Source organism: Mytilus galloprovincialis, chromosome 7 (assembly GCF_965363235.1).
Source record: "Mytilus galloprovincialis chromosome 7, xbMytGall1.hap1.1, whole genome shotgun sequence".
Classification (NCBI taxonomy): Eukaryota; Metazoa; Mollusca; class Bivalvia; order Mytilida; family Mytilidae; genus Mytilus; species Mytilus galloprovincialis.
In genome coordinates this window covers 67,510,045-67,582,133 of record NC_134844.1, presented here as the reverse complement: position 1 = coordinate 67,582,133, position 72,089 = coordinate 67,510,045, and the positions used below count along the sequence as shown (strand labels likewise).

General features: G+C 33.0%; 1 protein-coding gene and 4 long non-coding RNA genes across 6 annotated transcripts in view; 3 read left to right on the top strand and 2 right to left on the bottom strand.

Moving 5' to 3' along the window:
• LOC143081899 (uncharacterized) overlaps window positions 1–1,980 on the top strand; it is a 6,621-nt gene extending 4,641 nt beyond the window's left edge. The window contains exons 2-3 of the long non-coding RNA XR_012980142.1: window positions 1,413–1,443; window positions 1,694–1,980. This is a non-coding gene — a long non-coding RNA (uncharacterized LOC143081899). The remainder of the gene's footprint in view (window positions 1–1,412; window positions 1,444–1,693) is intronic.
• A 14,671-nt stretch (window positions 1,981–16,651) lies between these two features.
• On the bottom strand, window positions 16,652–21,426 carry LOC143083527 (uncharacterized). The gene is made up of 3 exons (XR_012980765.1): window positions 21,079–21,426; window positions 17,716–17,875; window positions 16,652–17,084 (listed from the first exon to the last, which is right to left on the bottom strand). It is a non-coding gene; the product is annotated as an uncharacterized LOC143083527 (long non-coding RNA).
• A 19,430-nt stretch (window positions 21,427–40,856) lies between these two features.
• LOC143083517 (uncharacterized) lies at window positions 40,857–45,570 on the bottom strand. Of its 2 annotated transcripts, none has more exons than XR_012980756.1 (3): window positions 45,471–45,570; window positions 42,573–42,688; window positions 40,857–41,501 (listed from the first exon to the last, which is right to left on the bottom strand). It is a non-coding gene; the product is annotated as an uncharacterized LOC143083517 (long non-coding RNA). The 2 variants fall into 2 exon arrangements; XR_012980757.1 differs by having other exon boundaries at window positions 42,573–42,660.
• Window positions 45,571–48,211: 2,641 nt separating this feature from the next.
• On the top strand, window positions 48,212–54,940 carry LOC143083516 (uncharacterized). The gene is made up of 3 exons (XR_012980755.1): window positions 48,212–48,476; window positions 52,650–52,755; window positions 53,524–54,940. It is a non-coding gene; the product is annotated as an uncharacterized LOC143083516 (long non-coding RNA).
• Window positions 54,941–60,051: 5,111 nt separating this feature from the next.
• Window positions 60,052–67,841, top strand: LOC143084247 (sulfotransferase 1C4-like). The gene is made up of 6 exons (XM_076260656.1): window positions 60,052–60,167; window positions 62,749–62,959; window positions 64,079–64,405; window positions 65,003–65,103; window positions 65,820–65,982; window positions 67,726–67,841. Exons 2-6 carry the CDS (start codon window positions 62,767–62,769, stop codon window positions 67,839–67,841), a joined length of 900 nt encoding a protein of 299 aa, XP_076116771.1. The 5' UTR covers window positions 60,052–60,167; window positions 62,749–62,766.
• Window positions 67,842–72,089: the final 4,248 nt, after the last annotated feature.

Here is a 72,089-nt window from a genome sequence, read left to right as displayed (position 1 = left end):
CATCGGATGGGTCACTAATCAGTTAATTATTAATAAACCTCATAATTGACCATCGTAATTATTTCCCCAGTCAGCTGGCTTTTCAACAACCAGGAGTATAGTTTCGTCATTTGATCGAAATTGTTACCCCCCCCCTTAACCGAACAGTTCGCATTTGAATTTCAATATTTCTCGATCACAATTTGTTTGTCGTAGATTCGTCATTCGAATGCATTTTCGTCATAACTGATATAAATTCCCATCAAAAACTTTCGACTATTTCCATTTAAAATATAGAACTTTATTCAAAACGTTCAGTGCTGTCTTCACGAGTAAAACATGTGCTTCCTGTACTGTGTGCTACAAATACGTGGTAGTACACTGATTAAAATCGCAAAATACGAAATCATTTAGAATCAATTAAACCAGATGGACAAATATATAGTTATCAAAGGCACCAGGATTATGATTAAGTACGCCAGACGCGCGTTTCGTTTACACAAGACTCATCAGTGACGCTCATATGTTTATATTTATACAACCAAATAAGTACAAAGTTGAAGAGCATTGAGGATCCAAAAATCCAAAAAGGTATTCCATCCCTGGGATAAGAAAATCCTTAGTTTTTCGAAAAATTCTAAGTTTTGTAAACAGGAAATTTATAAATATGACCACATTATTGATATTCATGTCAACACCGAAGTGTTAACTACTGGGCTGGTGATACCCTCGGGGAGGAAACGTCCACCAGCAGTGGCATCGACCTAGTGGGGTAAATAGTTATCAAAAGTACCAGGATTATAATTTAGTACATCAGACGTGCGTTTCGTCTACATCTCTTACTTAAGGAATGTAAACCGAAAAATGATTATGTCCTGATGAATCCTGTTGACAACCATCTTTCAGTCGTTATACTCGTTCCAAAAAGGAATTTATTCAGTTCCAACTTAATAGAAATTATTTCCGAATATCGAATTAGACGTTTTATAGTTTTATAGGATAATGTTTGTGCAGTGATTTAATCATTGCAAGTTAATTTCTGCTGTGATTCCTTGTTATGATAGGATGAATCCAACTTTTGTTGATCAGGAATGTCCTCTGGAACAAACTGAAGAGAAATTGTGAACTTAAATTCCACATCAAATGTCAGAATCTTTCACAATTATAAGGGCCGATACAGTCAAATCATATAATACCGACAGCCAATCATGTCTAAGTCCTTTGAAATCTGACAAAGTCAAAGATAAAGCTAGTGATATACATCCTTGGTCCCTAGCTGTTACCCAAAAAAGGTTGATTTTCATAGCGCGCAAAAGTGACTTAAGTCTTCAAAATCATAGCTTAAATCCTATATCATATACTTAAAAGTTAACTTAAAACAAGGAATATAACAAAAGTTTCAAAAATGTGTATTTGAATATATACTTTTACAGAAACAAAAAGAATGTCATCGAAGGTGCGCAGGTGAGTTGGGTATTTTTCTTCTTTTTTATACACATAATGTGCCTGTTTGTTTTATTCTTTTTTGTGACTTAATTGACGATATTAGGACAAAATTAATGTTTTACAAACTAAAATTGACTTAATGGACTATATTAGTATAATATAAATATTATAATTTACAAACTACAATAGTCTGTCTGGATCTACCTAATTTCAACTTTTTTAAACAGCTGATTAGAAAACATTTCACTTATTTCAATAATTATTTCAGGTCTAGAAAAAACAGAATTGGAATCAGTTCCAAGCTACAAGCATCTTGTTAGATTAGCTTGCAAGTTTGAAATTGCTTCATTTTATAAATTCATTATCCAATTGGGATTAGACGTAAAGGAATATAGCAATTTACAGTACCAATATGAAGCCAATGGTGTTCACAGTATAATGTTCATGGCATTGGTGAAATGGATGAAAGACACTGAAGCTAAGTTGGAACGTCAATCTTTCATGCATATTCGAGACGCTCTGATAGCAGTTGATCTGAATCTTCATTACCTTTGTCAGGTAATGTTTTATATCAACAATTCAACCTCCTTGTGATTATATATGATGTTTAACATATCACGTAGCAGACATATTCTAGACATGGTACATGCAATATCTGATGAAATGTAGGGATACATATGGTTAAATAGTTAGCTTAAACTCCAATTTGTTTGATAACGTGACAAAAAAATAGGATCCGGCAACAAAAACTGCATGAGCATACACGACAATAATTTATGTACAACACAACTGACCTAAACATTTTCAAACAAACATACGAATGAGCACTATAAGTCAAATATAAACATTATATACAGAATTTAAATATCGTATTTCTGACATGCGTATATTACAATGCAGATTGGTAATATAATTATATACTATGTGCAATAACAATATTGTAGAAAAAAGATTGTCAAAAGCCATTCTTTTTTTTTTTAATTTCTACAGATCATATGAATGTGTTGCCATTCTTCGTCATGTGTATTATTTATAATTGCTGTAATATAATATAAGACTGATTAATTAAAGATGAAATGTAAAAATATTTATCACATATGTGTTACGAATACGTCGGGTTTTGCATATGTAATAACCTCAAAATTGCCCGGGGCAAAAAAGAAGTTATTGGTTATTGTGCTCTGATTCCAAATGACGTGATATCATCCACTTGCAGTTACTGTAAACAACATGATCGAATACAACATTTTGTACAAAGGCTTACAACATTATTTATACATTGTGCATCATATTCAAACATCTCTGCTAAAAACATCAGGAACGCGGAACAATGGACACCCAAACACCAATCAATAACAATTCACACCACTCAATAACACAAATCTACGAAACAACAACGTAATACTTAATACGTAATAATAACCATTATGATACATATAATTGAGATGACATGCTTGAAATAGTATCGATATTTTTTGTAGATATTCAGAGAAAATACAAGCCTGAGTGGTATGTCTTTCTAGTTTAATATCAATATTAAATTAATATCTTAGCGTGTACATGCCTTATTCTAGAATAATCTTAATATCCTATTTTCAGTATGAATAGTTAATTTAATTTTACGTACTTGTATGTGTATCATCAGAAAAGATGATGACATGTTGTCCAGTATGTGTTACGGAATGGAACTACTACTTCATAAATATCAAATACGTTGATTTCTTTATTAAATTATGCTATAGATAGTTTGTGTTAAGCTAAAAAAAATGATAAACTATATGTATTTATTACTTCTACCAAAAACAATATACCTTCATCTCAGAGCTTAGTTGTTTCCAGACCCTTGGTAGTACCTAACTATCACATATGTTATAATCATGAATAACACTCTAAATATGCATTCCAATTTAAATTTTATGTATTTTTTAATTTTTCAAATGAAACTTCAATATCGTCTTCATCATATGAATATCAAGCACAATCCCTGTCGTTAGGGGTTAAGAAGTATACCATCATAAAATTGAGAAAGGATCGAAATAGGGAATGTGTCAAAGCGACAACAACCCCACCATAGAGCAGACAACAGTAATACATCAATTTATCTCTCTAAAATCTAATACGTAATTACATACACGAGCGAATCGCACAGGTTCAGATATATAAACACCAGAAGATGGTGACAAGGAAACGTCACCATCTTAAAATGGATAATTAACGATAGCAAAATGAGAAATCTTCTCTTTTATCATAAATTTTTGTATGAGGCTTCCCGTTATTGATATAAGTATCAAGATCGAGGAAAGGGCAGTGTTAGCTGCATTTAAAGTAAGTTCAACAGGTTAAATTTCTTTAGTATACATGCTGAAGTCGTCATTATTGAGAGCCAATATATCATCCAAATATCTAAAAGTATTGTTAAATTTTTGATAGTTCGATGGGTCTTTGCTAATTTTATTCATAAATTGTAACTCATAACAATACAAAAACAGGTCCGCAATAAGTGGTGCACAGTTAGTCCCGATTGGAATTCCAATAACTTGACGATATACGGAATCTCCAAAGCGAACACAAATGTTATCAAGTAAAAATTCAAGCGCAGATGTAGTATCAAAGCTTGTCCAATTGATATAGTTCTTTTGTTTATTGCTACTAAAAAATGACCTAAAAGAGTTTGAACATAAATTATGTACTCGCATTCTGACTTTTTAAATGCCTAGTTAAATAGGGATGTAATTTTTTTCTTAATAAGAATGTGAGGCAAATAGCTATCAAACGTACCAGGATCATAATTTAGTACGCCAGACGCGCGTTTCGTCTACTTAAGACTCATCAGTGACGCTCAAATCGAATTATTTATAAAGCTAAACTAGTACAAAGTTAAAGAGCATTGAGCATTCAAAATTTCAAAAAGTTGTGCCAAATACGGCTAAGGTAATCTATGCCTGGAATAAGAAAATCCTTAGTTTTTCGAAAATTTCAATGTTTTGTAAACAGGAAATTTATAAAAATGACCACATGATTGATATTCATGTCAACACCGAAATGTTGACAACTGGGCTGGTGAAACCCTCGGGGACGAATCTTCCACCAGTAGTGGCATCTACCCAGTTGTTTAAATGTTTATCAAAAGTACCAGGATTATAATTTCAAAGTGATATACAGGGTAGCAAAATAAAAACTTTGAACAGATTAAAAATCACCAATATATGCATGCAATTTATCAATTACTTCCAACGAGTTTTTGACACTCCAAAAGTAATTAGTTCCACTATTTTCAAAGGCCTTATTTGAAAAAATTATTATCAGTTCTTTTATTGTACCAAGTGTATTAGTAAGTAGAATATACACTTTAGTAGTGGAAAAATGGCTTGAATATTAAATAAATCTATATTTGTAAGGTTTTTTTGTGTCAACAATGTTTTTACTGTGATTCCAAGTCCTCAACTTTTAAAAAGATACCAATGGCAGCCAACTATTGCACAAAGTTACAGATAAACGTAGGACATTGTTTTTTTATTATTGCATATTTCTTTTTAGTACATTATTTTCCACCAGGCCCGAATAAGTAGTGTCATGCCTTCAAGAAGATATGACTTACATTTTACCTATGTACAATTTGTTGATTATGTATGGTGTAAACAATCTATAAGTTGCAACTACCAACGATTCAATACTCAATTATTTAGTTTTTCAAATAGATATCTAACTACTGTAAATGATCATATCAAGGTAAAAAGGAAAATGTGTGACACCTGATATATAGTACGGTGACCGAGTAAGGAAAAGTCGCTTATCTAAGGAGTTTAATTGTCATTCGGACTATAGGGCTATAAATCACAGTATTGGTAGTTCAAAGGTTAAACTTAACATTTTGACTTGTCGTCAAAAAATCGTACGGTGCAATTTTCGTAAAATGGGCTTTGAAGTACGTTAATTAACTTGAAAGAAAAATCGACTAAGAAAAGTTTTGAGGTCAACATTGTAAAAAACATCCGTGATATGATTTCTGTTATTATATACATTGTTGTTACACCTTATTCATATTATTTTAACGATTTCAAAGAAAGTTTAGCAAAATTAACTCGTTATTAAAGAGTTTTTTTTTTTAAAGTTTAACACTACGAATACTTTGCATTTAATAGAGTACGTTCCAATTTAATTTCATGATTTTTTTAACGCAAAATGTAAAATAATTAACATTTATATGTTATTTCATACATTTGTACCTTTATTAATCAATAATATCAAATCCATTTGTCTCAGAAGCAATATTTCAGCAATATAAGCCAGACAAAATTCATAACGCTCATATGACGGAGCTATTCGAAGCTCACATACAGCCTCTTATAGATACATATACGCTATTGGGATGTGATGTATTACTTACATTTACATACTGGGATATGTTCCCTGAAGCAGTAGACATTTAGCTGTCACCTTTTATAGATGGCTCCTTTGCTTCTCAGACAGATTCCTGGACATTTTAAAAGTATTATGACATGGCAACAGAAAAGACCGTTATAAAAGCCTCAAGGGGATTAGGTGGCACTGTAGGCATAACAATTCAAAAGTCTGCGCTTGTTAGATGGGCCCTTACTAGACATTTCATAGAATCCATTAGTCGTGTAATACTGAAAAGTGATGGAAATGCTGAAAATTATGCAAATCCACAGTAAGAAACAAAGCCAACAGCAATGAACAGAGATGAAGAACATGTTATTGCCATTGTGAACCATCTGAATGATCCATGTCTGATCCCTTTGGTGTGGAATCCCACCCTCAATGTCTTATCAATATCTCTTCTTAAATGCATGCTTCAAGACATATTCGAGGTTCTTTGCTCACAGTTGTCGAGGAAGGCTTGAAAATGTCTAAACATTTTATCATTAGTGCTCTTTCTTAAGATCACAAGGAGTTTTTATAGTCCAATATCAAAGTCAACCACAAACCAGAAAAATAAATCGGGGGAAATACTTTCAGGTCGCATAAATCCATAACTTGTAATTAGACGTGCACTAATTTCGGCAAAATGTAGAGATGATGTTATCATAGAACATGTGTTGTCGCACCCATTCCATTATCCCCTTTTCAAAATGACGGCACCATGAGAAAATCATGCAAGTCGGATTTTGTGAAGCAATTCGAATCTTAAGTCTCTTGTGCACTTTCCCTACCTCCCTTTATGATCGCTCACAACTTACATACGAGATGGTATGGCATTAGTTCAATTTATTAATGCCAAGAAAGGTAAAACATGCTGCGACCTTGCAGCTTACTATTAAAAACATATGTCCCAATGAATTTCTATGGCGCACATAGTAGCACATGTTATTGACCGCTACGACACGAACAACTCTATGAAGTCTGCCGAAAGGGAAAGCCGCACAGAGACTACAGCTTCCATCAAAGTGTATCAGATTATAGAGCGAAGAAGTATTCCTGACTGGAAAACCTTGACAAATCCGATAAGATTCCACCGGATGTGAGCTTTGCATTGTCAGAATGTTTGAAACTTAGTTATTTATACCAACACTGTTCATGGCTGTCGTAACTTGTTCAGCACCCAAGAGAAGGCCTATACCCAATGCCTTAATCTTTGACCCGGGGTTAAGGGAAATGTGAAAGAGTGGAAGAACAATCATACAGACCTCTTATACAATTGTAATTGTTTTGTGTGTTCGCTACTATAAAAATAGGACACATACAAGCGAGTTGTGGTTGCAGATGTGGAACATTAGCAGTGTAAATGATGGGCGGAGATTTTCACCCATTCAATAACTATGTGTCTGTTTTGCCCCAACAATTTGTAAACTATTACCTGCTGCACATGTACTTACCAGATGCGACGCAACTTCGTCTCTGTTTGGAATAGGTATACAAACTGTCTACAAGACTTCGAAGGACACGCACGACTATTTCAGTTGTGTTTAGAGTTTCGGTAATATTGACAATGATGAAGCCCTTGTTTTGGCATGAAAGATAATTTCAAAGGTTTATGATAAGAACTATCTCTTTAAAACCACTCCATCATAATAATTATTCAAGTTTACCACAAGTAAGATGTAAGTTTCGTCAGGTTACCTTCCTGCGAGACGGCACTGAAACAGTATGTTTTACGTACTTCGTTTCAAACTAAAAATTTGAAACGCATTACACATTGCTAAACCCCTATCCGGTCACCTTTAGAATACGGTTGGCGTAAAATGATTCATTACACCCCGTGTATTTTAAAAGGCATATTTCAGCAGAATTCTTGCAGGATCTTGTGTCTTCATTGAAGGAAAATCTGCATGTGAAAGAGTCATGTGTTTGTTCACTACAAAACCTTACATGTCCGGAGCTTTGGTCCTGTAAAGGGTCAGAATTATGTAGAAATTTCAAATCAGGTTCCTTGACAATTAACCAGAAGATATAATTCTGTTGTGTGGATCTCTTTGATTGGAATGTTGAATTGTAACTATTTTCGAATAATTGAGTGTTTTTTAGTTTTAATGAATTTCATGAATGGTCTTATGCAAAATATGCCTTCATGACAGAAGGATGCAGGTAAAATAATATTCATCATTTATTGATGAGGTTGGATGTTACCCGGCAAGGTAACTACAGTAATTTTAACAGAATATGTGTTGATCTTATTATATAGAACAAGTATTTGAAAAACGCCGATTTCCAGAATAAATCGATTTCTTTTTCATTTTTTTTTAACATTTTCGAGATGATCTATTGAAAATTGATATAAGAAAATGTATGTAACTAGAATTTAACCTAAATTGTTGTATATTTCTTCAAATTTTGAAAGTATAGAAGAAGAAAATATCAAAACAGAATTTGATCTTTGACCTCATTTTATGCAAAACTGTTACCACATTTCTTTTTGACGACATCGATATTTCAATAGTACTCATTTTTCCGAATCCAATGATATATAATATAGCCATATAGTATGTTTGACGATTAAATCTAAAAAATATTGGGTCTGGTCACCGTACTAATAATGGGCCTTATATAAACAGCTTTTCACATGAAACACATGAAAAACCATACAAATGCTTCAATAAGAAATAAAATGATGGATATATTTAAAGATAAACAATCTGTTTAATTCATGTTATCATTCATTTGATTCAAATTAATGAAAGCAACAAAATACTAATGTAACATGAAATGACGACAGAGACAATAATCGTGATCAACCTATCTTTACTGCATACTTAACACTTACAGCATGTTGACTTATAGATAAATTCACAAATGCTTACGGTTGTAGTGAGTTTATTTCAAATTTCGAATAAAGAATTGTCATAAAACATTGTGTAAAAATGGAAGAAAAAATGCACGTTAAATTTTGGGTTAAATATAAATAAATCTTCCAAAATACCTAAAATAGTTGCCTTTTCCTAAAGCAAATTGTCTGATACGATGCTGTATCGAATACTGATCTCAACTTGTGTTTTTTTATTTCTTTTTTTTCTTGTAGATGTTTCTGAAAGTCGTTGATGACGAAATTCTAACAGAACTACCAAAACATATGGGAAATTGTGTTATACACCTTGGAATCGAGTTAGGACTTACTGTGGAAGCTATAGAGGCAATTATGTACAATTGTCCGAAAGAAATGTACATCCAAATTGAATCTGTATTACACAAGTGGAAAACCACAAGTCAAACACCGACGGTGTTTGCACTCATGAAGGCCCTGAAAGATGTAAAAGCTGGTGGATTGTCTTATTTATGTGCAAAGTACAACGTTGGTGCTCATGTCTAGGCAATATTTTGATTATATTGATTGACAAAGAACTATCGTCTGTATAGCTTAATATATATATGTAGAAAATAGTGAAACAATGTTAGGAACTATTCTCTGATTTCAAATTCAGCTTTTGTTTAATTATTTTTTTTTTCTGTTGGCTTCGTTTTTCTTTCTATGAGTAAAGTAATAACGAGTAAAAGCAACGTTTCTGTTTGTTTTTTGTTGTTGTTATAAGTCTAATATTTTTAATGATTGACATCAATTTTACAATTAATAAAATTCCTTTCGTATTACCTTTGTCGAATACTAGTAGCACCTTCATCTGCTTAATGCAATGGGATATTGAGTTTTCGGATAGGAGTTCATCCAAGAAATCGTTAGGGTGCATGAGATTTTGTAATCCTAATTTTTGTAATGAAATACATAAACGCTAAACTCTTATATTCATATACATTATTCCATTCTCAAATATAGTTAAAATAAATGTTATTTTCATTTAATTGAAAGATGTTGTTTTCTCAATGACAGCTAAAAATGCATTTAAAGAATAAGATATAAGCAACTTAAACAAAAAAATAATTGATTGAACATCAATTTCAGTTTTCTCATTGGTTTGTTTAATTTTTATCTCTTACAATATGTCATGCTTCCAAACAACCAAAACGTAGCGTTTTTTTATTGTCACTGAACGACAATACAGTGTGGTCTGTTACCTATCAGTGAGTCTTTGAAATATTATCATTATATAAATCAACAAATGTTTCCTGTTTTATTGGTTTGTATTGTTGTAATCTGTTTGCTATTCCGTTTAGCTTTTATTATGATTTTCGGGAATTAAAAGATAACATACAATCATAGTTTGGTATTTTCTGGTTTATAATTTTTTGACAACATTGAATTCACGTTTGTTTAATGTATGCATTTATATTACAGAACTTTTATCACCAGAGGTTTTTGCAAATAGACAGTTCAGTCTACGGAAGAAGCGAATCGATAAATGTTATAATGTTCTTTTATTTGTCTTTGTTCTATTAATATTACTTTTAATTTTTGGATTGTTCTCTGTGATATACATTTGTCGTGGCTCGGTGCTTATACATCCCGTCAATATGTTTGTTTTATCTTTCATTTTTGCTGGTGTGTTTTGTATATGCGACTGTTTGTGTTTCTTTGGTTTGTATAACGTAACTCTGTTCTTTAAAAGATCCTGTCAGTATGTTATTGTTCTATTATATGTCATTATGTTATATTTCTATTATAAATTGAGAAATACGTTGAACCACAAACGTCAACATTATTTAATCGCGTAGTTGTATTAACAATTTATGGATTCTTATCAATTCTAAAGAACTTCTGGACAATTTTAAATCTCGGTCTATTTCTGAAATTAATTCTAACATACATTTGAATTGTAAACCCTGTATGCCAGCAGTGCCAAAATGAAATTATAAAATTGTTTTGTAAAAACGACAACATGTGTTCCTATGTGACCTATACATTTTCTGACGTCAGACACGCGAAGCAATAAATGTGATAGATGTTTTTTTTTGTTTGTACCACGATGATGACTGATTTACCCATATTTTGAATATCTTATTTATTATGTCTGTTTAGTTCACGTATCGTTGTAGACATGGATTTTGATGAAACTGTCGTACAAAGTGAGAGGTTTAGCGCTTTAAAACCAGGTTCAATCTATCATTTTCTACATTTGAAAATGCATGTACCAAGCCAGGAATACGACAATTATTGTCCATTCGTTTTTGATGTGTTTTGTCATTTCATTTTGCCATGTAATCATGGACTGTCCGATTTTATTTTCCTCGGAGCTCAGTATTTTTGTGATTTTACTTTTTGCTGTTAAAAAAAATACATAAACACCCTACGTTTTTAAGGTTAGCCTCACAAGCTCCGTACGGCACAGTTCGCCACCTGCCATGGATCAAATGGGGGAAGACCACACTGAAATGATATTTTAAAAGTGCGGCCCATTCAGAAATTGTTGGGGTTCAAAGTTGCTGTTAAGGGAACAAATACGTATATACCCTACATTATTTCAGTAAGCCTCAAAATCTCCGTTCGGCAAATTTGGTTACTAGACATGAATCAATTGAAAGTTAGTAACTTGGGGAAGGCCACTCTGTAATGATTTTTATTTGTTGGGGGGGGGGGGGGGGGTAGGCATATTGGGAAATTGTTTCAATTGGTTCAAAGTTACTTTTAAGGAAACACATAGTTATTCAACCTATATTCTTTTGGAAATCTTCGCCAGTTCCGTACGGCAAAGTTCGCCAACGGGCAATGCTCACATGAAAGTAGTTACTAGAGGAAGGCCACACTCTGTACGGCAAAAATCTGTATAATAACTGTCTGCAAAATATTAGGAAAACTTAGAGATCAGGCGGACTCACTATTAGGCTATGCCCTTTGTCCTGAAATTTTGACAATTTTTAAATGAAAAGCGATAATCGAGAATTTACGACAGCTAGAAGGGGTCATAATACAATTTCCAACGTATCTTGTTACTGCTCTTAACTTTATGAATTTCAAATAAATGTGTATATCGAACCGACTGCTACCAGCTAGTTAGATATAGAATATCGAATAACGAATCGGCAGATAACTTCACATATATCAGTTATGCAGAAACTATGTATTTCTGTACTCATTGATATAAATATGCCGGGATAAAGAAATCAAGCTAGTTAGTGCTTTCAGTTACTGACGTCATTGGTGTTGGTTTTTCTAAAGTTCACTCCTAAAGCTGAACATCTCTTATATATATATCATTTATACCGCAGTCCCACAAGGCCACGATCGCACTTCGATCTGTGAAAAAACATTGACGATCGTAGTGCATTCGGGCAAATCGCAGTAAGGTCGTAGTACGGTCGTGGTGAGGTTTTCATGATCATTAAGCTGGCGTCACACATTCACGACTTTTACTGCCGTCCTTGACAGGACCATTCCCGATTAGGATCTGTCAAAAGTCTGATCAAGATCATGTGAATCGTGGATGGAAATTCAAACTTTAATTAAAATTTGTAAAACAAATAATGTAATTACGACAACAATCAGATATTGTTCAGGTAGCGATGATGCTCAACCGTTTCCAAGCGAATTTATCCCGATAATCCTGTTCTCAATCCGCTTCTAATCTAATTTGTATCTTTCGCCAGGTATATCCCGATCGAGTCTGTTGCGACTGCGTCCCGTTTCTACCGAATGTAATCCGACAGAGATCAGACAGTGACCAGACAGTGAACCGAAGCTGACGGAAGTTGTTCGTTCGAAAACTGTCGTCATAATCGGGATCAGCAAGTACTGTCTGAACGTAATCCTATCACGATCCGCTCTATCGTATTGCAAAGGGCTTTGTCTGGTCTCAGTCGTATTGTATTTGTAATTGTCGGGACGCTGACGTGGATATTATTTACGAAATCGTATTAATAACGGGACTGTTCCGTAACGGTTTCGACAAAAACGGTTCGCAATCGACAAGATTTAGATTCAATCTTGACTCAATCGGCAGAAAAAAAACAATGAAAAACTTCCTTAGATCATTCCCATTCCACAGGACACCGTCCAGAATACACAGAACATTGTAAGGATTATGACCCGATACAACAGAATCTGTCACGACATAGGCACGATTGTAATCCGACTAGACTAAATCGACTGAGTTTCCCCGAATGTTACTGGACGCACCTAAGTGCCGGGGTGATTCGCCGAACTATTCAGAGCCTTCCCGACCCGTAGGAATTTGTAACGAACTTAAACGACTGCGTTCAGACAATGATAGGACATTCCAGCTAATTGAGGATAGTAATCCGACTTTTTCACTTTTCGTTTCGTATCACTGTCTGATCTCAAACAGGAGCTATAATCGGCAATGTGTGAACCCCGCATTAAGAGCGGAACCAACTTGGAACACGTTCAAAACAATCATGATGCGGTTGTGAAGAGATCATGTCGTATTAGAAGCGTTGTTAGATCACAGTAAGGTCGTCGTAAGATTGTAAAGGTCGCTGCACCATCGTATCGACAGCGTAGCGAAAGCGCGATTCTAGTTAGGGAGACTGCACTACGAGTTGACAGCGACTTTACTTCGACATCACTACGCCCATTACGTTCTTACCGAGACCCAAAACATTCTTCCACGACGACTATACCACGTTTATACCACGCTTTTACCACGCTGTTCAAGAACATAGTACGATTTAAGTACGGCAATGCCGTCCTCATCACGATGGTCTTACGTCCATACTGGATCATCATGCTCATTGTCATTGTCATGTAAAATTTTTAAATGCTCCCCAGCTTTCTTTCTTTGTATGTAATTTGTACCTCTTGTCCTTTCTCGCCAACGGCTCAACCACTCTTGACACATCTGTGTCATCCCTTTTATCGTTCACTAAAGCATCGTCATTTGATCTTGATGGACCAGCAATAATAAAGGGATATTAACTGACTGTTTCTGTATTGGCCATGTTATTGATTCGATGTTAGCTGTATTGGACCCGACACTTGAAGAAGAGTCTCGGGTTCAATACAGCTAACTTCGAATCTATAACAGGGCCAATACAGAAACAACCAGTTAATAAGACTATATTATTAAATGATTTTAAGGAAATTAAAAACCCGAAGTAAACGTCTTGTAGTAGCCCATGGGCTAATACGTTTTTATTTTCCATATTGGCCTTGTTCTGTCCGTTTCAATACTTAAAGACGTAACAAAACAACGCAGATTTAACCTGACTGTTTATTTTATGATTTTCATTTAAAAAATGGTCCACTATGTGTATATTTTAAAGCGTTAAATAAAGAGGACCAGACATTTAACCTCTAAACATGAAATTTCTTTTGATCCAATAGCTTTATTGGCTGTAAATTCACCAGGATACTTCATAAAATTGAAAGCCAAGGATGTTAAACTACAGAAATACGTGAGGAGCTATACGATCATTATGATCAATTGTTTTAAACGATATGAATAAGAAAAGGAAGATGGGGTATTATTGCCTTTGAGACAACTCTCCACCAGAGACAAAATCACATAGAAGTTAACAACTATAGGTCACCGTACGGCCGTTAACATTAGAAAAATTCTTACCGCATAGTAAGCTTTTAACGGCCATGAAATAACAAATGTAAAACAATTGAAACGAGAATACTAACGGATTGAATAAAGTACAAGACTATTTATGAACAAAAACATATATGATATAAAGTAATAAAAGGACAAGGATGTACATTTCCGTTACAGTTTTATGTTTTTGATTGTATAAAGTCATATTCAAATACAGGGAAAGTCAATTTGGTGTAATTTACTCTCAGATGGAAAGTGTTTTATAAAACTTTATTTAAAGATGGGTTTTCTATTGAAATAATTGTCTTACTTGAATGTAACACTTTTAAATATATCTTATTCTTAAATAAAAAAGCCAACTAAAGGAATACTAAAGGAGGCTATCTGATGTCTTTGAAATTGAAAGCACGGATAAGACAATAGAAGATATTGCCAAATCATTTTATTTAATGGAGAAACCAACAAAAAAAGTATGTTAATGTTGTGTCAAACATGTCGTTTTACAGCAAAAGAACATTTGATTGCAAGTAAGAATTTTATCCCAATATTTTAGAAATCCTTTTTCTTTGTTTGATGAGGGAAATATATTACTAAAAAAGTTTAAAAAATAAGATATTTCGATACTGACATTTATGTCACAGAGCAAACAGTTTCGACAAGAGGAGAGGCACAATGGGTCCCCATATGAATGCCGATAGTCTATTTAAAATACGTCATACAAAGTTTAACGTAAGACTTGTCTTTTTCAATACAAAGTTAAAAGCATTTAATGTCTGTCAAGGATGTATAATTACTTTAAAATGTGAGCATCTTACTAAAGGAAAGCTAAATTGAGTCAAGGGTTTATTAACGACTTAAAATGGGTAGCATTTCCAATTAACATCATTGTCTCATTTCTGTCGACCAAAAATCGTGAAAATGCAGGTCAAATGAATTACATTAGCGGAGTACTCGTGTCATTGATAAGTCTCGACGTACAAAGTTAAAAGCTCAGTATCTTCAGGTATTCTGTTTAGTACTTTCACGGGAAATAAAAAATATCATCAACGTTTTAGAACATGTATTATCTTCTCACAAGTTTGGTGCATAACGTTTTCATGTACAGGAAATTTTCTAAGTTTCCATAAAGAATTTGAATCATTTGATAAACTTTCAAAGTTTTATGAATTATTTCTGTATATCCGCTTTATAGATTATCGGTTAGTGTATTTAGTATCGGGTCGGTCAAAACAACGACTTAGGTATTTGCATTTCTGTATATGGGACTCGTGCAAATTGTTACACTGTGAACTAGCACGTTTACATATGGGTCAGTGTGTCTGTATAAAAAAAAACAGGATTAAATTCAAATTACACTTGTATGTTCTCGTCCTCATCAGCATGTTTTATTTGTCAGCAAGTTGTGAATCACCATCAACATCATCAAAATATACATGTACCCCCGTTTTTTGTCTAATTATTTGAATAAACTACAGAATGATTGTTCCTTGTTCATGCAATTGTACATGCAATAGATCTTATTATTCGCCAGTAAAAAAGGAAGCTTCCTACGGAATTTTATTGGCATTTAATGAATGTCGATGAAGATACATGTTATAATCAGCTCTGAATAGTAGCTTAACTATTAGGAGTAACTAACACAAACTGTACTTGTATATTGTCAGCAAAACGTAGAATATAATAAAAATAAGAAGAAACTTTACTTTTGTTCTGTTTTTTTGGGCTTTGTTTTTTCGCGTCGGGGGTACCTATAGACCAAATCTAGAAGTTTTTGCAACTACTCTTCTCGCTTAACAAGTCGACAACATATTGGGAGGTTAATATTTATTTTGACAAAATCTTGTTTGCAATTTAAATCCCGGTGCACTGAATCTGTACACCAAAAACATGGTGTATGTAGTAAATTATCTTCTATACACACAACATAGACAAATAATAAATTGTTTAATAAGGTCTAAGAATGGTTATAATGTAAAGAAAAAGGGATGAAAATAAAAACCCAATCTGATCTAAAGAAATCAGATTAAATAACTCCGAGTTGATATCAAACGATATCCAATTATCAGTCCCTAAACAACTTATAATTAAAATAAAATAATTAATGTAATTTATAAGAACGTCTCCATTATATTTTCTCAAATAAATTGTCCAAATGTGTAAACTGCATAAAATATTCAGCATTTTGACACTACAATAATGAAACATAATAGAACAATCTGAAACATATTTTTTTTAGAAAATTTATGTTATTCTAACGAACTTTCATGGAAAACGGAATTATTATTAGTTCCAAGAGCATCTCTGCACGTATCCATACTAGAATGGATGTGCATTTGATTAATTGGTTTAATACATTATGGCATTGTACAGAAAGCAAAACAAACAAAACATTTTCCATAATTTTTTATTGCATTTTATATATATAACAAAGCGTTATAACGATCAATTAAGGACACCAACTCTGATCTAGAGTCCTATTGGTTGACATATAACAATCGTTGAGTTAAACTAATGCATGATATTTATTTTTTTATAGATCAAATAGAATGCATGGCATTGATAGACCTATCTCAGCTTTTATTAAATTCAATAGTTTTTGTAAATTTTGAAAGTTTTCAACGGCAAAAATGTGATCAGGTGTAGGTTTACTAACATACGATGTCAATTCCTTGTTGCCACTCGCAGAAAAGCTTCCAATTGTTAATGCAAATACAGTTGCTTTAGCATGTAAAGCTGGCAATACTGTTGAAAGAGGTTTCCCACAGTTAGCTCTCCGATCAGTTAGAATTAAAACTTCATGTTTGGTACCTTCACGCATGCCTGAAAAGATCAATGAACAATATGTAATTACCGTTCTTTGTTTCTTGAAATACAAAACAAAACCGTTTTCATACAAAGAACAAATACATTATTAACACCATTGGAAAAAAAACTAAAGTAACATGTTTGAAACGTCCATCATCATAACACACACACACACGCGCACACAGACATTGTTGGTATGTAAACATATTGAAGTCGTCATTTAACAGGAGAAACATACACGCACACCAGTCAAATAAGAGTAAAACAAAAACAAATAAATTAATAGAGTCATTTTTTAATAGTTTTGTTTGTTTTGTGTGCATAAATGCCTGTCAGTTCCTCTGTATCTAATGGCTAATGAGCTATATTTGATCTAATAGATCCAATAGATCACCTTAGCTGTATTTGGCAAAACTTTTAGGAATTTTTGTTCTCAATGCTTTTCAACTTCGTACTTTATTTGTCCTTTTTAACTTTTTTGGATTCGAGCGTCACTGATGAGTCTTTTGCAGACGAAACGCGCGTCTGGCGTATATACTAAATTTAGTCCTGGTATCTTTGATGAGTTTATTTCATTCTTTGACTGATGACTGGTACTGCAGTATTGGTATTTTCCCCTTTTAACTGGTTAAAAAATAAATCTTACCTTTTGACGAATTAAACATCTGTATAGCCTTGTATAAAGCATCTCCTGTACACGTACGAGTAATGGAACCTATATATTGTACTGACTTTAATGCTGCCTTGATCTCTAATATATTTCTGTTATCATCAAAGTCAAATTCTTCTTTCACTATACTAGAAAACTGAATAAAAAGTAAAAACACAAAAATACTGAACTCCGAGGAAAATTCAAAAAGGAAAATCAAAAATCAAAAGGCAAAATCAAAAGTCCAAACACATCAAACGAATGGATAACAACTGTCATATTCCTGACTTGGAACAGGCATTTCCTAATGTAGAAAATGGTGGATTGAACCTGGTTTTATAGCTAGCTAAACCTCTCACTTGTATGACAGTCGCATCAAATTCCATTACATTGTCAACGATGCATGAACAAAACAAACATACTCAAAGAGTAAAAATGTCAAAAATAGGGGTACAACAGTCAATATTGTGTTATCATCTTAATATCACTACATAAACAACAAATGTAACAAAGTAGCACATAAAGGCATTCATCAAATTTAACATTCTCATTTTGCTTTTCTTATACGGCTGAATTTATCTATGTAAAGTCTACCCATAAATGAAAGAAGGTTTTCATTACTGGTGTAAAATTGCGCGTTTGAAATTCGCACAGGTAGACATAAAAATAATTTTGTCGTATGACGGCATACATAAATGCAGACTCACGTAAAGTAGATATAACAAAAAACAGACTTACAGTAAAAATAATAAATAAAATAATGGTGTGGTTCAAAGTATGACGGGACACATAAGTACAGGTTCACGTCAAATACGGCTGAATTTATATATGTAAAGTCTACCCATAAATGATAGAAGATTTTCATTACTGGTGTAAAATTGCGCGTTTGAAATTCGCACAGGTAGACATAAAAATAATTTTGTCGTATGACGGCATACATAAATGCAGACTCACGTAAAGTAGATATAACAAAAACCAGATTTAACAGTAAAAGTAATAATAATAATAAATAAAATAATGGTGTGGTTCAAAGTATGACGGGATACATAAGTACAGTTTCACGTCAAATGTATATCATAAAAAACAGACTAAACAGAAAAAGTAGTCTTATTGAATAAAATAGTTTAGTCATTCATAGTATGTCAAGATCCTTAAGTAAAAGTAATATCAATAAATGAAATAATTTTGCCGTTCAAAGTATGTGGTTTTACGTAATTCACTTCTAATGAATATCTAAAACAGACATATAAAAGAATACTATAATACGTAATTAAGATGATAACAAACGTCAGTACGCAAAATCTATACTTCAAGACCATCTTGTATTATTTGTGAAGTTGATACGGAATATTTATCAACAAGTTCTGGGTATCTTCCGATGAACTTTTTTAGAAAAAGGACGAGACGTTCTTTGACATACCCCTGGTTCATCAATTTTCTGCTCAGACACTTGTGACGTTTTACAAAGTCTGAGTAGGAGCTGCAAGCTCTTGAATACCTAATAAGTTGGGAAATGTATATTCCATATGCAGGTGAAGTTGGTATATTACTACTAAGGTGGGGGAAATTGATAATTTCAAAATTAAAATCGTCTCGTTTGTCATAGATTCTGGTACTGAGATGACTGTGTATGTCAAATTCGAGGTATAAGTCTAAAAATGAGGCAGAGGAAGCCGTGTCTGTGGTCTCTTTAATTTCTAGTTCTGGTGGGTATATTAATGGAATCCAATCAGAAAAGTTCGGATTGTTAATGGAAAGAACATCATCAATATATCTGAAAGTGAAATTAAATAACCTGGCTTCTTTGATCTTCTTGTTTTTGACAAGTGTCTGAAGGAACTCCGATTCATATGAAAATAAGAAGAGGTCGGCAAGGAGAGGCGCACAGTTCGTTCCCATAGGAATGCCGACAATTTGTTGAAAAAGTCTACCTCCAAATTCAACAAATATGTTGTCAATAAGAAACTCCAGCATACTGATCACTTGTTCCTCTGTGTAGTATGTTTTACCCTTTTGTTCCTTATTAACAAAATATGCCTTATGGTATCCAAAAGTGATAAATTTATAGCGTATGCTACCATTTTTATGATGAAAAGCATTGTGAATTATTTCTTTTAGACGGGTTTTCAATTTCACATGGGGAATGGTTGTATACAAGGTTGAAAAATCAAAAGTTTTAATAGAACTAATTTCAGAAAAAGACCGAGATTTAAAATTATCCAGAAGTTCTTTAGAGTTTTTCAGAATCAACATATGGTCAATACCACTACGTGAGTAAACAGTTTCACAGTATATCTGAAGACCCTCTTTAACTGCGGACAGAATTTTAGTCAATCTAATGGACAATTCTTTAGTAGAACAAGCAGATGAGCCGGCAATGTACCGTTGTTTGTACGGAATTTTGTGAAGTTTAGGTATCCAATACAAACAAGGTAAGTCCTCAGATTTGTTGTTCAATGCAATGTTCATAGAAGCCATGAAGGACTTATGATTCGCCAAAATCTCATCCTTGTCAAATGATATGTTTTTGTATGTGGGATTACCTGAGTGTTCATTTATTCCTAATTCTTTTATAAGACACTCGTAGTAATACGATTTACATACAAAGACAATATTATTTGAAGCTTTGTCCGCAGGAACAACAACATACTTATCTTGAAGAGATGATAGACATTTCACAGCCTCTTTGTCACTGAAAATGGACATAGGTCGATCATTCACACAGTTTTTCAACTTATGAATGCGACGTTTTATCAGAGACCTGATTGTTGACCCATTCTGACAAAGTGTCCAGTAGCACTTCTTCCCGCTTAGCCCATGCTCTGGCGTAGTTCTCAATGGAATCCATAATTATTTTGAAGTTATGGTTCCAATTGATGTGTTGGGGCTCTCTAAACTTAGGACCACGAGAAATCACCTTTCGGAGATTTTCATGTTGAATTATGTTTAGATCCCCAGTAATAACATGGCCAGAGGGCTGTAATTGTAAGGCGAGTTGGAACAGTCACATGTCAGAGGTTTATTTAGGTATTGTACTAAATCAAGGTCCTGTAATGCTGTAATGCCTGTAAAATTAACTGTTTAAGATATTGAATTATTTAGAACACTTTCTATTTTTTTACCCAAAAGAATGATTTAATGGTTATAAATTTTATATATTTTTATATATTCTTTTATGTGTTATCTTATCCGAAATTTTATGCATTTTTAATGCATTTTTATTTTTATGTATATTATTTTTTAACTTCTCTGTAACATTTGTACTTGTATTGTTTTATGATATTTATAAACTATCAATCTATCATACAACTATATTTGTACTTATTCATTCAATATCCGAATAAGCTAAAAAAAACTTACATCTGTACTCTTTAAACTCCGTATCAGTAGGACAAGGCTCACCGTTATTGTCGTGATTCCCAAGACAGTCAACTTTTTCTTTCATGAAGGAAAACCCATCATAGGAAACTATCTGCAAAGCTAGGACTAATACTATTAGATCAAAACGACCCGTAATGATTCCACGGGATAATACTGTATAGTTATCGCGCAATGGAAAAATTAATATCCAGCAAATCTTAACACAATGATAAATTGATAAGAGAAAATGTATTCTATATACTATTTCGATTTCCGCAAAATTGAACTAGCCAATTAATGATTATTAAAAGGCTTACTCAATTACAAAACAAAAAAAATGTTTTTCTATGTCGTATATTCTTCTGGCGAAGGCTTTTCAAACTAGCGTATGCACATATAGACTTCAGTCTTCCTGATCATGTAAACCGCAACAACATATATTTATCGTTGTTATGCGCATTTCAATTGTCAGGTTTCACAATGATGACCTTAATAGTTTACAAAGTCAAAAGTAAAACAGAATGAGACAATATGTATATATATATAGACAATAACTGTTTAGTGCCTTTAAATATCAGCTGTATTTGTACGAGGTTAGGAAACAAGGTGTATGCGAGCTTTTAGCGAGCTATTACACCTGTTTCGAGCCGAGTACAAATACAGCTGATATCTAAAGACACTAAACAGTTATTGTCTTTATCCTGCAATTGATTATGTATATTATTTGTGTTTTGAAAGACACAAAAACACATGTTTTGCATTTATTTTGATTTGAAATCCCTTGAGGCCCGTGTAGTAATACGATATGTAGCAATCACACATTCAGCAGAAGACGGGTTCGCAAAAAAAGTATCTGGAATGGTCAACAATAATACATCGCTCAAGGTGAATAATTATCTATTTTAACATAACAACTAATTTCAACAATAAAAACAAATAACAAAACATTGTCCAATTTGAGACAGGAGTATACGATTTGTCCTACGCTTCAGTCTCGACATTTACTAAAAATGCATGCTGAAATTGACATGGTTGTTTTTGTTACACATTCATACACATTCAAGTTTTGAAATCGGTAGTTGTCATCGTAGAAAAGACTGTTGTTCATGTGTGTATGTTTTCAGAAAATTGGTGTGATTCTTATTGATCTAAAGAAATGTTTGAAAACAAACAGGACGTATAAAAGTAATCGTTAATTCGCAATTGATACGTCTTTGGAATGCGACTCCAATACACATTCTGAGGTCACGTAGGTTCATACAATACTCAGTCCTGCAGCGGGCGGAGCTTTTAAGCGATATCTGTATATTATACAGATACAGCATAACAAAATCTGTAGGCTGTATCTGTATACCAGAATACCCAATTGCAGGATAAATTCAAATATGGAGTAACCATACTATACAAGTTATTAAAATAATCGGTCGGCATAATACAATAAAGTTTCAATACTCATGTTCTGGAGTTCAGTATTTTTGTTATACTTTTTTTTTCTTGTTTTTTTTAAGAAATGTACTGTGATATAATAAAGATAATGATTTTTCCCATATGACATTGCTTAAAATAAAGAAGCATGCTTATTTTGATGTTTTCAAATTTTTAACTTTTTTCATTTTCATACAATACGTATATATTAAAGAGACATTATATGATTGTGAATGACAAAATATCAAAAAGACCATATGACGTGGATACCAGCAACTTTGGTCTGTCGATCCCTACATTCGGCAAATAGGCACCTCTAATAAAGATCTAGCCCTTCTTTACGACTGTTTCTTTACATGAGATGATCTTATTCCGTACGTGCAGTAGCAATCTGACAACATACGAATTTTTTTTTATTATACGCATTTTATAACTAAGTATTGCCCAACGAAAATGGATATTATGCATTAGTGAGAAAACATCCATCTTATCTAAAATGATGTATCACAATTATTTAACACGAATGAGACATGGTACATATATCAGATAAGAATAAGCATTTTGCAGATATATATCTCAACGGGAATCATACCACATTTCCTTATTTTTATATTTATCAACTGTATGTTGTAGCAATAATTATCAAATAAAATTTTATAAATATATATCAAAATCGAAAAATACCCTCAGCAGACGGCTTGATTATTTTGACTAGATGAGTTGCTAGTTAACTTTTGTATTGTTTTGATCCTGAAAAATTCAGTTTTTTAGAATCATGGTGCCCAGAATGAGATGAGTTCAAAAACCATCATAAGTTTCCGATACAGCTATATGACCGAATCGTTTACACACTATGTCTCAATTAATTTTTGTATATTACTGTTATAGCGAATGTTTCCAAAAATTATGAAGGTAGAGGAGGAACAAATTATTTAATCAAAAACTTGAATAAGTTGTACATTGACGCATTAGATGGTAACCTTAAGTCTATTGTTTACAAGTGTCGTAAATAGAAGGATTTTATAATACTATTTTGTTGTTTCCTCATAACGGACATATGTCTTGTTTATACAAATCTCTCATGTACATGTATTTTATGTTTATAACGAATGACCGTTATTTTTTATTAACGTAATTGTGTTCTTTTAAATAACAAAAACAAATCTATAAATATGTGCTTTTTAAGATTAATTTGTGTTATAATATGGTTTTTCCATCATAGTGTTGTATATCATCAAATGATATGTTTTTTTAATCAAACGCACAACGTTGATTTTTTTTTGTCTGATAACAAATACTTGCAGTTGCAGGACACATTTAAACGCAGACAGAAATTGATTAACAATTGTTATCAGATGGCATTAATACAACGTGTCCGTTTTATATTTCATAAGGATTACTTGGTTTTTAAATCTTCTTTTGTTTAAGTTTAATCGAAAATGTGTCAAATTGATAATCCTAACAGTGTATCACTTAATAAGAGTATTTTATTTTGTGTTATTTTTTACAGCGTTGACGACGTCTCATTTATTCTCTTAGCCTTTTCCATGTACATGGCAATAATGACATGCGTAACCATCAATTCCTGATGAACTTTGATGTGTATTTTGTCTATTGAATTCAGTTTGGTTGATTGTGTAATGGCCTAACCATTAAGAATAACCGATGATTAACCTCAAGCAGAAATGACTATCAGGTCCTGATACTTTAATCAAGAAACAATCTAACAAATAGTAAAAAGCTGAAAATACAAAACAAAATACAATTTTACAATGTGTTGAATTAATCTTATAATGTAGGAAACGTAAAAAATAAATACTAGTACAGTCCAATGAACGCAAAACAAAGCTGCAATAACAAAGGTGAAATTACCCGTATATCACGGATAAAGAGTTCAAATATGTGATAAATGGTTTGAAGGCATCACATACAAAGTTATTAATGTAAATCACTCTGTGATTAGCCATAAATTGTGTCCAAGATGACGATTGTCCTTAAATGTCCTCCAGTTCTGTGAGAACCTTACATTTCAGTTTGAGATACGTGTGAGAAAGTTTACAACTAAAAAACAAGGATTCTCCCCGGTCGTCAAAGCTTGTTAAACGGGAGAACAACAGGTCCTTACGTTGGAGAAATCTAGTTATCGCCGATGTATGATTGATTTGTTGCTGGTTTGCAACAGACATTTCCTCTGAAACGCCTTGTTTTTGGTGTACAGCAAGGGTCTCCTCTGAAACGCCTTGTTTTTGTATGTCAGTTACTGTTCCCAGATCTGGGAATAAAGTAAATTCTGGTGACTAAGTATCTGTAAGCAGCTGCTTCTTTGACTGATGACTTGGATGTTATCTCAAATTGGGCAAGATCATGGGCTGTTCAATTTAACTCTAAGAAAACTAAAAATATTGTATTTACTAGAAGAGAAAGGGAACACCCACCTGTATTTTTAAAGATAAACAGGGAAGTGGTTGATAAAATAAATATTCACTGTCATCTTGGGATAACATTTCAGTCATCAGCTTCATGGAACTCACATATTGGTATTATTTATAAAAAAAAATGCTCTCTCCTATCTGTGCTTCGTTAAGTTAAACATTTATTAGATAGGAGTTCACTTATACGTATTTATTATGCTTTTATTATACCTATATTAGAGTATGGTCATGTTGTATGGGGCTATTGCTCCCAGGACGAGTCTGAGCTTCTTGAATATATTCAAATAGAAGCCGCTAGAATTATTACAGGTTTACGACGTAATTCCTCCAGACAAAAACTTTATATAGAATTAGGTTTAGAAACTCTGGAGAATACACGTAATAAAAATAAGCTTATACTATTCTACAAAATATTAAATGGGATGACACCTGCATACTTATATGAGTTAGTCCAGCCATATCTTCCAACGCAAACCCCTTATACTTTGAGGAATGAAAATAACACTTTTCATCCGCCTCTTGCTAGAACTAGCTCTTATTTTAATAGTTTCATTCTTTCCACTATAAGACTTTGCAATAGTCTTCCTTTGAGTTAGGTAACAAAATTCCACAAGTTTGGGTATATTTAGAAGTGGACTGGAAAAGTTTTATAGGACTGATGATATATTTAAACCTTTCAACTATGGGATAAGGAAACTTAATATAAGTCATTGTCAACTCAGAAATAATGTTAGCAACCTAAAATTTCATCTGTTTAATCAGTTCGTATCCAAGAACACTTGTTGTGCAAACTGTAATCACCCTGTTGAGGATAACAAACATTTCTTTTTCATTTGCCCTAAGAACAATGATGTAAGCAAGACAGATCCCTCTTGATTCCATCAACTCCATTGCAGATAATGTTGATATAAATATTGAATTATTACTTTTTGGAAACAGATTATTTTCATATGATATGAATATTGCTATTTTTAAATCTGTTCAGAAATATATCAGTGACACTCAACGTTTTGTTTGAAACTTAATTATTTTTTGTTTCATTTAGTTTTATTTTTTATTTTTTCTCCTCCACTTAAACATTAATTCATTTTATCCACTAAGCAAGCTTAGTGTCTCTTTCAAGCCATATATATATGTTTCTAATGACTTATAAAGGATATTTGCATGTTTCAAGGTTCTTGAATACATGATGAGTGATTGCCTATATACTTAAATATATTTTGCATTTAGTAAGTAACACTGTAAACATATATTTCCTCGTGTGTGCTCATAAGTAGTAAGCATGTTCCACTATATTGCATTATTTTAAATACAGTTGTTATAATTGAATTATACCTTGAACATGTAATATGGAGAGAGATTTTATAAGATGTGCCTGTTGCTCAATCCTTTTCATATCTTAATGCGTAAAATATGTTTAAAATCAAAATCTGTAAGCAAGACATCAGGTGTTTGTAAAGGCAAGTTCAATGTCACGGATGGCACGAACTCTGGAGCTTCATGACTAAGCTCAACCTTAACCGGTGTTTGCGTTTTTCTATTGAGGGACTGTCACTTCCTGTACGGCAGATATTTCAGGATGTTTATTGACGAAAGCTTGCAAACTTTGGAGCGGGTCGTCCGTCTCGTCAGGAAGATCGTCTAATGCTTGGCTGTCCTCTAGGACACACTTATCGGCTTCTGCGTCTGTAGCTTCTCTCTGTGTTTCGAAAAGATTCAAATTGGTCTTTAGTTCAGCCCTTTCCCGAATTACATATGCAGCCTCTTGTTCTAGTTGAGCTTTTCTTGTGCGTATGACCTATTGTTCTAGTTCAACTTTTCTTTATGCAGCCTATTCTTCCATTTGAAGTTGTTTACGTAAGGCTTCTTGTTCCATTTGCACTTTTTTACGTAAGGCTTTTTGTTCTGTTTGAATGGCTTGTTGCTCCATTTTGGCTTTCATTTGAGTTTGTTTAAACAGAGCCTGGTTCTCTAATACGGCCTCCTGTTTAAGGGTAAAGGCATGTTTTTCGGCCAAGACTATTTTAGATTTAGCAGCTTCTGCTATGGCACGCGTCCTCTGTGCTAGGCTTGACATGTCGGAGACATTTGAGCTTCCGCTATGGGAGGTTTTCTTCCTCCTTAGATGTCTCCGTTTTTTGTGGATTTAGCCTGTGTCATGGCAAGGCGATGTTCGTATAAGGTTTCCATGGCTAGGTCCACTTTGGACAGCAAATATATCCAATGAGAGAGTACATGCGTCAATGTCCTTTAGTCTGACCAATGTTCTGGTCCTTTTCAGAAAGTTCTGGTATTCATCTGTGAGCCTACGATAATTAGTACAGGCTTTTACAACTTTGTCCTGGGCTGTTGAGAGTTGCTGGAGCTCGTTAGGAGGCGTGGTGACTTCTAATAACTGGGATTCTATATCTAACCAGAGGGTCTTTAGTTCCTGACAGAACCTGTCACGTTTTTCTGTGAATGTTCACTGGCTTTTTTTCCGTGAGGTCACGTACTCGACTAGTCGCGGGATTTTCATCTACATTCGACGGGTTTTCGCTAGGCTCTCCACTATCTATTTGCAGCTCCGCTTCTGTGTTGAGCTCTGTTTCGTCTAAGGGTCATCTTGGCGTTCTGCGTGATCATAGTCCATGTTTCCTAATTAACTAACGGATAGTAAGCTGTTGCCAACGTAAGTGGTTTGCTGTCTGGTACACACAAACTGTGTTGCGTACTGCCGATGAAACAGCTAACAACGTTGCAACGTTGTCGTTCCTTGTCTGGATATGTATAGACAGGTTGTCGTCAATTTACTGCACGCCGAGGAATGACGTTTTATTGCAGGGCACAACAGGAAGGCTGTAGACTTAGAACTGACGTGGAGTGGCGTAATCTGTGAGACACACCCGGCAAGTCGTAGACTTTTTACTGTAATGGTCTGACCATTAAGAATACCGGCGTTTAAGCACAAACGGAAAAAATTACCAGGTGCAGAAACTTTAATCAAGAACCAATCTAACAAATGGTAAAAAGCTGAAAATACAAAAAAGAATTTTACAATGTGTTGAATTAATGTTATAATGTATGAAACGTAAAAAAATAATAATATCACAGTCCGTTGATCGCAAAATAAAGCTGCAATTACGAAGGTGAAATTTCCAGTATATCACAGATAAAGAGTTCAAATATGTGATGAACGGTTAAAAGGCATCAGATACAAACTTAGAAATGTAACTCACTCTGTGGTTAGACACAAATTGTGTCCAAGATGACGTTTGTCCTGAAATATCTTCAGTTCTGTGATGACCTTGCAGTTCAGTTTGAGATAACGTGTTAGAAAGGGAATAGGTACATGTAACGATGATAACGATATTTGAAGTTTTTATACGGTTTAGAGATGAATAACACTCCTAGATCAGGAACAAATAAACATATTGAGAATAAAATTTAACGAACTATGTAAATTGAGGAACGAGATAACCGAATAGATTGATCGTTGGTTACTTAACGTCCAAAGCCTAATTGGTCAGGCATGTTCAAAATGAGAGCAATATACAATAAATACAGTAAATTTTGTCCGCATGAAGGTCGGGGAAATTTGGACTGCCACTGAAAAATGAGGGTATATTTTTAAAGGGACTGACATTTTACCGTGCAAAACGACACCTACGGACCCCGAATATAGATATTGCATTGGTTAATGAAATGCAGAGAGCGTGCAAGGCATTAGATTTAAAGTCCCCATTCTGACTAGACGTGGCTGTGTAAAAAAATATGTTTAATCCTTAAGGGTTTCACTGACAGTCGAAAGAAAATCAAACTGCCCATTTTTCTATTTTCCAGTCACTCTTTAGGAGAATTGAAATTTGAAGTCTGAAATACATTCAACAGCACATATTTGTATTTGTAGAAATAGTATAATACGAAGACTTAAATATTTTCCGGGAATAATCGCCTATAACTGAAATGCGAATCTCTGTAATATTTGCTGTGTGCTTAATCTGAGTACATTAATGTGTATTTTGGTGTTGTTTTTATTTTTTGGTTGCCCCACCTACGATAGAAGAGGGGCATAATGGCTTTGTTTTCGGTCTGTGTGTGCGTTCGTTCGTCCGTCCATCCGTCTGTCCCGTTTCAGGTTAAAGTTTTTGGTCAATGTAGTTTATGCTTAAGTTGAAGTCCAATCAATTTGAATCTTAGTACACATGTTTTTGTAACGATGAATACATATAAAGCCTACTTTTTGGCACTCTATATTTGATTAAGTGATGACAGTTTCAAGTCCAGGGTCAAATATCATGGTACTGCTATTTACTTTACACAGCTTGTACTAGACTAAACCGAAAATAGATTTTCTATATTTTTCTCAGTATCAAATTGCATAGAATCAACACGCAAAACACACATTATCATTTTAAGAATCATACAAAAAAAAGTCATATAAAAAGCTGTTCCATAAAAGATCACGCTAAAATTTGTCAGTCGTTATATCTCTAACAAGCATGTTGGTTTCTTGGATTGTGGTCCTTCATATGGTGACTTTTGCAGTCGCGACGAGTTCTTGTCGAACAGCAGACGGTAAGTAGTTCTAGTCTAGATAAAAACTAAAGATACTTATTCAAAACAGAATACACTTGGTATAAGCTAAAAAAGACAACACGGAATAAATTGGAAAACAAAAACTTTTCTGATCGAAATTATTTAAGACGAAATCAAAACAAATAAAATGAACGAGAGTGTGACATTCAAATTTGTAGCATTATTAGGGATGATTTCAGCTTTAAAAACTAGCTATATACATTATTTATTAGTTGTAATTGGCTTTGAACTAGCTTTCAATACCTGCCAGACAGTACTCTTATTTGGCATAAACTACTCTTATTCGGTGCTTTGTTTCTATTGATTTTAGATTGATTTGTTTGGGTCCCTCATACCGATCTTTTGAGTTACGCAAATTTCTACTGTTTTAACAGTTTGTTCTTATGTTGTGCTGTGGCTCCACTGTTCAAGGTCAGATGAGGATTAAACCTGCCCATTTCTTGTGTTGTCCCATGTCTAGAGCATGTAGTTCCGTCGTTGTCGTTGGGTCCTGTCTATCATATTTGTTTTTCATTCATTGTTGTGTTGTGCATTATGCCGCTGCTTCCCTCCATTGAATTGTTATATACATTTGTATGCCAGGGTCTTTTATAGTCGACTATACCGTATGGATTTTTCTCACTGTTGAAGGTCGTATAGCTGCCTATAATTGCTTTCATCCACTCCATTTGAACTCTGGAGGATAGTTGTTTCACTGGCAATCCTATCGCAACCCTTTATTTTTATGTACATGTAGGTAGATAAAATGAGTACTTAGTATTGTTGTTGTAATTTAGTAATCCAAATAGGATTTCTCTGTACTTCTATCAATCTGCTAATCTCAAAAAAGCTCTAAGTAATTTACAATATAATGTTTGTAGCATATAAAAGTAATTAAATAATTATATTTTGTTTTGTAATTTTATATGGTTGTAAAAGTTTGAAATATTAACGCATCTTTAAAAATAAGACCCTGTGGCGTTTTATACAATAAGCGCTGGCAACCGTTTACATCCAAATATAATTGCAAAAAGGCATTGTATTTTTAATTGAAAAACAAAAAGTCAAAAACAATCTAATAGATCGGTTATCCGATTTTCTTCATTTTTATTTTGTAAAATTTCAGATGCTCGATAATAAACGATATGTAAATCAAGCTAATAGAGTTCCCTCGTAGATTGCCGGTATAATGCACACAAAAGAATTCAGAAAAAATATATTAGCAAACGGGATTAAAGCGAGTAATTTTTCTTAAATGAGCAACATAACGACATCCATAAACGTTTACTCATATTGAGTTGAATGGACAACATTTTTTCATTTTGTTTTCTATTTTATTTGTATTCAATTTGAATGTTGTACGATTTCCAGTCATTCACAAATGAGCAGAACACATACCGCATAATAAGCTATAACAGGCATGACAAAACGTGAAGCAATTCAAATATCAGGCTGGCTTTAAAATAATTCTAAAAGATAATAAAATAAGTGAACATTGTCATAGAAATGCGCTTGAACATGAACACACACTTTAATACAAAAAGTCATGTACAATTAATAAATCTGTACGAAAACAGCTAGAAAAATATGGCATGGTATAATTGGTTGCAAAAATTCGATATTTTTCATTTAAATGCAATATTTTATATTTAATTGATATATTTCTTCATTTAAATGCAATATTTTTTCATTTGAATGGTATATTTTTTTCATTTAGATGCAATATTTTTTATTTAAATGGTAAAATTTTTCATTTAAATGGTATATTTTTTTTCATTTAGATGCAATATTTTTTATTCAAATGGTATAATTTTCCATTCAAATGGAATAATTTTTCCTTCAAATGGTATAATTTTCATTCAAATGCAATATTTTGTATTCAAATGGTATAATGTTCCATTCAAATGGTATAACTTTCCATTCAAATGGTATAATTTTTCATTCAAATGGTATAATTTTTCATTCAAATGGTATAATTTTCATTCAAATGCAATATTTTTTATTCAATTGGTATAAAAAATCATTTGCATGCAATATTTTTAATTCAATCAGCAAGGTATAATAGTTTTTTTATTTTCATGCAATAACTGCATCATGGGAAATTCTTTGACTGCTAAAAGTCAAATTTGCAACAACGTTTGTGATTGGTCGGTATTTCAGTATTTGGATTTTTTTCCCCTTTCTTTTCTAAACTTGAGTGACCAAGAATTAAAAAAAACGCGTCAGCCTCAGAATATCGCCCATCTAACTAAAATTTGGCGTTCGTGCGAGCTCGTTCACTGGCAATTTATGCCAATAATGGCCAGGCAGAGCAAAAAATGCGAGTGACAAATAATAATAATTAATTTGACACACAACTTGTTCATGGATAGAAACAGATGCCTGCATGCATTGCAAAAACATCTCCAATAAAAACCCTTACTGAAGAAACTCCCCTACAGTCTTCACATTGAAGTGAACAAATATATAGCTAGTACCCCCTCCCCCTCAAAGTCCAGATACATGTTATTATGACGTTCTTTTGTGCTACATGTATATTATTTTTTTTTACTTTTCTTGATCCTTAGAGACGTTGCAGGAGGGCAAACATGAAAAAAGAATAAAAAGTCTTCCAGGACGTTATGATTATTTGAGCTAAGCCACCTCTTTTTTGCTACATGAAGAAAAAAAATCACCTAATTACAACATTAGAACCAGCAGAGACTCCGACGTGACAAGTAGAGACCTAAGCTCCGGAACTAATTCTTTAATAAAGACAATTCAGGATCAATTGGAACTAGTTACTAACCCATGTTACAACAATAGTCCTATGACATATATATGACTTCACTGTATGAGGCGTGAACTTCATATTTAATACTATCTATAATATGTGCTCTCATGTATCATGCCAAGAAATCCTAGCTAAAAATTCCGGTCGACCTCCTACGGCACCCATTAGAAGTTAAAGATTTGATTTCATTCAACAAATTATTAATTTATGACATTCATGTACGTGTCGCTTAGAACACAGCCATATACCAAATGATCAATATTAATCATTCATGTAATTTGCTCTATGGGGTATTTGCAGAATTTCAACGGAGGCAATTTCTTGGCATGGGAGAAAGGTAGAAAGACCATTCACAATTTGTTTTACATTCGTTTTTCTCTTTTAATTAAATAAAAAGAAAAATAAACCTTTCAAATGTAGTGTTCATAAGATAAAAATATTCCCTGTGGACCCCCCCTTTTTTGTGCTCTCTATTTTCAACCCTCGAATTAAGCTTTCCAATCTAATCAAAATTAAAACCTTGCTTTCTAACCAATCTGTTCATGTACCTGACCGGCAACTTTCTTTATTTAATACGAAAATCTACAGGGCCGTTATACACATGCATGTTGTTTGCTTGGAGTATACGCCCGGAAAAAAAAGAAATAGCCTAACTCCAAGATACTATATTCCTGCATCATGTGATTTTTACCACACGGAGCTTACATTAGAGTAAACACCGAATATGGAAAGTGAAACTACAATTTCAAACATAAAGTCCGAAGGCACAAATGAGAAAAAGAAGGGTTTTTTTTTTTTGGCAAAGGGTGCCGGTGTAATTCTCTCTGTGTTCAATAAAATTAACGGTACCAATTTTCTTGCACCAGATGCGCATTTCGACAATACATGTCTCTTCAGTGATGCTCGTGGTCATAATATTTGAAATCCAAAGCTTATATAAAAGATGAACAGCTATAAGCCAAAAGGTCCAAAAAGTATAGCCAAATCCGTGAAAGGAATCAGAGTTTTGCATGAGGGAGATACATTCCTTAATTTATAATAATTTATATCATTTTGTAACAGCAAATTTTAATAACACAAAAAATCCGTATTTTCATGCCAGTACCGAAGTACTGGCTACTGGGCTGGTGATACCCTCAAGACTAATAGTCCACCAGCAGAGGCATTGACCCAGTGGTAGTTATAAAATAAACGGTACCAATTTTCTTGCACCAGATGCGCATTTCGACAATACATGTCTCTTCAGTGATGCTCGTGGCAAAAATATTTGAAATCCAAAGCGTAATATACATGAAATATTTGCCACTGCTCTTTCTTGGTTTTGTGAATTCTAATCCTGAGTTTTCTATCTGTTACTAAGTTATGCCGCAAATCATTTTACATTAAGAATTCGTTGCTGATCAGCTTTTTTTACTGTTTTATTCTCCGAATCACTTAAATAGACTTTTTTCAAGCCCCACAGTAGTTCAATAATTACTATATGTCATTGCTTAAATAAGTATGCAGAGCATATTTCAAATAAAATGGAAAATGGAAAAGGGGAATGTGTCAAAGAGACAACAACCCGACCATAGAAAAAACAACAGCAAAAGGTCGCCAACATGTAGCGAGAAATTCCCGCACCCGGAGGCGTCTTTCAGCAGGCCCTAAACAAATATATACTAGTTCAGTGATAATGAACGCCATACTTAACTCCAAATTGTACACAAGAAACTAAAATTGAAATAATACAAGACTAACAAAGGCCAGAGGCGCGAAAATGCGGCGGGGTTAAACATGTTTATGAGATCTCAATCCCTCCCCCTATACCTTTAGCCAATGTAGAAAAGTAAAACATATTTTATCTTCAGGACTTTTAAATGATTTACTTTTCAATACTGCATTGGGAAAGGAGGGGAAGTATACAAGTTTATTTTGTGATACAGTATATAATATAATTAGGTATCCAACAAATTATATGATTGTACGTTTAGCTATTATCCAGACTTGTACAAAATGTATATAATAAAACACATATAACAGGGGCGGATAAAAAACCTCGGTGTCTTAGGAAAGGGAGGGGGAGGTTTAAATTTAGATATTTGTATAGAGATGTATATATGCGAGTATTGGCAGTAATGGTTATGGTGTGTGTGTTTCAGATCAAAGATCGTTTCTATAATTCTGTATCTTTCAGTTTTTATCATTTCACTCTATTAATAATTTTTTTTTGGAAAAAAAGGGAGGGGCAAGGCGTTTTTAAAAACATATTTATGGGTTGCGTTTTTTTTTTTTTTTTGTTCTTCGGAAGTGAGCCAGAAGAAGTCTATTTCTGGTTTTGTTTTTTTTTTGCATTTGGAAGATCTTCTGGCTCTCTTTTACCTCTTCTTTTTTGATAGGTTATCAAGACGGTAGAAGGACATAACAAACATGGCGTCGTTTAGTCTAAATGAAATTGATAAATTTATGAATGCAGATATATTAGAATGTGAGCTGTTTTATAAACGTTTTTTATGGTATGACAGTAGGACGATAAGCTGGATAAATATAAAAACTACACGGACAATTACTCTTAAGGGACAATTATTTGGTATTCTAGGGAAGGGTTTTTGACTGATTAGTGTTTAACGCTACTTTCAACACTATTGGGCTATTCCGTGTTGGTCAGTTTAAATCTATAAATGAAGGATGGGGAAGGGAAGGGAGGGCATTATTATTCATTTCAATCTGTCGCTTATCATGCCAATTTTTCAGCCCTTACCAGGCAACCATATTCATTAATGAAATCCCTCTGTCCCCCCGAACAAATATATAAATATAAAATGGCTCTTATTTACAATTGTAACACAAGTTTAAATTGATTGATTGTTGCTAATTTTAACACCCAGTGACAAATATTTCATGCTTGTTCATGAAAACACGAGTTAAAAAGTCAGGTATATAATATAATCAAAGCCTTAAAGGCTGTAAAAGCAATTGCTGCCATGTTAATGTTTGGGGACTTTTATTTTTCATCCACATATATACAAGAATTAAACCTGACATGAGTGTTGTCTAGTTAAAAGTAAGAAGGTTTTAACTTTATATAAATAAAAGACTTTAGCAGAAAGTCATTTTTAATATGTTTTATATTTCACAAGGAGACAACACGTTTACCAGGCTAAAGTTGGGGTCAAATATACATGTGCTGAAACATATAACTCAAAAAGAAATCATCATGGATTATCCCCTGGTAGTGTTTGTAACTTCCTTGGCAATAATTTCCTTTATTGATTTAATTTTAACAATTTTCATTATTAATTTATATTTAACCATTAACACAAATGATTAAGTTAAAACATTTCAACTTTCCAGACGCAAATGTTAAAAAACGGGAAAGAAATAAAATATCTTACAAGACATAAACATGTAAAGAATAAATGTATATTTCAGCTTAATAAAAATATTTTCATAATGTTACTTTGTCATCATTTTTAAAACTAAGTTCCAAACATTATTGCTCAGTTGATATGTGTCCTTCTGATGCGGTACGAGCACAGGCACTTGTTTCTATCCATAGGAAGGTCGATTATCCATATAAATAGTTTTATATGGATAGTCGACCTTCCTATGGATAGAAACAAGTGCATGTGGGTACGAGATAACTACAATTCTCATGCAATCCCGAAAAGGGGGATCATCACAGACAAACATGACATTAAATCGTTATCACTGAACTAGTATATATATTGTATAGGGGCCAGCTGAAGGACGCCTCCGGGTGCGGGAATTTTTCGCTGCATTGAAGACCTGTTGGTGACCTTAATTCTGCTGTTGTATGTTTTTCTATGGTCGGGTTGTTGTCTCTTTGACAAATTCCCCATTTCCATTCTCAATTTTATTATACGAACAAGAACAAACAGCTCTACGTTGCTTTGATATTTATCAATTTTCAGGAAACATTGCGAAACATGATCTTCAATATTTCGAAAACATGTGAAATAAAATTGCTAACACGGTGGACCGTCGAGTGTCAACAAACGTAGTAGACTTGTTCACTGAAAAGACGAGGATAATGGTTTCATCTGACATTTGTTATGCAAACCCAGTTTTGATCATGATATTTAAAAAGACGTACTTTTTTCAATCTATGTATAATTAATAAACTAGAAAATCAGTCCAAATTGTAAATATCTCTTCATCTGGACCGACTTGGCATCTACTACGTTTGGACGGGTCCATTTCATTAGTAAGGTGATCGATAAATATTACGGAGTTTTGACAGAAAAGGAAAACGAACTTATTGTTATGTGTTTTCAACAAGGGTTTCGTTCCGCTAAATTATTTGCGCAAATAAAGTTTGTCTATTTTTAGATTACAGGTAATAATTTGACACTACGCATTAACCTGTGTAGTGATTTTGATTTTACGATAAATGTATGAATGAACGATAATTTTATGAATGAACAAGAGCACCTGACCTCTTAAAGAAACACAAATTAAACATAAAAAACCGTATTTATTAGGAGATACATGTAATTCAGTTAAATTTTCCATACTAAATCAACAACTGAAATGAATCCATATTTTGTTGAAACATCGTACGAACGGCGGAAAACGGAATCGCATTTATAAAAATGTACTTTTTTTCACTCGGACTTCTATGTTATTTGATAGTCAAACGGTTGACCCTTTAAATACAAAAATACATCTACAAGAACATATTCTGAAACTTCTTAAATCCACTAACTTTTTTTTTAAAGTTTCAAGCTATGTATTGCATTAGAAAACATACATAGGTGTTAAAGAATGACTGACCAGGAGCCTGTTTAACAAAATACTATGGCTTGATCTGGGCGGAGTCTCTGATCTGGGTCACAAAGATGGCCATACGCGACGGCATAAAAGCAATTGCTTTAAAAACGAAGAGCTGGAATGTGATTGCAAAAACATGTAAATAAACTCATCACAGATACCAGGACTAAATTTTGTATATACGCCAGACGCGCGTTTCGTCTACAAAAGACTCATCAGTGACGCTCGAATCCAAAAAAATTAAAAAGGCCAAATAAAGTACGAAGTTGAAGAGCAATGAGGACCAAAATTCTTAAAAGTTTTGTAATCCACCGGAGTTCAAACATGAAGTGGATGTAAGCAATTATAGACAATCGTAAGGTCTTCAACAATGACAAAAACCTGATACTGTATAAAGTCGTCTATAAAAGGCCCGACATGAAAATGTAAACAATTCAAACGAAAAAACTAACAGCCTAATTATATATAACAAAACAATATACAAAATATCAAATATGAGTCGAGACATGAACCAACGACAACCACTAAACTACAGACTCTTGACCTTGGACAGGTAAACAAAGACTATGGCAGGGTTGATATAGAAACGAAGATGTGGTATGATTGCAAATGAAACAACTCTCCACAAGAGACCAAATGACACAGAATTCAACAGCTATAAGTCACCATACGGCCTTCGACAATAAGCTAAGCATACATCGCATAGTCAGCTATAAAAGGCCCCGAAATCACAAATGTAAAACAATTCAATCGAGAAAGCTAACGGCCGAATAAATGTACATATGCACAAAAAAATGAACGAACACAAATATGTATAACAAAGCAACAAACGGCAACCACTGAATTACATGCTCATGACTTGGGACAAGCACATACACACAGAATGTGGCGGGGTTAAACATGTTAGCGGGATCCCAAATCCTCCCTCTAATCTGGGACAGCGGTGTAACAGTACAACATGTTTGTGAGCACTCAATGCATCCCGAATATGGGACAGTGGTATAACAGTACAATAAAATAACAACATGTACAATCAGTTGCAATTAGATTAACTTAAAAGATCGAAACGAGACACAGACAAACAAACTAATTTTAAGACAATAGACACAAAGCACCGACATGCAATTACTGGAAATTTTTGCCGCGAGTAAAAGCTAATAACAACTAGAACTGAAACAAATCTTTAGCTCTCAAATAGTACACAACACGCGCGGCAAAGGATTAAAAAAAAAAAAAGAAAACAGCCTGAGAAACGTCTAGTTTACGTTGTATATAGATATAAGAAGATGTGGTATCAGTGCCGGTGAGACAACTCTTCATCCAGCCTTGGCTCAAACCGAACAGAAAGTCATAAAGGGCCCCAAAAAATGACTAGTGTAAAACCATTTAAAGTCTAATCTACTTTTGAAAAAGGTATACTTGCATACATATCTTTATACAATGGAAGTTTTTGAAAAGTGTCCCGAACGTTATGACCATCGAAATTTTGCAATAGAAATACTAGATAGGAACAGTCTCCGGGACAAGTTTGCAATTCCGCTGAGTGCAAAAGTTGTCACCTTAATTTTTGGAGTTAAGTCAAAATGAAGTTGATAACTTGGTTGGTATTGGTTCCCTGATATTTGTCCTAATTTTTTTTTGGTTCTAGCACCACTGTTGAAAAAGTTATGCCCCTTTTTTCAACAATTTCCTCAGAGGAAAAGTAGTTTTCCTCAAGGGAAATCAAATTTCCCTAAAGGAAAAAGATTTTTCCTCAAGGGAAATTGTTTTTTCCTCAAGGGAAAAAGATTTCCCTTAGGGAATTTGCTGCATAAACATTTCCTTTGAGGAAATTCTATTTCCTTGGAGGAATTTCTATTTCCTTAGAGGAAATTCTTTTTCCTTTGAGGAAATTTGCAGCTTCAAATTTTCCTTTGAGGAAATTCTATTTCCTTAGAGGAAATTTGCGGCTTCAAATTTTCCTTTGAGGAAATACTTTTTCCTGTGAGGAAATTTGTTGCTTCAAATTTTCCTTGGAGGAAATACTTTTTCCTGTGAGGAAATTGTAAACAAACACTTTTCCTTAAGGGAAAATTCAAGACAACAAAGAGCCATGGCCAATTTGCCGGCGATTTGTTTCATTCGATTAGATAGGTAAATCATGCTTTAAATAGCCCGATAGATGTTAATTATAGTACATGATAATACGTCACGTCATCTATTTTCATACAGGTATTCCTACATAAACAAGGCCAAGACTATTGATTTTTAATATTGATTTTATTTTATTATTAACATCCTTTATGCAAGGTGCCATACCACGTAACATGCCAAGGAGCCAAATAACACGGAACAAATTCAAATCTTGATTGTCTCATTCTAAATATATGTATATCTGTACTTTTCCTGGTCTTGTAAGGTTTTATCGTCTATAAGATAAGATACTACATGTTTATATTTTAACCCGAGAACATCTTTAATACCGTCAGTAAGTCATAGATCACCCTGTGTTACTGACACATGTTATATTGCCTTTTCTGTCATTTTAACAAATCGGACCTTCGTTGTGATACAGGTGCAACAGCTTCTTGTTGTTTTACCTACAATCACGATTTGTAGTGTAATTGATTGTTCTGTTGTGTTGTTTTATTTTCTGATGACTGAAGTACCGGTGTAGGGACGGTGGTAAACATTTCAGAACTAGTATCTAAACAGTTTGTGAATTGGCGACAAAGTTGTTGTTGACTGCATTTGTTACATATGATACCATGTTCAAAAAAGGTTTCGAAAAATAGTTTGTGTTGTTTTGAAACTTGTATACAATGGCCTTATTTTAAGTTATGTGTATATAACCCCCGCAACATGTAGTTTTCATTGCTATAGAATTAATTCTCGTGTTATTGGTTATCAGTTTGACGGCAGTTGGTCCTTGGATATATGTAATAAATGTAACCACATTAATAGAAAGTAAGTCAAGAGTATGGATAGTCTAGGAATGCACACAATAAGCAATACATTAGTTTTTTTCTTTGATACATGTAAAATGATAAACTAGTAAACTATATAGTCAAAATGAACCAGAATGACTCTATGAACTAAGCAAACATCCGAAAAAATATGATAGAAACATTAAAATTTAATATAACAATACAAAAAATGCAAATATTCTGAGCGAGATTCGAACCCTTTCTTTAAAACCATCATTAATTAGTGGCTCTGTGCTCTACTAATGGAGCTACGGCGATGCTTAAACATATCTCTCTTATTAAGAATCTATATCGGTACAATTTATCGATGTTACAATTTTTTCTTTAAAAAGTTGTTTTTTATGTAATAAGGACACTCTAAACCAATTTCATTTTTAAGTGAACAAGTTGTATGAATAACAACAGTCATAAAAAGTATAACTTTTTTATGGTTTGAAATGTCCTTCTTAGGGGATTCCATGTTTTTCTCACATAAAAACACCTGAAAATCCGCATATTGGACTTTCATCCTTTTTTAGGGTCAAATTAACTTTTGATCACACATGTCATAATATATGTAAATCGAGATATTGATCAAAAAGCATTTTTATTTTTTGTTTTTATAGTAAATTTTATTCTTTCGGCACTTTTTGAAATTGGCCCTTCTGTGAAAAAAATCATCGATAAATTGGCCATACCTCTTTCCTCTAAGGAAATCATTGTTCTTCAAATTTCCTCGAAGGAAATTTCTGAACATCAAATTTCCCTTAAGGAAATGTTTTCCCTTATTTTTAAATTGTTAAACATTTCTTCACTATACCATGTATACAAACAGTATGAATATAATTTTTACAAGACTGAATAATTGATACAAATGATATTTAAAACTTTAATAAATGTTTGACTCAACATTTTAATGACATTGAAAATTAATACAGTCTGACTGTTTAGGTCTAGGTATTGTTCATACTTTTTATATAACTTTAACTTTGATTTATAAAAAAAAAAATGTAGCAAAGGATTCTGTTTTGCAGATTAAATAATAAAATAAACACTTTTCCTGTTATTTTAAATAAAAATGTTCTTCTATTTCAGCTTGTGTACAGTTATTCAATCCACTAGTAAGAATTCAGTGAATACATTATTCCATTCACTAAACATTTTCCTTCAATTCTAAGAGAAACATTTTTGCAAATTGTTCTTCAATGATCTTCTTCTGTATATTTAATATGAGGGAGCAATGTAAATGAGTGGATAAAACTGGTGTTCCTTTTTTCAACAACAAAATAGTACTTTTTCTGCATTTCTCCTTTCTTTCGACTAATATATATAATATGTTGTTGCTTTTATACAATAGTGTTTTTGTGTACTATGATAGAACTCCATTTTGTTTAAGGCCATTATCCTGTGATTATGATGAAATTTCCTATTTCTTTTTTTGCAGGCAAGCACACATTCCAGTTCAATTTCCTCTTCAGTAATGACCTATTGATCACGAAAACAAAGATGTCTGATCACCTATAAATACACAAAATAAACAAATAAAATGTTATAAATGGAGAGAGAAACAGCAATAAAAGTTTATTTTGTCATGTTTATTAACATTTTAAATATATTTCCTTTCTTACTTGTGAATGCTTTTGTTTATAGTTCTTATATTAGTTGATTTTGTGCATTTGTCAATCTTTCAAGTTGAGGCAGTTTGTTCTTTATACATATATACATGTTGAGCTGTTAAACCACTGTCTTAAATTAGGGTAGGGTTGAGTGCTTATAAACCTGTTTTTATTACATGCAAAGCAGCATTAGTTTTTATGGATTTCTAACTTAAACTGTGAGTACTTAAAATTTTGTGTCTTTTCAATTTAGGGAAATGTATAAATTTCTTGCTAACTGTAAACCAACTTATTTTCGCGAGCGATTTAGTTTCACAAGCAATTTATTTTCGCATTTACAAATAAACGTGCATATAACTCGTCACGAATGTTTTTCATATGTATCTTCCCTTATTAAAATACATTAAGTAAACTTAAAAATTGCGAAAAATAAATAGCTTCGATGTAGACTAGAAAGTATAAAATACAAAAATAAAGTATTCGCGAAAAATTAGTTGGTTTACAGTAGTCCAGTCTGTGTTTGCAGGAAATTTACATCATTAGTTGTCTGGTGGAGAGTTGTCTTCTTGGCAATCATGCCACATCTTATTTTTATATAATCTTGCCTATTCCTATTGTGCCTGTCCAAAGTTCGGAGCCTGTAGTTTTTGTCAGTTTACTCAGACACTTAAATTTAGTGGTTGTTGTTGTTGTTTCATACCGGTCATATTTATATTTTGTAATTTATTTTATTATAAACTAGGCAATTAGTTTTACAGTTTGGATTGTTTCAATTTTTCATCTGAGGGTCTTTTATAGCTGCCTACTTTGACTATAGGGCATGGATTTTCTCATTATTGAAGGTCGTCACAGGCCTACTATTGCTTTCTCAAAGCCATGATCAATAGTTTTCATATCTAATACACCAAATCTTTTAATTTTTATAGTAATCATGAAATTCATCTTTTTTTTAAAATAAAAGTGGCACCCTTACCATATATGTTTAGTTGGCTTCTGCAAATTTTAAATTGTCTATCATTTCTGCTGTTTATAATTTCTCTGTATCTTCTATAGTTCTTGTCCTATACATAATCTTCTATAGTTCTTGTCCTATACATAAAAGAGTAAAAGTTATTATTGAATGACATCTTGCATCAATATTTTTTTTGCTGTTTAATGTACATGATGTATATTAATGTGTGTTTAATAAAAAAATCTGTACCATGAGTGCTTGATAAGCTTGTTGCCCTAATTTAGCTGGTCTTTATGCTTTAAAAGAATTTTAATAATAAACTAGGAAAACTATGAACACTGCGCAAATAAGACCCCCCCCCCCTCTCAAAAAAAAGGACATGCACACACAGTGGTATTCATTGACATAAAACATGAAGGTAATTTGGCTCCATTTAGAGATATCTTGTGATTTTTTAACAAATAAATTTCTAAAACCTTCCAAAGTTTGAAAATGAACAGATTTTAAATAACTTTCCAACAACTAATGTTCCTTAACTTTGCATCTTATACAAAAATATACATGATAAATAGGGGATGATACTCCAGCTTGCATATTATTCAAAGTTTTAAAGGAACATAACGAAGAACAGTAAAAGATTTACTACCAAAATTGAAATTGATCTGATTTTGTGGTAAAAAGTATTGTTTTAAAGTTTAATAAAATTTGGTTGAGGTAAACTTAAGTTAGAGGACGGAAACGAAAAAATTTATTATTTTTCCTTTTTTAAAGAATATATAACTCTAGAATAGTAAAAGAGACAAAACCAAAATTCAAACTTAATCTGTATTTTGTAGTGATAGGCATTGTGTACAAGTTTCATAACATTTGGTTGAGACAAACTAAAGTTTAGAGAACAGGAAACCAAAAATTCAACATTTTTTCCCCATTTGTAAAGGGGCATAACTCTAGTACAGCAATACTGATATCACCAAAATTCAAACTTGATCTGAGTATTGTCATAACAAGCTTTTGTAAAGGTTTAATAAAATTTGGTTTAGGCAAACTAAAGTACTGTAAGAGAACAAAAAACAACTTTGTGGGACAGACGGACAGATGATCAAGTGTTAAACTAAAACTTAATGCCCCCTCCACTATGGGTTATGAAAATGAAAAGGGAGTTTATGTCAATATATAAAAACAATTCACCAAAGTTTCATAAAAATTTGTGAAAGCATTCTTGAGACTATCCAAATCCCAATAGTACAATGACATAAATCAGATTTTTTTTAAATTGAAAGGAAAATTATCATGATTATGTTATACAAAAATAATTCACCAAGTTTCATGAAAATTGCTCAAAGCATTATTAATAGTATACTGGGAAAATCCCCCCTTTTATGAATAAAATTCCTAACTTTAAAATCTTTAAAAATTAAAAAGGAGCTTAATAATATCAATTGATAATTCACCAAAGTATGACGAAAATTTTATGATTAATGTATTCTAATTCCAAGACTATAATCTAAGACATGGTTTGTTTGAATTAAAAAAGTTGGAATAAAGTACCTACTAGAATTCAGGAGAATTAAAGGAAATCAGGCTATCTTCTAGATTATCAGACAATTGACTGTAGAAAATGAATTTTCTTTTTCTTATTTAGCTATTTGTTTTCTCTGTCCTTAATATCTACTGAACTAAGCCAATTTTTTCACATATTTGTTTTTGTCTTTTCTCTCTTGTTATTTAACATAACAAAAATAAAAGACAAAGAGAAACTGACAATGCCAAGGCAAAACACAAGATGCAGAAAAGAAAAACAAAACAAAACACTAACAGTGACTAAGCAAAACCAACATCAATAAAAAAGTAGTGTTGAATTCATGTGCTCAGTCAGTCAGTGAGAGTTGGCAGATCCTGACCCACTATATTTATGCTTAAAAACCTAAAAATCATACTAAGAGTACTAGACATATTTTGTAAATACTTGATTAAAATGTTGTCATAAATAGCATAGACAGCTCTTAGTCTTGAGAACCACATGTGTTAATTGTGTGAGTATAATCATGATGATAATCATGCACAAGATTTGACTTCTAAAAGCCTATAATTATATTAAAATTTTCTGAAGATATTGCTCGCATTTATTAATATGACCAATTTTAAGAAATGCACAAACATGACAAAGATGTGAGATGATTTATATAATTGTAATTTCAGGAATTTACAAAAAAGGCTTTTAACCCCACTACATTTTGCACTTTTCCACATGTCAGGAGCCAGAAGTTATGGCCATTGTGACCTTTGTATAATTTTTATTTTAGTTTCTTACTTTATATTGAGTATGACGTCCATTATCACTCAACTAGTATACATTTTTGTTTAATGGCAAGCTTTCAATGGCAAGCTAAAGCTAGCTCATAGACACGGATCCAGGGAGTTTGAAGGTTGGAACCCCCTTTCATTTTTGACGATCAATGCATTTGAATGGGGAATGTAGTTCAACCCCCCCCCCCCCCCCATTTGTCCCCTTCTTTAAATGGCTGGATCCACCCCAGTCTCTCAGGTTGTGGGGATTTTCTGATTGCATTGAAGACCCATTTGTGACCTTTGGCTGTTATCTGCTCTTTGGTCAGGTTGTTATCTCTTTGACACATTCCCCATTTCCATTTTCAATGATCATGATGATATGGCTTTCACATTTTCAGTTATATTATAAATGTTAGACTTCTTGTTGATTTGGTTTCACATTTCGACTTCGTCGGGGGAAAGCGTCCCAGTAATAAAATAGCCTTGCAAGACGTCATAATTATTTGGACTAGGTTTTCACCACAATCAACATAATTTTTTTGCTAAAGATTGTCGCACTGTGGAAGAAACGAGTTTGGCGCGTTAAAAAAATATAATTGTCTGTGCTGACAGGTTAGCATGTGTGCATACCAATATTTAAATTTTCTAAGCCTTCTTTCTGAATATTTTGTCCATTTCTTGATAAAATACTGTCATCATGACCTCGAGTGTTGTTGTTTAACAAAAACGATCAAGTAATGTAGGGGAGAGAAACTAACTTAAAAGACCAAAATAAGCCACAACTTATGGGGGTCACATTGGGGGTTTTGTTCACGGATCCCGCTTACACTATGAAAGTAAGCAATTCTAATATTTTTGTAATTTCCCGTGTCCCGCTAAACTTCCTTTCCCGTTTTCACGGCAAAATAATTTGGTTTTCATGCGTCGCGCTTATCCGCCTCGACAATCCCGCGTCCCGCTCAGACCTTTTATAGGTACATAAATAGTTTACTATGCAGTCAGTAGCCAAATACACATGTATAATATACTTTTAGACGACCTTAGACTCATTTCACAGAAAAATCGAAAATACTCATTGGCTTAGACTACTATAACACAGTAGTCTCAGTCATTGGTAATGAACATTTTAAATCACTTAACATTTAGATTTTATAACTTTAAACAGAGACATATATACACATATATATGTCTCTGCTTTAAAATTTACGACCATGTAGATTTTTAAAAGATCATTTAATCGAAAGATGATAATTTGTCAATGAGCACCTGTAACCCGGTACTGCATTTTTTTTTTTTTGCACGCGTCAAGAAACAGTTAAAAGTGCCGGGATCTGACAGAGCTTTGAAGAGCTTATTTTCTCTTTGATCTATGTCTGTTACTGTGAATGTATTATATATATTTATCACAAAAAGCTAGTGCTATTTTCTTTTCTTTTAATATAAAGCCCCACCCCTCCTCCAGCTTATCTGATTAATTTACGATCACTCTGAATGTAGAAAGTAAGAAAGTCACAATTCTTATATCAGGTATTTTAAATTCTGGTCGATAATTGTCTCATTACGAATCATTTAAGTATTTACATCTCCTTATTTTTTTAACAAGAAAGCTTTATTTAGATGAGGTATAGTGACGAATTTGCATCATGCAGCATGGTTGTAAATAATTGTTAAATGCAGCACAAAAGATACATCATATATCACACTCAAGTCAATCTGCATGTAAAAAAAAAATCCTACCAAATGACTAGTAGTCTATAAAAAAAAAATCAACTATAGCATACCAAAATATATAATTTGTAAAGACTTGCATGCAATTAGGCCTATAGCTCTATATTCCTATAGATCTCATAACCATACGAAAAAAAGGCAGATTATGTGTGTGTAAGTTTTTCAGAAAATTTCAGAGAAACACTTCCTAATCAGGTGATATCAAAATACCAATTTACAAATACAGATCTTCTGCTTGTTGTATATTGCTTACTTTGATTGTATATTGACAAACTCCTACATTTAACAAATTACATCGTAAATATACATGTTTGGTGCGGATGGCAGAAATTCAAATTGATCCTTCAAGAGACAGGTGAATGTTGGAGATACTCGATCATTCCCTATTGTAAAAATACTGATTAATGTTGGGTGCGCCTAAACAGTACTAAAAAAAAATAATTTACATTTTTGTTCAGAAAGAAAACAAATTAACAAAATTAACAATAAATACGATTGGTAGGTCTTGTAATTGAGACCGCCCGTAATACGGTCGGAATATTTTCGACTGCCACTGAAAAGGAATGGACAGAAAATTTGCATTATACCAGGCTACTAATACAGCCGGGTTCCGTAGAAATACCGCAAAGGATCTCCTTAGTGCACTAAGAACAAAAAAGTGCACTAAGGACCTTGACATAATGACCTATAACTAACATACGTCCTTGCTTGACATCAGTATTAAAGTTATCTTTCATAGACGACAGTTATGATTTGTATTCTCTTTTTCACCAACTTGAAATTATACCACGCTAAACCGTTAGTTTATTCATTAATTAATCAATTAGTAACGATCAAGAGACAATTGTTTTTTGGATAAGGTTGATTGAACATGATGATTTTGAGGGGGGTGGGGTGGGGGGGGGGGGGGGGGGGGCTATGGTTTTTTTTGGAAAAAAAAGTTTGTTTCCAGTTTTTGGAGAAAAAAATAATTTGTTTTTGATTCTGAGAAAAAAAAAATGTTTGTTTCACCCTCAGCTGCCACTATATGTAATGCTAAAATTGAAAGAAAAAAATTGTTTTCGACTTGTCGCGAAAAAAATAGATTGTTTTTCGCCATAAGCGAAAAAAAAAAATTTGTCAAGAAAAAAAACATAGCCCCCCCCCCCCCCCCCCCCCGAAAATCAAATGGTTGCTGCCTTACTCTAGTTTGATGACAAATTCGCTTCTTGTTCCATTGAATATAAAGGAATTAGTTATCTAAAATATATTTCTTTCTTTCTTCAAAGATTAATAAAACAATTAGTTAAAATGGCTATGTATATATGGCTTCATCGCTAGGCTAATAAAGAATTACCTTAACTGATAAAAAGGTAATTAATATGAATTTGTTTCGAAATTTTTCTTATATATTTGAACAATTATAAAAACATTATCCTAAGGCTTGCTTATTTGTCCACTTACCCCCCCCCCCCCCCCCCTGGATCCGCCACTGATATACTTGTTATTTTAAAGTCATTTACTAGTTCTAGATCCGAGCACCTATTTTAGGATATATATATATGTCTAATTTACCGTATATATGATAACTGCGAGAAAATGAATAATACACAAGTTGATTATTGTCTCTTCTCTGCTAATTAATGTGCATGCAATATTCACTCTGATTTACTTGTGCATGTTGTGAGACCACCGACACTAATAATTACCTCAAAGTTAAAGGTGCTCCGTTAATGGGAAGATCATATCGGATCCGACCAATTTATTGGTTCCATTCCCCCAATTACAAGTCAACACGGCTCCTTAGAAAAAATGCATTGCAATGCGTCATAATTATCTGGATTACTAAGTATTTCCATATAACTTCGAAAACAGACAATAATTTATTTCACTGGATGAGACTGGACTGACGGATTTTTTAATGGATTGGTAATTTTTATGTTTTACACAAGTTTACATGGCAAGATTCTTCACCTTTTTCACCACAGGCTGTGCCACAGGTACTTGTTTCTATCCATTGGCATTGGAAGACCAACAAGTGCCTGTGTTTTTCACCCTACAAATCAAATGGTTGCCTTACACATTGTTACAGCTACACGACCTAAAACATATTCATGTAAACATTTGGTATCATTCATTTTCTGTGACAACTCTTCATCAGTGACCTGAGTGTAAGGATGACAGTGGCGGATCCAGAACTTTTAAATTTTTTTTTGGGGGGGGGGGAGAAGGGTGTGCTTGCTCCATACATGCTTCAGTGATCCTCGATATAATCATGATAATCGACAAATTTTTCACACGAAAAGGGGGGGAAGGGGGAAGGCTTTCCCCTTAATTAGAAATCTCTATTTTCAGGCATAGGCTCATATAAATTTGCCTTTTGAAGAACTGAGATAAAAACATGAGACGGCTAATGAGTTTTCAGCTGCTTTACATCATTGTACATTAAAATACATCATGAACATACATGTGACATACACAATTATATATAGGGCCATTTAAAAAGCTATTTTTTGCAATACTTAAATAATGCAGGATCAAATCTTGATCGTAGTTGAAATTGTTAGCTTTAAACATTAAAAAATGAACACCCAAAGTTTAAAAATAAGAATGACCACATAGTCTTTAATGTATGTGCTATTGCCATGAAACTAGGTCATTGTAGGTAAACTGTCATCTATTCCCTTAAATCTGAGTTCACGCCAATTAAATTAATTAAAATTAGAATTAAAATTAGTCGAGTATATCTAGTCTATTAGGTCTCTAGTTTGGATAGTGTATAACTTGCAAATTAAAATCATACTCCTTCCAAATTTATTTCTTTAAATATTATGGATGAAATAGAATGAAATTAAATTGGATGAATGTGGCATTTTTTTTTAGGTAAAGTAGTGATTTGGTATAGTTTGAAAGGTTTTGAAAAATATTAGTATGTCAAACTTAATTATAGACCCTTTAAAAACAAAATTATTCTTATTTTGAGTTACAGCTTATAGATTTTTCTATAATGTTGATCAGAGGCGGATCCAGCCATTTTAAAAGGTGGGGGTCCAAACCCAGAGTAAACATGGTAAAGGGGGGTTCCAACTATATGCTCCCATTCAAATGCATTGCTCGGCAAAAGAAAAGGGGTGGTTCAAACCCCCGGGACCCCCCCCCTGGATCTGCCAATGTTGATGTGGTTCTGTCCCAAAAGTAGTACACTGCACTGTATAAGTCTTTTGTTTGGATATAGCCAGTGCAATTTTTACCTCACTGTTCTATTTCATGCTAATGGAACAGTAAGATTTTGCCATCACTTGGTGTCTGTTGTTGTTCGTCGTCGTCTTTCTGGTGTTCTCCTCTAAAACCACTTAAAGTTAACCAATTTCTACCAAACTTAAGCTGAATGATCCTTCATGTTATATCTATGGGTATCTAAAACACCGTTTTTGTTGAACCTGCAACTTTTGTTGCAGAAAGCTCGACATAGGGATAGTGATCCGGCAGCGGTGTTAGCTTACTTCTTAAAAGCTTTATATTTTAGAAGGTGGAAGACCAGGATCCTTCATACTTTGTATATATGGATGCCTCAGGTTACAAAGTTTCTGTCAGTCACATGTCCAAAGTCCTTGACCTCATTTTCATGGTTCAGTGACTACTTGAAAAAAAAGTTAAGATTTTTTGTAATGTTAAATTCTCTCTTATAAGTAATAGGATAGCTATATTTGGTATGTGTGTACCTTGCAAGGTCCTAATGCCCGTCAGACAGCTTTCACTTGACCTCAACCTCATTTCATGGATCAGTGAACAAGGTTAAGTTTTGGTGGTCAAGTCCATATCTCAGATACTATAAGCAATAGGTCTAGAATATGCGGTGTATGGAAGCACTGTAAGGTGTACATGTCCAACTGGCAGGTGTCATTTGACCTTGATCTCATTTTCATGGTTCAGTGTTTATAGTTAAGTTTTTGTGTTTTGGTCTGTTTTTCTCATACTGTATGCAATAGGTCTACTATAATTGGTGTATGGAATGATTAAAAGGTGTACATGTCAAGCTGGCAGGTGTCATCTGATCTTTACCTCATTTTCATGGTTCAGTGGACAAAGTTAAGATTTTGAGTTTTGGTCTTTTTTTCTAATACTATATGTCATGTATGCAATAGGTCAACTATATTTGATGTATGGAAATATTTTATAATCTATATATCAGTCAACCAGGTTTTATTTGACTTTGACCTCATTTTCAAGGTTCATTGCTCAGTGTTAAGTTTTTGTGTTTTGGTCTGTTTTCTTAAACTATAAGCATAATATCAGCTGTATTTGTTGTATGGAAGGATTATCAGGTGCACATGCCTGCCTGGCATGGCTCATCTAACCTTGACCTATTTTTCAGGGTTCATTGGTCAATGTTTAGCTTTCTTGGTTAATGTTAAATTTATGTGACAGTTGTAATAAAGCTTTATATTTAGGACTATCAACATAAAATCAATGATTAGTAAAGAAGGCGAGACATTTCAGCGTGTGCACTCTTGTTGTTTTGTTTTCTGTTTCGTCAAAAAACATTGTGATCATGGCTATAAACATACTAAATAAAAACATAGGAGGAAAGGTACAAATGTAGGTTTGGCTTTTATCTCAAAACCCAAATTAAAGGATTAAGAGCAAATCTGACACAGAGTTAGTTGTTCATTATAGGTGAAGTTCTATCAACAATAAATTTTCAGACAAGTGTAACAACCCATTGTTGGGTTGCTGCCACTAGATTGGTAATATTAAGGAAATATTGCTGTTTTTATACGACTGCAAAAAGTGTTTTTTGTTGTGATCATATATTGGTATCGTGTAGTTGCTGTCTGAAGCCATTTGGTTTTCGCATAATTACTTTAGGATAAGTTAATAGAAATCTATGAAATTCAAATAAAAAGGAAGGTTGGGATTTATTTTGGGAGTTTTTGTCTAGAGTTTAGGAATTGGGCATTTTAGGGACCAAAAGGTTCAAAAATTTAACTTTTTTTGATTTTATAGAAAATGAATTATGGGGGTTCTTTGATATGCCAAATCTAACTGTGTATTTAGATTCTTAATTTTTTGGTCCTGTTTAAATTGGTCTACCTTAAGGTCCAAAGGGTCCAAAATTAAACTTATTTTGATTTTAACAATATTTAAATTCTTGGTGTTCTTTAATATCATGAATATGCTGAATCTGAATATTTACTTAGATTTTTTATTATGGGCCCAGTTATCAAGTTGGTCCAAACAGGAGTTCAAAATTTTACTTTTTTTAATTTCAACAAAAATTGAATATATGGGGATCCTCGATATGCTGAACATGCTGAATCTAACCATTCATTTAGATTTTTGATAATTTGGCCTGTTATCAAATTGGTCTACATGGAGGTCTGAAGGGTCCAAACTTGAACTTATTTGATTTCATAAAAAAATGAATTATTGGGGTTCTTTAATCATGGTAATATGCTGCATCTAACCATGTACTAAGATTTTGAATATTGGACCATATTAGAGGTTAATTGTCAATTTAAAATTTTTAATTACTTGGACCACATTCATTCTGTGTCAGAAACCTATGCTGTGTCAAACATTGAATCACAATCCAAATTCAGAGCTGTATCAAGCTTTAATGTTGTGTCCATACTTGCACCAACTGTCAGGGTTCAACCTGTACAGTCGTATTCAGCTCAGCCATGCGTAGCATTTTTATTGGTTATTATCTTGAATCTTATTTCTGATAAAGATATACTGTAAAAAGCAAATATAATTCGCAAAGTAAAGTCTACAAATATGATATTAATACACCAAAAATTGTCAATTGACCCCATAAGGAGTTATTGCCTTTTAAAGACATTTTTTTACAATTTGTTCATCTAGTTTGCTAAATACTCTAAAGAATCTTCTCCTTTGAAGTGACATTGCGGAATATATTACAGCCAAACTTGGACTGAATGAGTTTCAGAGTAACTAGTTTAAAGTTTGAAAATGATGACTGGCAAAAAGTCTGTGAAATGAAATAGCACAAATATTCCATTCTTTTAAAATATTATTGTATATAAAGAAAAACACATACTGATGTTTAATAATAGTTTTTACCCTTTTTATGTTTAGGACAACATGGACAAGAAATATAGAAAAATAATGAAAAATATAAACAGAACTTACAATAGAAATGAGCGGCAAAACAAGATAAACAGAATACAACAAGTCCTAAACGGTAAGACCACTTCTATATACTGTAAATTCAGAAATTATTGCTTGCATTTATTATTGTGATTTTTCACGAACGGACAACTTATTGTGATTACAAAAAAAATCTGCATAAAGATATATATATATGTTCTGTTATCAAAACATGAGTTCTTATTTTTGCAATACTCACCACTCACATTATTCGCATTACTAAAAACTTCTCGATAATTTCTGAATTACAGAAATAAAAGTATTTGCCTTTGAATGATGACTTGTATAAAAATAAGAAGATGTGGTATACATGGTAAACGAGTGACTTATCCACCAGAGTTCAATAAAGTGGATGCAAGAAATTAAAGGCCAATGATGGGCCAGCCTTCAATAATGAGAAAACACTTCCTTTATAGGTCAGCCAATGAAGATCCCAATATGAAAAGATTTAAACAATCCAATTTAGTTCAACATGTTTAAAGTCAATAACAAAAAAAAAAATCATGTCTGTGAGCACTCAATCTTACCATAATCATGATAATATAGGACAGTGGTTCAAATTACACAACATATGAACATTCTATAACAACTATTGCAAGTGGCTCAACTTTAAATATCACTGCAAGGCACTAAACAACGAATATTAAATTTGGACACAAAGCACTGAAATAAGAGAACTCATAAGTACGAATATCAAATGAAAGTTTCTCAAAATGTTCATTAAACATGATAAAATAAGCTTATTTATATTACTGTTTTTTTGTCCATTTAAACATTTGTTTTTAATTTTTTTTATTTATAGGTCAGATATATTGGTTTTTATGATCATCAACAGGTCCTGCAGGGTCTATCCTGAAGAGGAAACTTAATTGTTAATACTTTTCTACATAATGTGCTAATTGTATTAAATAATGTGAAATGAACTGTGTGTTTTTCTGGAAAAAGAAATAGAAAAAATTCTACAAAATTGCTATTAACAAATTGGAGTACTATCAAAGATGCACAAGAACACAATTGTGTAAAATGTAACAACCTACATATTCACTGATGGATTATGGAGAAATTAAGAAAAAAATAGTATCTTTGTCATGTTTGTTGTCGAAATAAACAACTGCCTTATCCATTCATGTACATGGCTCCATTATATCAAATATACAGAGAAGATGTTTGAAGAAAAAGTTGTCAAAATTTATTCAACGAATTGAAGGAAGATGTCTTGTGGATGGAATTATTTATGCACTGAACTGTTATGTAGGGGGTCGAATAATTGTACACAGCAGCTGAAACAGAAGACAAGTTAATTTAACATGAAAAGTGTTTATTTTATTTAATATGCAAATATGAGCACAATATTAATAACATCACAAATAGTATGATATTCATAGCGTTTTTCTTATTATTGTATTGTCTTAAACATGCTAAACAGTCAGCCTTTTGTCTTTGTATGTTAAATACTCACCATGAAAATTTGTATTAAAGTTTTAATAATCTTTTGTATCAATAATTCAGTCTAGGAAAAATTATATTTATTCTGTCATGAATTTTCCATAGAGAAAAAATAGGGGAAAACATTTCCTTAAGGGAAATTTGATGATCAGAAATTTCCTTAGAGGAAATTTGAAGAACAATGATTTCCTTAGAGGAAATTTAATGTCTTGAATTTTCCCTCAAGGAAAAGTGTTTGTCAACAATTTCCTCACAGGAAAAAGTTTTTCCTCCAAGGAAAATTTGAAGCTGCAAATTTCCTCACAGGAAAAAGTATTTCCTCAAAGGAAAATTTGAAGCCGCAAATTTCCTCAAAGGAAATAGAATTTCCTCAAAGGAAAATTTGAAGTCGCAAATTTCCTCAAAGGAAAAAGAATTTCCTCCAAGGAAATAGAATTTCCTCTAAGGAAATAGAATTTCCTCAAAGGAAATGTTTATGCAGCAAATTCCCTAAGGGAAATCTTTTTCCCTCGAGGAAAAAACAATTTCCCTTGAGGAAAAATCTTTTTCCTTTAGGGAAATTTGATTTCCCTTGAGGAAAACTACTTTTCCTCTAAGGAAATTGTTGAAAAAAGGGGCATAACTTTTTCAACAGTGGTGCTAGAGCCAAAAATTTTTAAGACAAATATCAGGGAACCAATGCCAACCAAGTTATCAACTTCATTTTGACTTAACTCCAAAAATTAAGGTGACAACTTTTGCACTCAGCGGAATTGCAAACTTGTCCCGGAGACTGTTATAGGACCACAAGATTTGAATGAAACAGCCAGTGTAAGACTCGCACGAACGCCAGATTTAGTTAGAGGGGCGATATTCTGAAGCGTTTTTTTTAATTATTGGTCACTCATGTTTAGAAAGAAAGGGGAGAAATCCAAACAATTATCGACCAATCACAAACGTTGTTGCAAATTTGACCTTAAGACGTCAAAGAATTTCCCATAATGCAATTATTGCATATAAATAAAAAAAAACTATTATACCAATTGAATAAAAAATATTGCATTTGAATGAAAATTATACCATTTGAATGAAAAATTATACCATTTGAATAAAAAATATTGCATTTAAATGAAAAAATATTGCATTTAAATGAAAAAATATTGCATTTAAATGAAAAATTATACCATTTAAATAAAAAAAATATTGCATCTAAATGAAAAATATACCATTCAAATGAAAAAAATATTGCATTTCAATGAAGAAATATACCAATTAAATATAAAATATTGCATTTGAATGAAAAATATCGAATTTTTGCTACCAATACCATGCCATAGAAAAAAAGACATAGAATTTAATGATAATTTTATTTTCTTTGTTCGGGATTTTTGTTTTATCTGTTTTTTTTGGGTTTTTTTTTTTTTTTTGTATTTTCTGTTTTAAAGAAATAACATTAATTTTAGTTCATTCTTCATTTGATATAACTTACTATTCCGTTCATTAAAAAGAAAATGTTAAATATTTTATCTTAAAAAAGGTATACAATATGTATACTTTTTGGTTAAATGTTAACTTTCATTATTACAAATATTTGACAAGAAGATATAAAGAATGCAGTAAAGTTGTAACAACGCCGTTGAAAGGTGAACCATGTCTTATATTATCGTTGTTTTTGACGAGAAAATACAGTAGGGTCAAGATTTGGAAGGTTAAATATCAGAACGTCCTATGTAAATACCATATATGTTACCCGACATATTATACCACCAACATCACTACATGTATTAGATAGCACTGTAACATATGAAACGAGAGTTTGTGGAGGTTAAATATCAGAATGTCCGATATAAATACAAGGTACAATACCCGATTCATACTATAATTGACCTTTTTACATATGTGAGGGCCCTCATGGGGTTTTTGATTATGTGATTACTTGGCCGTTTTTTTAATGATTATTTGATTATTAAGCCAAATATTTCATGATTATTTGATTACCTAGGACTGTATTTTTAGTTTATGATTATTTGATTACTAAAGATAAGCAAATATTTAATGATTATGTGATTATATTGGCAAAAAAATGGTGATTATGTGATTACTAGGACCCCCCATGAGGGGCCTCATATGTGAGATAACACTATAACACATGCAGTTGAACGGCAAACGATTTAATGGCTTCTAAGTTCAAGACATTGGTCACGTGATAAAAGGTCAGAGTTTACGATTTTTTTGTAAACGTGCATGCCTCGTGGTTTTTGGACTCGTATCGTCTTATTTGTACTCGTACATTAATAAAAACCAAAGTGTTCAATTCTAGATTGAATAAGCTTTCTTATTTTATATAATTATAATAAAAAAGTATTGTTAAAATGTTATAAATTCACGAGCGAAGTGAAACTTTTTTTCTGAAAATTTGCGTAGGTCCACGGAAAATCCTTAATAAATCCTTAAATAGGTTTGGTAACGTGTTGAGAGGTATAAAATATGAAGTTAAACCATTTTTTGCTCCTAATATTACAATATCAGATCACAAAAACCCCGGATACGCAATTCTGTCAGATTATTCGTGGCGAAGCGGAGATCAAAGGGAGATAACTCGGTACGCGCATCGTAGGAAATTGCAAGTTCACAATAGTAAATATGAGTAAAATTAATGATTGCAGATCTATTTCGACGAGTTCTTGAATACCGTTCAATATTCCATGTTCCTCTACTGTTGTAACATTAAAATAGTCATGGAAGTTCAAGTTCTTACAGGTTTTTGAACACTTCCAAAGAAGACACTTACCAACATTTTATATCAGACTGACTCTCTGAAACTTGAATATATTGTATATATTCTCAAACACCCTTTTAGTAGATACAAGGATACAAGATGGGTTTATCAGTCATTTGTCAGAAGAACCTGTGTAACAATAGAAGCAGAAGCAGAAGATTACATTTAAACAAAAATATGGGGGAAAAAAGGAAATACATGTATATAGTCTTCAAAATTGTGACCATTACCATAGATTGAAAATAAAATCAATCTGAAGTAGCCAGAAGTACATGTACAATTTTTGTTTTATTATAGCTGCTTTAAGATACAGTTGCAGATCTCAGGGAGTCTGATGATTGGAACCTCCTCTTTTTATGGGAGATTAATGCATTTGAATGGGATCATGCATATAGTTGGAACCCTCCTTTTTATCCTTGGTTGAGAATACCACCACTTATGTTTAAAATTTTCTGGATTCACCCTGAGATAAGAAACTACATAAGTTGTACAAGTTCTGTTGCTTGCCTTAATCAAGAGAAAAAATCTGAACATTCAAAGAACCAGAAAGGGATTTAAAACATAATAATCAACACAAAGATCACTGAACAAAAGCTGTATTGTAATCTGATATATCCTGCAGTTATCATAAATCCTGTTATATGTATAAATATTTGAAGTTTTGCTTAATATTTTTTCTTCTTTCTTATATTTGAATTCAAAAGTCCTGCAACCAACTGTTAAGTGCTTGATAATCAATTATTGATTGGATAATAACATCAGCTGACCAGTAAATAAAATTTGAAAATGCTTAGTTGAAATAAAATAGTGGTATTATGTCATTAGATATACTGAATCAACTTCAAATTTAATCCAAATTCACATTTACCTGCACTAAAATGCATAGTCAATTGGACTACAAAAACCTGAGACTACTTCAATGTATAACATAGAGATTGTGGTCACCTCCCATGTTATAGTAGTCTTAAACAAAAACAAAACTGACTTCACTTAAATACAGTATGTTCAGAATTTTTTTGAAAAAGGACAAAGTTCAAAAAGAAATTTATTATTCTGATATCAGAAATAATCTCATAGTATCAAAGCAGAATGTCAGTTCTTTTAATTGAGATAACCAGTTTAATCACATTATTTACTTTTATAAAAAAAAATGATATTATCTGGATTTACAATCATTGACTAAGCTTGTCATCAACTCACTTACTTTACAAATGCTTTTAAAAGTTAACCTGTCAGTACTAAAATAAATAATTGTGGTATAAGACAAGATATTTTATTCAAATTAAAGGGCATATGAAGAGCAAAGTAATGTACATGTATAACAATGATTTATATATGTGTATATATAATGGATCAATGATGTTGATATAAATCAGATAAATATGGAGATAACCAACTCCATTCTTAGATTTTAAACCACAGCTAGTTCAGAGCCACACATATATTTGAAAAGGCATATGATAATTATATCTTCAATTAACAGGCAAATATTCCCAAATGCCCAATTAAAACATTATCTGTACTCTCTATATATATTGATAACTTTCTGAGTTCAAACCATTTATTTTAAATTGCAACACAGTCACTTTTCAATGCCTCTAGGTTTTCTTGAATAAAAAGCCAATTAGATTTGTCACTTGTGCTTAACTTTTCACAACTTTTTTTTAACTTATTATTATATTATAATTAAATTCTTTTCTTAAAAACTTATAAAGGGGAAACTGACATTTATGGTATAGTTGCCAATGACATAACAGCCTGGAAACTTATCACCAGAGTCCAAGTCTCTGTTAGCAGTGACAGTTAAATTACAAGTCACTTGACATACATCAACAATTAATACATTCCATTGTTTTAAGGCAAATGAGGAAAATAAGAGTAACAATAGCTTTTGCCTTACTACATGCACAAGAGAATATTAGAAATTATAATATAAATTAGAAAATATCAGAGGCAAAAAAGACAGGACTTAGCCACTGGACTTTTAGTAAAGTACCCTTACTAACCCTTAGAGGAGCTGCTGTATACTAGAAAAAATTATATTGATGATTTAATTGACCCCATCAATCAGCATTTTAGCATTACATTATTGTCAATTGCTATCTGCTCTATTTGTTCCAACCTGTCATGAGAGTCAAAATGTATTCCTAGGGTGGGAATTAAACCCATGTACGTTCATTTACTTTATTGTTCTTTGTGTACACAAAATGTACATGTCCATGAAATATATCAAATGCAAAAAATGCTGTAATGTATCATTACACCCTCATTAGTTAAGGACCAAGTAAAAGAAGTCCCTGCACCTACCTAGACGTATTTCTTGGGTAAGATTTATTATATAACTATTGAAAGTATAACACCATAAAGGTTATTGGTAAGTATATAGTAACATCAACGTGCAATTCAAGTAAACAAACTGTCAAACATAAACAATCTACCACGTGTTTGTCTGCTGTGCTTGAAAACGACCCATCAGGCTTATTTACACGAATTTTTGCTCAAGCAGACAGTTAAATATGTCCGTTTACGTTATGGGGTCTGTTAAGAATGTATTTGCTGTTATAAATTGTGTATGCATGGAAATATAAGGAAGATAACATTGATTTTTACCGTAACTTTTGAATACACAACATTCCCAAGGTATCCCCACAAAACACATGGCTACTTTGTAACGACGGCTGGTAACGTGTAGCCACTTTCTAACGGCAAATGCCATTGGATGATCTTCAAAGATCAATAATAAAATTGCTAATAAATGATTGGATACGAAATTCTGTCAGATTATAAATAGGTGAAAAAATGTAAACATTGAAATCCGCCATCTTGACGTAGGAAACAAACTAATTTTCAGTCTTGGATTAAAGGACATTGCGCACATTGCCAGCGTATCATGCATAAACAGTCATCTGCAAATATATCTTTCAATTTGTGTTTTACACTTACTTTTCTATGTTTTAGTTAATTTAATGTTTTAATTTACTACAGAATGGGACATCGTTCTCAAAGATGCCGTAGAAAAAATTATAGGTGGCGCTGTTTGTGGGCGTAAACATTTTACATACGGGTTCTTTTTTTGTCGACAAATTGACCTCTATCTGTCAGATTCAGGCGTTTGCCTTCCAACTGCATGAAACGAGAGTTGTAAGTTAAAAAAAAAACACGTATTATAACCACTGACGTCTACTTAGCTTGGATTAAAAACAATTGTGCTGACTTCAAATCAGTTTAAAAGTAACTGCAAGGTAAGTCTTATAACTTTGCATCACACAATAGATTAAATGTGAAGAGAGATAAAGCATACCCTAAAATAATCACACACAGAAATGATTCTTTTTTGGAACCAATAAGATTGTCATCAACTTAAGGTTTGAAATTCTGTATACATGTATATTATCATATATGTGTTTGTCTTTCGACATTATATACTATTGGTTAGTTGCTTAACTATTGAGAACTATTGTCGCAAACAGTAATCAAATAGCACGTGCTTGGGTGTGTATAATGTCATACTATGTTAGACAGAAGACCTCAATATATATGTATAGTTTTATAATATAGTAGGAAGCATTTAAGCAACTTTGATGTTACTTTGTCAATTTCGATAGAAAATTAAGTAGTAAGTAAGCAATGCTATTTTCCGACATCTCGCTTATATATCGTTTGCTTGCTTGCAAATGTCGTTTTACGCGGAAACTCTTTTGTATTGAACATGTTATAATTAAAGAATGCAATGTCGGCCAAGATGTTATAATGCCGACATATCAGATTGCTCTAGATCTACTTTGTAGGTATATTTATTTTAAGAAATCTTAATGCAAAATATGATACTATTTATGATGTCTTCTACTATAATTCTGACAATTTCATATTGTTTTGTATAGTTTATACACTTTTTTTATGAAACGGACAACGCCTAAACTGTGACCATACTTTGTATTAAAAATGCCATAATGCGGGGTTCACACATTGCCGATTATTGCTCCCGTTTGAGATCAGACAGCAATACGACACGAAAAGTGAAAAAGTCGGATTAGTATCCTCAATTATCTGGAATGTCCTATCATTGTCGGAATGCAGTCGTTTTAGTTCGTAACAGATTCCTACGGGTCGGGAAGGGTCCGAATAGTTCGGCAAAGCACCCCGACAGTTAGGTGCGTCCCGTAACATTCGGGGCAACTCAGCCGATTTTGTCTAGTCGGATTACAATCGTGGCTATGTCGTGACAGATTCTGCTGTATCGGATCGAATTCCGAACAATGTTTTGTGTATTCTGGCCGGTGTCCTGTGGAACGGGAATGATCTGGAGTAATTTTGCATAGCTGTTTTTCTGCCGATTGAGTCCAGATTGCATCCAGATCTTGTCGATTGCGAACCGTTTTTTGCCGAAACCGTTCCGAAACAGTCCCGTTATTAATACGAAATTCGTCAATGATACCCACGTCAGAGTCCCGACAATTACAGAATACAATACGACTGAGACCGTACAAAGCTGTTTGCAATGCGATACAGCGGACTGTGATAGGATTACGTTCCGACAGTACTTGAGCATCCCGAATATGCCGACAGTTTTTGAACGGATAACTTCCGTCAGCGTCGGTTCACTGTCGGGTCACTGTCTGATCTCTGTCGAATTACATTCGGCAGAGTCGGGACGCAGTCGTGACAGACTCGGTCGAATTTTACTTGGCGAAAAATACGAATCGGATAAGAAGCGGATTCAGAACGAGATTATCGGGACATATTCGCTTGGAAAAGGTTGAATATCGACGCTTCCTGAAAACTATCTGATTGTTGTCGTGATCAAATTATTTTTTTAACAAATTTTAATTAAAGTTTGAATTTCCATCCACGATTCACAGGATCTTGATCAAACTTTTAATAAATTTTAGTCGGGAATGGTCCTGTCAAGGACGGTAGTAAAAATCGTGAATGTGTGACCCCAGCTTAAGTATAATATACAAATAATGATGTGGGAAAGTCGATAAAATGCATTGGATCAATTGTTAATAACCATGTGTATCCTTGCGTCCTTATGTGGCTAATGATCATGACCTACTATTTTTTTTAGGACATAGTTTAGTTACAATATACTGACCTTACATAACCTACCATTTGATAACGTGACCTATGAAAGTGATAATAAGTCATACTAAATTATGTCAACATTTAGAACGTAATATTTCATAGTAATCCTTTTATTTGTATGTAAATAAGTTTACAAGTTGGTTTTCATTTTGACATTGTTGGCTTAGTCTGGACATGAGTTAAGGTTTGTGAACACACGGATTCTTTTTGTTTTTCCTGCCCTGTCTCTTTAAATCTTACAGAGTGACGCAATCGTTGTTTTTATGGTTCTAATATATAGCACCATTATCATGATTATAATATTATATTCTTATTTTCTGGTATGGTATTGTTCAAGGTTTCACGAATTGTAACACCATTTTTTACGTGTGGAACTGGATCTGCTTTTCATATACCATATATTACCATCTGATATCCCCCCGTTTTATGTAGGGTCATTGTTGATCAATCTTGTGTATTATGTACTCTTGTTTGGCCTTTTCTTTCGAAGCCGTTGCTTTGTCAGTTTAGTACCGACGCTTTAGCTTGAAAGACCGTTTAGTTTCCTTCACATTTTTGTTCTGCAAGTGTAGGCAGACGGCACGAAGTTACGAATTTAACACAAACTAGCTTGACACCGCGAACAATCTAATTACGTAACATTATGTTTTTCGCAATAGACTCAACAGTTACATGTATCTTTTTATCTTTATAAAAAAATAAATCATTCGAAATTAATTAATTTGAATTTGATTGCAGAATTATATTACTTAAAATATGGCATTCGATTTGGAAAAAATAAAGAAAATTAGAGAGAGTTTAAAACCTGTTCCCTTACCGGAACATGATGGAGTTGGTTATCCATCTTTCCTTCCATTCAGAGAGAAAGGAGCCGAACAAGCTTTAAAAGATATCATTAATTTCCAGTCAAGAGATACAGACATTATGATATGCTCGTATGCAAAGTCAGGTATTTATCTGTAACATTAAACAAACACGAATGATTAAAATTAAGCTCGAGTCATATGAGTTAATATTCATGTATTATATTCGGACTCGACGCGCTTTGTGTGCATTTTGTGTTGTTTGTGAAATTATTATTGAAATTTTACAGATATGTTTTCCATTTTTAACCGGATTTTTGTGTCAAAAATGTCGGTTATTGATTTGGGTATGTACGGCGGGCGGGCGGGCAGTAGGGCAGTAGGGCGGGCAGGCGGCAACCAAATGTTGTCCGTGCATTTACTCATGAAGCGTTCAACCAAACCTTTTAAAATTTTAATATGTTGTTACTGACAACAAAATGGAGGTCAAGTTCAATAATGGCGATTTTGACTTTTACCGTTCAGGAGTTACGGTTCTTGAAAGTTTAAAAAATGTTGTGTCCGTGCATTTACTCATGAACCGTTCAACCAAACCTTTTAAAATTTCCTATTAGGAGTTTTGGTCCTTGTAATATTGATAAATGCCAGAACACAAACAAATGTTAAAGATTCCGGTTTACTGTCATTTTGACAGCTCTTGTTGTATGTTGTCTAGTTTAATAAACATGCATAAAATTGAGAATGGAAATGGGGAATGTGTCAAAGAGACAACAACCCGACCAAATAAAAAACAACAACAGAGGGTCACCAACAGGTCTTCATTGTAACGAGAAATTCCCGTACCCGGAGGCGTCCTTCAGCTGGCCCCTAAACAAATATATACTAGTCCAGTGATAATGAACGCCATACTAATTTCCAAATTGTACACAAGAAACTAAAATTAAAATAATACAAAACTAACAAAGGCCAGAGGCTCCTGACTTGGGACAGACGCAAAAATGCGACGGGGTTAAACATGTTTGTGAGATCTCAACCAATGTAGAAAAGTAAACGCATAACAATACGCACATTAAAATTCAGTTCAAGAGAAGTCCGAGTCTGATGTCAGAAGATGTAACCGAAGAAAATAAACAAAATGACAATAATACATAAATAACAACAGACTACTAGCAGTTAACTGACATGCCAGCTCCAGACTTCAATTAAACTGACTGAAAGATTATGATTATGCATGCATTTAACGATGTTAATATCCATTTTCCCAGGAACACATTGGATAAACGAACTCACCAGTATGTTAATCCGAAAAACAGCAGAACTCGATAATAAAGACAAAGCTACGACGATGCTGGAAACCATTTCCGACTTTTCTGTCACGAATGACCTTCCATCGCCTAGACTACTCAACACTCATTGTCAGTTCCGGTATCTTCCGAAGGGACACATCGTACAAAGGGGCAAGATAATACACATGATTAGAAACCCGAAAGACACATGCGCATCGTACTATCACCATTCGAGGAAAGACAATATATTTCTTAGCTTCTTTGGAACTTGGAATGAGTTTTTCGACTTGTGGATGTCGGCAAAATGTAAGTTATTGATACATTAATAAAAAGAATAAAAATTGTATTTGCGAATGTGTTAGCAATTATTATAGTACACTGATCGAAATCTATGAAGACAGTGGTTAATTCTTGGTACCTTGGCTTTACTCCCCCCTTCCCCCCCCCCCCCCCCCCCCCCAAAAAAAAGTGACTGCTATGCGGACAGATACAATGTAGTGATATATTGAAAATGGAAACAGAGAAGGTGTAACATAGAGAACAACCAAACCAAAGAGCGGAAAACAACAAAAGGCCACCAATTAGTTTTCATGTGACCCCTTAACAAGACTATATATTAGTTCAGCAAAAATGGAAGACACTGACAGACAAAATTCCGCGAAATTAATTAACAAATTTTTTTTTAAAACAAGACTAACAAAAGGCAGGAGGTTCCTGATGTCGCTTGTGTGCATGTTCATGCAGTCGACGTACCACTCGCGAAATTTCAAAACTCTTTGTTTCATTACTTTTACAAATGAACAGCGAATTCGCAGGCATTTTCTACTACAAATAATTATATGTAGGTGGATACTATACATAATAAGTGCATTTTGATTGCCTTATACAATTGGATATTTGTAGGTGCATATGGATCATGGTACACTTATGAAAAGGGTATAGAACAAGCAGAGAAAGACTATCCTGGCATGATATTCACTTGCTCTTATGAGGAAATGAAAAAGGTTTGTGATTGTATATTTTATAATCAATATAAATTAATCTCCAACCAAATATAACCTTAGTTTGTATTCTTGGTTTATGCCTAATCACATACAAGATGTCGATAAATGATTATGTAACCTGTATCTGCACTCAGTTAGAATTGTTTTTTTTATGAAAGCACGATTGTTTGCTGTTCATTATTTCAGATGACAGTAGTGAAAGCAATATATTCTTATACATTATCTCTCGCCCCGACAAAATTTTAACTGTGTGTTTCATTATTGTAATTCATTGATTTACATGTAACAAGATTTTCAAAATGAGATACGCGTAATAAGACGGCTCTTTTTAAGTTTACAATATATTGTTATGTATTTAGAACTCTTTGAGCTGGATATGAATTCTAAAAAAAAAAATAACATGCTGTTCGTCATGTTTTATTTTTTATGCATAAACTGATATCTGGCTAAGTAATTGCACACAATGATATTTTTTCACTTTCAGTTGGGATTCGAGCGTCACTGATGAGTTCTTTGTAGACGAAACGCGCGTCTGGCGTATATACAAAATTTAGTCCTGATATCTATGATGAGTTTATTTATATATATATCCAATTCCATTTACATACATGCAGTCATTTTGAAGTACACTTAAAAAATATATGTGCATGTGAGCTTGAAACGTGTTGTGTTTCTCACTTTAATGGTTATCTATTTTTTTTTAATGGATAATAAAGGACCCCAAAACAGAGATAAGGAAGCTAGCCGACTTCCTAGAAGTACAATGCACAGATAAACTTATAGAAGACATTGCAAAAGCAACATCATTTGAGAACATGAAAGAAAATAAGATTGATTTTTCAAAAGCTGGGGACGGAACGACATTCATATATAGAAAAGGTAATTTAATACTCCTTTTTATCTTAAAGGAAACTTAAATATATTTGTCAAAAATATGCCAGATACGTATTCTTTGATTGCCGCATGCCAACTTCGCTAAATTTACATAAGACAGAGGTTCGGAGAAAAGACTACATGTACATTGTCACTGTTTTGGAGTATACAATAGGCTGTTTTGCTCCAATTCTAAATAATCTGTATTTTTATTACATGAATAATCGTTCAATGAATGAAAATATTTGGAAATTCAGTAATTTATCTTACAAGCAACTTGAAGGTATTTCTGTGCATTAAATTTAATATCGTTGCTGACATTTCTTTTAAAAGTAACATTTCCCGTTATGTTATGCACGCAAAATCATGAAGTCAATATAACACGAATTTAGATCTTTTATAACATTAAACATTTGCATTAATAAAAACTCATTTCAGTTGTGTTTGTGCTAGACATGCAAATATAGAAAAAATAAGACTACATGTAATTCTAGTGTTATATGTCTATTCCTATCAATACTTAAGTTAAAAAAATCAGAGAAGGCTTACATCATAAAGGATGAAAAAGAATTCAAAATTGAGAAAATGGACGAAAAGAAAAATCAACATCGCCATGACAAAGCACAATTAACGACAAAACGAAAAACAGCAAACTACAAAGCATTACATGGAAAACTAAACATTCCGCAACTTGAACCCAACAAACTACAAACGAAAAGGATAATATCTTTTGATTTGAGCAGATAAACAGATCTTTTTAGATTTACTCGAATAATACATTGCGTTCAATATAAAGCAATCTATTTTGATATCACATTAAAAAGTTATCTTGATATGTATGTAATACTTTCCACTGTTAGTTAAACATCTCTAAGCCCTTCTTCTGGGATTTCTAATGATTATTTTAAACGAACGTCACAATAATTATAAACTGCAGTTTCATGTGCTAGATAAGCAGTGTTCGTTCACTGAAAAATATGTAGAATTTAGTTGTAAGCAATTAATAATCAAAACGCGAGATTTGCAGAACGATTTTCTTGTTTCATAGCGAGAATATACGAAATTCCGATTTTTCTACAATGTACGATTAATATATGGTTTATCCTGTAATCTAACATGTAAGTAATGATTGTACATGTAATATTTGTTCTGGCTATGAAGAAATAACATTAAGAAATTGGTGCACACTGAATAACCCACAAAGCCACATTGTTTAGGTTATGTTATGACAGTCAGTTCTATTCATTAAATTCTAAATTCTATATTTAACGATATCATCTTGGCAAAGTGTTGATTACGTCACGGACATATGACAAAATTATGTCTATTAGTTGAAGAAACACTAGAAGACACTAGACGTTAAGCAACCAAAAGTCAATCAATTTATGAGCTAATAGACGAAAAACTTCAAGCCAATCAGAATACGTGTAACATTTAAAATTACATTTTTTTTTAGAATTAAACGTACAATGATTATAGAAGTTTTTTTCTTTCCAAACCATCAGATCAGAACAACAAGAATTAAACGCCGACCGAAACGACTACCCAGAATTAATCGGCAACAAAAAAAATAATATTTGACTGTTAATGTATTCTGAATAGATGCAAGGTACCTTAAGACTTTCTTCATATACTACACTAAAAAGAATGATGATTTTATCCTATAAAAAAAAATCCTCTTACTAATGTGCATGTTCATTAATCAAAGTTATATTTTATGAAAACACGTTCATTATCACTATGTTTCAGGAATAGTAGGAGACTGGAAAAACCACTTCACAGTAGCACAAAATGAACAATTTGATGCCCAATATGTTGAAGAGTTTCGAGACTGTTCATACAAATCTATGTTTGATTTAGAATGATTTACAGTAAAGTAATAATGTGTCAGAATTTCAGTTTTCTACGCGAGACGCGGCTTTCGTGTAGTAGATGATTTTTTGTTATTAGTTGTTAGCTGCCAGTAACTGCAAGTACTCTTAGATCTGTACTTAGAGTCTTTTTGTTGTTGGAGTGTACACCTACTCAGCCACGTCCACTCTGTGTTTTTGTACATAAATCCATCTGATGAGTTAAGCCTTTTTCAACGGATTGTTATAATTCGTTCTTATGTTGTACTTTTGAACCACTTTCCAAGTGTAAGGGGATCCCGTGTACATGCTTACCCCACTCCCCACACACACATTATATATAAATATATGTGCCTTTCTCATGTGAGGATCTTGTCATTCAGTGGTTGAAGTTTTTTATTATTGACTATAAGATTTGGGATTAACTCATTGTTGAAGGCCGTACCGTTGACCTATAGTTGTTAATTTCTGTGTCATTTGGTCTCTTGTAAAGAGTCGTCTCATTGGTAATCACTCCACAGTCATCTTTTTTTTCTATAATCATCAGTGACAATAACATTTTTTTTTAAAGTCAAAAAGGTCAAATACAGCACAAAGTTGAAGATCATTGAGTACACTACATTTGCGAATATAAGTGTTAAATAAAGAATTCTTCATCCATTTTGGCGCCATTTATATCACGTGCTGTTCGGTGTGAGCTAAGGGTCCATGTTGAGGCCGTGCTTTCACACATAAATGTTTACTTTTAATCATTGTGACTTGCATGGGGAGTTGTTTCATTAAGACTCATATCACATCTTCTTAATTATATCATGTTTATTAACATATCTTGACATTTATATTCAATTTTTTAATTGTTTTTTTTTTCTTTTATTTCTAAGATTTTCCAGTTATAGTTATAAACGCAGAATCGACTAGTCGGCATTTTAGGAATTTAGATCTTAGTGTACTTCCACCTTTAATGCCTTATATTACTGTTCTTCCACACATAGCTTTCAGTATATAACTGTTAACTACTGCAATAGTGCTATTACTATATGAAATTTTTTTTTACAAAAAGACACAATGTACAATGTAGCACTAGATTCTTTACCAATAACATAAGATGTGTAGTAACATAGATAAGACAGCAACTAAACGACAACAAATACACAAAGGACTGTCGTCAGGGGTAGACCACAGTCTTTAACAATATACAGAAGACAATATTGTAATCTAACAAATAACTACAGAACTGATTGGTATTGATTTTCATTCATTATTTCGTAGGCCTTTATTTTTCTCGTTTGAATTGTTTTACACGTGTTAACTATACCACACCTTCTAATGTATATGCAATACAAAGGTTATCTGTAATGACGAGCGCAGTTCAACAATACTATCCTCTTAAGATTTCTTTAAGAAATATTCTACACTTTTAATGAAATTTGAAAGAGGGTGTGGATGGTGGTTTACTGAAGAGTGAATAAAGGGAAAACATATAAAGTATAGAGAAAAATTGACTCAAAATAATAGTTTAAAAGAATAGAGAATAATAGACAAGAATCATAAAGAATACATTTGACATGTTTGATATGCTTTTTGGTGTTTTAATGCCACAATTACGCGCCACATTTTGGCTATTTTGTGGCAGCCAGTTTATATTGGTGAAGGAAGACGGAGTTCTCGGAGAAAACCACAGACCTTTGATAGAAAAACAGGCTATCCTAGTCAATTAAGCTTGGAGTCTAGAAATATGGCTTAAAATCAGAACACAGAAATAAAAGACATCAAGACCCTCATGCAAATTAAGTGTTAACTTCTTCAGTTTTAACATGATGATCAATTATTTGACAAAAAGACATATATTATAAACCGCCTTATAGAACAGTTGCACTTCATGGTATTCTTTTGTAGTCTAAATTTGTTTTTGTCCATGGATTTATGAGTTTTGAACAGCGGTATAATACTGTTGTATTTTCTATAATTTATGTGTACCTTTGATTAACATTTTTCTTCTATCATTTGGACTTCCATCTGTACTCGATTTTTGGGTTTTGAATGTCTTATTTTATTTGTCATTCTTTTCATTTCTAAAATCTATTAAGTATTCATTTGATCTTATTACTGTTCTTTTTTTCGACATCTCATGCGTGCCTAATGTATATTATCGTATTAAGAAACCGCAAATTTAGAGGTCTTAAAATCTATTTTGCTAAAATTAAAAAAAAAAAAAAAACAATTACAAGTGTGAAAAGTTAACTTGGTGTACATGTATCTGCCATTTTATCATAGTTATTTAATTATGTACACATGGAAAAAAAGTATTGCAACACCAAATTGATATTCAAATTAAAAAAACACTCTTTATTTTTTTGCGATATATTTTTTTGAAATAGAACAAGTTAAACATTATATAAATATCACCTGTGTTTAATTAATAAATTTCGACTCGATAAGTTCTGATCTGCACATGCAGCTACTGTACTCGTAAACAATAAAACAGATGTCTTTATCCTCATTGTTTTCAACACTTTCAATAACCAAGTCTATAAAGTAACATATATGTGATTGGCACCTTATAATTGGTCATTCACAACTCATTACTGCAGCAAGATGGCAGATAATCAGCATGAGAGAAGCAGGTATGTCGCTGTGACAGTTGTTGGTCATCACCATTCCACTATAATAAGTCGTTTTGAGAATACAAATCAGGCATCAAACGATGTTAAATATCGTCCGAGATCAAGAAGACCCCCTATAACATCTGCAAGGGAAAATCAAGCATATGAAGGTTTGTAAAAAGGAAACCCATTGCAAACAATGCAATCCTAAAAAGAGGGTGATGACCATACAGGAGCCTTTAAACAATAACTATTCGAGATCGGCTCATCGCTACAAGTTATCGTGCCATAAGACCATTTCGGGGACCTTTGCCTACGAACAGACACACAGTTGCCCGTTTCAACTATAGTGCAGAGTTCGCCAAAGTTGGAAATTAGCATGGAGGAAGATTCATTGTTCCAATGCAATTCGGTTTATCTTCCTTGGCCCGATCGTAGCCCGAATTTGAACCATATCGAGCATATTTTGGACACTATTAGGCGTTAAATGCACGAAAGGACACCCCAGTTCAAACACGTCATAAAATAAACAATATCCTTCGTCAGAAATGGTTGCTGCTACCTTAGCAACAAATTAGTCGCGTTAAGATGCGGTCATCCGTTTGAATAGAGGCTGCGCACAAAGTAATAATTCTTTGGCGTATAACGATCAACCATGATATGAACAATCATCTAAAGATGTATTTCTAAATGTCTGGCATTGTAAAGTTCGACTACAGTAAAAGTAGTATTGTACAAAAAACACTTGATTTTGTTATGCAAGTTTTGTTTAGACATTTGTTGTTCGTTTTAATGCCAATGTTATCATTAACTACGTTTCAATATTATTTTACAAATATGTTATCATATTCCATCCAAAATAAGAGGTTGATTTTTTAAGTTTTAAAAAATCAAGCTGTTGAAATACTTTTTCAATGTGTATAGTTTGTTACAAGGTAAGAACATCAAATTGTGTCTATAGATAAAGAAGATGTAGTATGATTGGCAATGAAACAACTAAACACCAAAAGTGGATATAAGAAGAGACGGGCTCCAGCTAGCCCCTAAACAAAAAATGTTGCTACACCTTACAATCATTCCATGCACCAAATATAGTAGACCTATTTCATAAGGTATTAGAAAAAAAGATCAAAACCCCCCAAAAAACATAATTATAACCACTGAACCATGAAAATGAGGCAAAAGTTAGATGACACCCGTCAGTTGAACCTGTTCGCCTTACAATCCTTCTATACACCGAATATACATGTACTACTTGTATTGCTTATAGTATCTGAGATATAGACTTGACCACCAAAAATTAACCTTGTTCACTGATCCATGAAATAAGGTCAAGCTCAAGTGAAGTCTGACGAGTATGAGGACCTTGTAAGGTACGCACATATCAAATATCCTACTTATCCTATTACTTATAGTAAGAGAGAATTAAACCTAACCAAGCATCTTAACTTTTTTCAAGTAATCACTGAACCATGAAAATGAGGTCAAGGACATTTGACATGTGACTGAGGGAAACTTCATAACATGAGGCGTCAATATACAAAGTATGAATCATCCAGGTCTTCAACCTTCCAAAATATAAAGCTTTTAGAACTAAGCTAACGCCGCTGCTGCCGGGTCACTATCCGTATGTCGAGCTTTCTGCGACAAAAATTGCAGA

Coding starts and splice junctions, on each gene's coding strand:
- LOC143084247 (XM_076260656.1), top strand. CDS start 62,767: ATGGCATTCGATTTGGAAAAAATAAAGAAAATTAGAGAGAGTTTAAAA. Junction 62,960..64,078: donor ATGCTCGTATGCAAAGTCAG/GTATTTATCTGT, acceptor CCATTTTCCCAG/GAACACATTGGATAAACGAA. Junction 65,983..67,725: donor GACATTCATATATAGAAAAG/GTAATTTAATAC, acceptor ACTATGTTTCAG/GAATAGTAGGAGACTGGAAA.